The sequence below is a fragment of the Cynocephalus volans genome, chromosome 7 (genome assembly GCF_027409185.1).
Source record: "Cynocephalus volans isolate mCynVol1 chromosome 7, mCynVol1.pri, whole genome shotgun sequence".
NCBI classification, from domain to species: domain Eukaryota; kingdom Metazoa; phylum Chordata; class Mammalia; order Dermoptera; family Cynocephalidae; genus Cynocephalus; species Cynocephalus volans.
The window spans coordinates 14,948,965-15,021,053 of record NC_084466.1 but is presented as its reverse complement, the minus strand read 5'-3'; the positions used below and the strand labels follow the sequence as shown (position 1 = coordinate 15,021,053).

The window sequence follows — 72,089 nt, the reverse complement described above, 5'->3', positions numbered from 1 at the left end:
TTTATGTGTTCACACAGTCGTTAAATCTACATCCAATCATTGCAGTCACAAGAAAAACTCTCTGCATCCCTGGATGAGTTCCGAGGACTGAGATATCCTGTGGGCTGAGGGGAAAAAAAAAAATTAAACCAAATACAGGTTTAAGCTTTTAATCCATTGATTTCCTTCAGCTAGGAGGCCTCCATCGAAACCATTCTCAATTGTTGTGAAGACCGGGAATAAATAAACAAATTTAACGGCATTTTTATGGCAGAGTGATCATAAGGTGCCGTCTGGTGATGCTCGAGGGGAAGGGATGGGGTAGAGGGAGAGGGGGGCTGTTTCCATTTCTTCCCCCAGTGGATTTAAGTTTGCAAAACTTAGAATTCACTTACACAGCTTTAACTTGTATTGATGTTACAAATCTGGCTTCACATTCCTGTAGCTTATCTCAGCCACATTTCTATCAGATCCTAAATTTTTTTATGCTAAGATTTCAACCTCCCTCAACTGGCAAACTGACCTGCATCGTTCTCAGCCTTAAACCCTTTCCTCCAGTCTCAGCCAAAAAAAAAAAAAAAAGATTCCCTTCTCTCTTCAGATAAGACTTTCACTGCTCAGTACTCAAATATGAGAAACCTTCCATTTCTCCCTCTTGCCAAGTCAGGTAATAAACTTTGAGCCCTACCTCATCCATCCCCTCAATGCAGGAGAGGATCTCTTCCCACTTTTCACAGAATTATATAAAAATCCTGGTGCCAGAAAACCAGGACAGGGGCTGGTCCTCAGTCCAGAGCTTTTGCTTTATTGCTGAGGCTCACTCCAGGTTGCTGCCCAGGTCCTCTGGCCTTGGGTACATACTAGATGTCAGGCAGACACAGGAGTCTCTCAGCAGCCCACCCTGCAGAGCACAGACTCCCCCCCAAACCAGAACCCCATGCTGCTGCCAGCCTTGGCGACCCACAGGCTTTCTGCAACGATCCCCATTAAAAAATGTACTAGCAGATCCATTCCTCCAGGAAAGAATCCTGCAATGCCATCTGTCTTAGTCTGTTCAAGCTGCTATAACAAAATACCCTAGACTGGGTAATTTATAAACAGCAGAAATTTATTGCTCACAGTGCCAGAGGCTGTGGAGTCCCAGATCAACGTGCCAGCAGATTGGGGGTTTGGTGAGGGCTCGGTTCGCTTCATAGACGGTGCCTTCTACGTATCCTGACATGGTGAAAGGACCGAAGGGTTAATACCAGCTCCCCCAAGCCCTTTTGTAAAGTCATAATCCCATCCACAAGGGCAGAGCCCTCATGACCTAATCACCTCCCTAAAGCCCCACCACTTAGTACCATCATCTTGGGGGCCAAGTTCCATCATATGAATTTTGGGGGGACACCCATTCAGGCCACCACACCACCCAACCTGGACCTCCCCATCTTCCATCACTCCATCCCTTTTGCCGTGAGGGAGAGGGTTTTTGTTTCTCATTTCTTTTGAGACTAAAGAAAAATAAAATAAACATGGATTATCAAATCACACCCAAAGATTGTACTTTATTTTTCAAATCTCTTGAATCTTTTTTCCAGACTTCCACACCAAAAGTGATAATTTAGATATAAAATGTTGAAGTATATGCATAAATAAGCCTAATTTTTACATTAGATGATACGTATTTTGCAGAATTTCACGTTCCTCCGTCCTTGCCTCTTCCTTTGTATGACTGCTACTCCCAGCTATGCCTGTCATCAGCCCACATGATGGGTCTCTCCCACACACAAGGAAGTGCCCACAGTTAAAGGCTATCCTTGAATATGCTACATTGTATTCTTATTTAAGGAAATCATTCTCAAACAGCAGTGCTTTATTATAAACAGATAACTTGTGGCACACCTGACAGTTGAGAACTCAGTTCTGCATTTCTGCTTCTTCAATATGATTTCAACTTTTCCCCTGTCCTAAATCTAGCCACAAACCTATTTCTCCTTCTGTGCTCCCCAGTGCCCCTACCTGCCTCCATTTCTTTCTGGACTAGAGTCCCATCCTTTCTGTAGCTCCCTATAAAATGCTAATGTGACCAAGTCACTCTCTTCTGGCTGATTGCCTTTAGAGTCATGCAGCCCCATCCCAGGAGAGAGGCATTGGGTCCTACTCCCCACCCCATACACACACACTCCAGCCAGCCTGACCTACATAAAGACTCCCCTCAATGCTCTCTGCTGTCTAACAGCCCTAATCTTTCACATACTTTTGGTTCCACATGAGATACCACTTCCTCTACGCTGTCTGCCCTCTCCTTTCCCTAACCCCCATTATGTGCTAATACACATAACATTAATGAAGATGGGCTCTCAAGTCAAATTGTTTGGGTTTAATCCTGCCTATAAGACTGTGGGACCTTGAGCAAGACATTTAACCTCTCTATGTCTTAGCGTTCTTACCTCTAAAATAGAGATAATATATTAATGTAATGTTAATTCATAGTGATTAATTGATTAGAAATAAATTAATAATAATAGCACCTTTTCATAGGCTAGTGATAAGGATTAAATTAGTTAATGCTAGTAAGTGCTTGGAGCAATGGCTGGCACATGGGAAAACCATACTAGGCAAATACTGTTAGCATCACTAGTGTCTGGATGCTCAGCACAGGCTTATCTCCTCTGAGGAGTCTCCTCTCACTCCTCCAAACTGTCTCCAGCACCTCTGGGCATCCTCCTGGTCTCACTGTATTGTGGTGGTTTGCTCAGCATTAGACAGTGGGTTCCCTCAGATCAGTGACTTCTTGTCACTAGCCCGCTGCCTGTAGCAGCTCATATTACAGTAAATGCAACACAGATATTGGAGTTCAACCAAACCACGGTTTCTAACACCAGCTACACATTAAAATCATCTGGGGAGCTTTTAATATGCTACCTGGGCGCCAAGCCAGACCAATTACAGCAGGATCTCAGAGGATGGAGCTCAGACTTCAGTGGTATTTAACACCTTCCCTGGGTGATGCTAATGTTCAGCCAGGATTAAGAACCACTGACCTAAACCCAGTTTTAAATCTTAATACATGGACTTACTAGCTCTATGACCTGGGAAAAGTTATTAAAACTCTCTGAGTCTACTTCCACATCTGTAAAACGTGGATTAAAACATCTGATGGCAATAGTCACTTTCAGAGGGTGTCGCCATTGTCCCCACCCCCTTCACGATTACCCAGATAGGCATAGCTGCCATGTTTCTCTCCCCACCTCCCCGTCTCCCTCACAAATCAGGGAAAGACACAGAGAGGTCAGGGTATTTATTTCCCTGCCGTCTTCCCTGCTATTTAGTTATTATTCGTCACAAATGTCTTGAGTCCCTCCATCAAAGGGCACAACTCCTCTTGGGCAGTGCTCTCCCACAGAGAGAGCTATTTTCTCTATTCCGTTCCCCTTCAGGTGCAGGGGTGGTAATGGCAGCCCACTGTTTCCATCCCCACAGTCCTTCACGATGACTTGTTAGTTTGCCTTCAGTCTGTCCACACTTTTATAAATAATCTTTTTATTAACATCTACCATAAACTCATATGAGTATGTCATCTGTAATCCTGTATTGATTACAATAGTGGACCAATTGCATTAGAGAGAGAAGAAGAAAGAAGAGAGAAAAAATTGGAATTTATGGATAAATTTTTAGAAAAATAAAAACAATAACAAAAAAAACACAACACCTCCTCAATCCTATCTTTACTTGCAAAATAACCCCGTGGAAGCCAAGAAAGCTTGGAAAGACTTCTGGGTATCTATGGTTCAACATTTGAGAAAAAATGCAGCAAACCAAATTATAACCCAAGTTTTTCCGAGACTTTGTCTCATACTAATTTTTTCTAGTTGATAATTTTTTTTCCTTCAGAGGCTTCTTCTTTTCATATTGGCAGAAACTGTCCAACAGTATTGCTGTAAAGATTAAATGAGATATACCCTATCTCTTGAAAGTGATGCACTGGAACAGGCTCAGGTTTTGGTGCCAAAGTTGACCTAAATTTGAGTCTGTTGGGCTAGGGCTCACGGACCCTTCAAACCTGTTGTACAGACTGGGTCACAGACACCTCACATACAGACACCTCACATACAGCAAGCTAGGTAAATGGGAATGATCCCAGGAGCCGTTGACAGAGTTGACAGGTTCATTCCAATGCGAGCTCAGTCCCCAGCTTCCTCAGCAGCAGCAGGAGCAGCTTACAACAGCCTCCAGCAACAGTAGCGGCCTCCGTGTGCCCCCCCCCCAGGAGTGGAGGTGTCCCAGGGGCAGGGGGCACTGTGGATCAGAGCCATTCTTTATACACAAGTCCAATAACCCAGGACACCTGGGTGGAGTCAGACAACCTAGGAACACCTGGGTGCTCAGGGGCACCTACATCAGACAATAACCGAGGAACAACTGGGTGCACATGCACAGTTATATTTACATCAAATGCTCTGCAAGATTCCAAACCCCAACCCCCACCCCAGGGATCCTGAGCATTTATTTTCACTTTCCCTGCAGAGTCTCACTCCAAATTCTGTAACTAGAACAAATAGTTTATTACTTCTAAAAATGGGATACTAATTTTTATCTCATTGGGTTGTTGTAAAATTCTACACTATGGTAACTATAATAGTTAATATTTTTGAGCATTTTATGTATCAGACAATTTGAAAAGGACTTCATATGCATTATTTTATTTAATTTTCACAAAGCCCAATGAAGTAGTTGCTATTTTTAATCATTATTTTACATATGAGGAAAATAAGGATCTGGGAGGTTAAGTAATTTGCCCAAAGCCAAACATGCTATAAACAGCTACATAGGAGATAATGTATGATGTAATGTGCCTAGAGCACACATTAAGTACATATTAATGATATCCTCTGATATTTTGATAATGATTAGTTTTCCTCTTAAAGAGGTTAGTTTAGAATTCCATAATAATTCAGTGAAGTTTCTGAGCTAGGTAATTACACCACGTGTTTCTTACCCCAATTGATCAGAATTCAAGGTTTCTCTGTCAAGAACTTTAAAGTGGGTATAATGCCCAGTATTTCCATTACTAGGAATTTTCCCAAGAATATGTCCACAAAAAGACATATACAAGAATGTCCATAGTAGCCTTAGTCTGAATAATCAAAAAATGGAAATTACTCTAATGCCTATTAACAGAAAAATGGACAAGTAAACTGTATATCCATACAGTGGAACACTACTCGGCAATAAAAAGGAACAAACCACTGATACACACAACAGCACGCATGGATCTCAAAAACACCATCTTGAATGAAAGAAGCCAGACAGAAAAGAATTCCTACTGTATGATTTCACTTATGTGCAGTTCAGAAACAAGCCAAATTAAGTATAATTAATAGAAAGCAGAAAGTAGTTGCCTGGGATAGGGGTGAGGGGTTGCCTAGAGAGGATCATGAGGGAACTTTCTAGTGTGATAGAAATGTTCTACATTTTGTTTTTGGTTTGAGGATACAGTTACAATTATCAAAACACATCCAACTGAACATTCCTAACCTGTGCACTTTACTATGTGTAAATTATATTGCAGTAAAAAAATTTTAAACTTCCAAAATAAACAAAGACAGTGACTGTAATAGTTCTGCAGTTGCATTCTGGGCAAATCATATGCCTCAGTAGTTATATTTTTCAGATGCTTTGCCCTGTAAGTAATACAAATCCAATGGGAGGAAATGGTTGAGATAAGGAATTTTGTCAGTTCTTATAACTAGAGATTCCAGATCCACTTGTTGGTTCTGCTCCTGCTTTTTCCCCTTTTTGCTGATGCTGCTTTAAGCTGCCTTCTCATTTGGCCAAAACTGGCTGCCCACAGGAACTGGAGCAATGTACTTCCTTGCTCCCATCCAGCAAGAAACAGTAAGGGGCTACCCATTACTCTCTTAGGAACAGACAGGGAACTTTCCTAGAAGTCTCCAGCAACACCCTCTTTGCATCTCTTTGGCCAGAGTGGGGTCACTCACCTGTTCATGAACCAAATCACTGGTCAAGAGGATTCAATTATTCAATTAGCAATCATGCACATGCCTTGCACTAAGGATAATCTCCCTAATTGCACTGCTGATACTCAAAGGAATAGATTTTGGAGAAGCAACAATAATATCCACTAGGGTAGCTATATGCAGGGGATAAGACTGGAGAGTAAGACTAACCCAGATTATGGAGAACATTTAATAACAGATTTAGGAATAACAGACTGAGAAATCTGAGTTTAACATAATTAATAGGGAGCAAGAAACTAAACTAATGAAAATTATGGCCGTAGTATTGAGAGAAGGGCATGGATTTGAAGTCACAGGTTCTAGGCCTGGTTCTGTTGCTTACTAACTGTATGAGCTTTGACAGGTCTTGGGGCACCATTTTCTTATCAGTGAAATAAGAAAAATAATGAGCACTCTCATATTGTTACATTATGAAATTATAAAATAGCAATGATATTTATCATTCATTCCATTTGTATTTATCAAGTATTAAGTGCCTGCAATAAAATGTAATAATACAGTAATAAAAAAAATAAGTGATGCTGAGAACATGAGTTCATTCAATAAGCTGCTGTAAGCTCCTTACTGCCGACATTATTCTCTGAACATCATTTCTGGCTGTGCTCTAACCATATTTTGACTAAACTGAAAGCCAGCAATCCAAGTTTTCTGCATCCTTGAAGGGAGCATTTACTTACGTGTTCATGCATTCAGTAAACATATTATGGAGTACAAAAGGTTGTTCTGTCATTATTTAACCCTGCTTCTTGCTTTCATGGTGTGCCCGGATTTAGTTATCAAGACAATTTGACCCCCACACTCGTTGCAGAAACAGTACAAAAGACAGCAAGAGGAGAAAGATGCTGTGCAGACCAGCACTCTTCTTGAATCCCTCTCTTTTTCCTACGTGACTGAGAATTTCCCCATTAGGTCCATGGAAATCGAAGAGAATCACATCTGTTCTTTGCTATTTTTCAGAATCTCTTAAGGAAAGAAAATCTAAATGGCAAGCTTGAGCAGTTTTCTTTTAAGACAATATGCCCTTCCTAAATTGAGATTATAATTAAATATAATCTAGGTACTTCTGGATGCTTGAAAAGTTCATTGGAATTCAGTACTTACATATAGTTCTTTACAATATAAAGGACTGAAAAAAATAGCCAAAAAGAATAAATAGCAATTAACAAAGTAAGAGTTACAAATGATAATAAATGTACAAAAAACATTCTAGCTCTCTCCTAATTGTGGAGATCCAAGTTAAAACAATAATGAAGCAATGAGTGATAAGACTGAAGCAGTATTAAAAGTCTACTAACAAAGAAAACCCCAGGACAAGATAGCTTCACTGCCAAATTCTACCAAATATTTAAAGAAGAACTAATGCCAATTCTTCTCAAACTCTTTCAGAACATTGAAGGGGAAGGAATACTTCCAGACTCATTCTATGAGGCCAGCATTACTCTCATACCAAAATCACAAGAGGACACAACAAAAAAAAGAAAACTATTGACCAATATCCCTAATGAACATGATGCAAAAATCCTCAACAAAATACTAGAGAACTGAATCCAACAACACATTAAAAAAAGATCATTCATCATGACCAAGTGGGATTCATCCCAGGGATGAAATGATGGTTCAACATATGCAAATCAATAAAAGAAATACATCACATCAACAGAATGAAGGGAAAAAAACATATGATCATTTCAATAGATGCAGAAAAAGTGTTTGATAAAATCCAATACTTCTTCATGATAAAAACACTCTACAAATTAGGTGTAGAAGGAATGTACCTCAACACAATAAAGACCATATACTATAAACCCACAGCTAACATCATACTGAATGGATAAAAGTTCAACACTTTTCCTCTAAGATCTGGAACAAGACAAGGATGCCCACCTTCACCACTCTTATTCAACATGGTACTGTAAGTTCTAGCCAGAGCAATAAGGCAAGAGAAAGCAATAAATGGAATCCAGATTGGAAAGAAGGAAGTCAAACTATCCCTTTTTGCAGATGGCATGATCCTATACATAGAAAACCCTGAAGACTCCACAAAAAATTACTAGAACTAATAAATTAATTCAGTAAATTGGCCTAATACAAAATCAACACACAAAAATCAATAATGTTCCAATATGCTGCTAACAAAATATCTGAAGAAGAAATCAAGATAGCAATCCTATTTACCAGAGCTGCCAAAAAATGATATACCTGGGAGTAAATTTGACCAAGGAGGTGAAAGATCTCTACGACAAGAACTATAAAACACTGGTGAAAGAAATTGAAGAAGACACAAATAAATGCAGAGATATCCCGAGTTCCTGGGTTGGAAGAATTAATATCACCAGAATGTCCACATTACCCAAACTAGTCTACAAATTCAACCCAATCCCTATCAAAATACCAATAACACTCTTCATAGATACAAAAAAACAAATCTTAAAATTTGTACGGAACCACAAAAGATCCCATAAAGCCAAAGCAATCTTGAACAAAAAGAACAAAGTTGGAGGCATCGCACTACCTGACTTCAAAATATACTATAAACTACAGTTACCAAAACAGCATGGTAGTGGCACAAAAACAGACAAATTGACTAATGAAACAGAATAGAGAGCCCAGAAATAAATTCATGCATTCACAGCCAACTGATTTTCAACAAAGGTGCCAAGAAAATATGTTGGGGAAAGGACAGCCTCTTCAAATAAGTGGTGCTGGGAAAACTGGATATTTACATGCAGAAGACTGAAACTAGACCCCTATCTCCCACCATACACAAAAATCAACTTGAAATGGATCGAAGACCTAAATTTAAGACCTGAAACTATGGAACTACTAAAATAAAATACAGGAGAAACACTACATGAAATTGGACTGGGCAGAACTTTTTTGAACAAGACTGCAGAGGCATAGGCAACTAAAGCAAAGATACACAAATGGGACTACATCAAACTGAAAAGCTTCTATACAGCAAAGGACACAATCAACAAAGAGAAGAGACAACCTACAGAATGGGAGAAAGTATTTGCAAACTACACATCTGACAAGGGACTAATATCCAGAATATATAAGAAACTCACGAGCAAAAAAACAAATAACCCAATTAAAAATGGGCAAAGGACCTCAACAGACATTTCTCAGAAGAAGACATGTAATGGCCAACAGGCACATGAAAAAATACTCAGCATCACTACTCACCAGGGAAATGCAAATTAAAACCATAATGAGATATCATCTCTCCCCAGTTAGAATGGCTATTACTAAAAAGACAGAAAATAATAAATGCTGGCAAGGATGCAGAGAAAAGGGAACTTTTATATATTGTTTGTGGGAATGTAAATTAATACAGCCACAATAGAAAACATGGACTTTCCTCAAAAAACTAAAAGTAAAACTACTTTATGGCTCAGCAATCCAACTACTAAAGGAAATGAAATTAATATATTGAAGAGACACCTGAACTTCCATGTTCATTGCAGCAGTATTCACAATAGTCAAGAGATGGAATCAACCTAAATGCCCGTGAATGGATGAATGGATTTTTAAAACTGTGGTATATATACACAATGAAATACTATTCAGCTACTAAAAAAATAAAATCTTGCATTTGCAGCAACACGGATGGAACTGAAGACCATGATGTTAAGGGAAGTAAGCCAGGCACAGAAAGACAAATTCCACACATCTCACTAATATATGGAATCTAAAAAAAAAAAAAAAAAAAAAAAGTGGTCTTCATAGAAGTAGAGAGTAGAATAATGATTACTAGGTTTCCAGAGCTCGGGAAGGGAAGTGGGGCAGGTGGAACCAGAAGAGGTGGATTAACAGGTACAAACTTACAGGTAGACATGAAGAATAAGTTCTGGTGTTCTAGGCTGACTAGAGCTAATAATATTGTATCGCGTACTTCCAAAGAGCTATAAAAAAGGATCTTGACCGTATTCTCCACAAAGGAAAGATAAGTGATCGAGTAATAGATCTATCCTAACTGAATCATTGTACAATATACGCATTATTGAACAAACACACTGTACCCCACAAATATGTCCAGTTTAATTTTAAAGTAAAAAAAGAATGAATAGCAACTAACAAAGGAAGAGTTACAAATAACCAATAAATATACAAAAAAAATTTCGACTCTTTCATAATTGAGGAGATCCAAATTAAAACAATAATAAAGCATCTTCTTTCACCGAGCAAATTCACAAGATGAAAAAGGATAATAACACAATGTGGGGGAATTTTCAAAAACAGAAAGTAGTTCTTTGCATTTTTCTACTTTCATAACTACAGCTTTACTGCTAGAGCTATAACATTGGTACAAACTTTCTAGAGGGTAATTTGGCAGGAAGTACCAAATTCTTAAAAATATGCATACCCTTTTTCCCAGCAATTCCATTTCCAGAACTGTGTAATAAGGAAATAATCAGAGACTTTAGCATATTTGTATGTACAAATTAATGTACTGTAATATTATTTATAAGTGAAAAATTATAAATAATCAAAATGTCTAATAATAGAGATTCATAATAATATGCAGCCATTTTAAAATCATGTTGTAGAAGAATATTTTATAATAACATTGGAAAGCATATACAATATAACAAGGTTTTTAAAAGCTAACAATTATGTGTATAGTGTGGTCTTTCCAACATATATGCACGTGTGTGTGAGGGGGGAGCCCAATGGAAGGATCTACACAAAATGTTAACCCTGGCTACTGTCTTACAGTATTAGAATTAAATAAATTTTTAAATGTTTTTCATGTTTTCTGTTATGAACATGTATTACCTAACAATTAAAATGCAAAAAAAAAAAAAAATTGCTTTTAGAAGAAAAATCCTGTGATTCTGAAGACTTTTGTCAAACTCTCCTTTACCTTCATCCAAAAATACACATAAAGTTTAAAATAAGACAGCATATTATTGTTACATCTGACAGTTTCTTAGGGAAAAGTCCGTTCTTACTACTACATCCATTCTGTAGCTCAGATCTTTTCAAATTGCACCTCATCTAACTCCATGGTACACCTGGTCTTCCTGCCTCACCTACATTCTCAAACACAGAATGGTTCACTCTGCTACCAACATCTTCTTTTTAAAATAAATAATTTGCTTGTTCTTTGAAATAGGTAATATATGCACTTGGCACAAATTTCAAAATGTAAGCAGGTAGCTGAGAATATAAAGCATTTATGTTGATATTATTTTCTTACCTTTTTATACAAATGGTAGCACATGCTTTTTATTGCATGATATAACCTTCTACTGATTGATATTAGGTCAATGCCATTGCCCATCTCTGTATTCCCAACTCTTCTGCTTCACTTTTGTTTTAGGTACGTTCCTTGTATACAACAGATAGTTGGGTTTTTCATAGTAATTCAATCAGAATCCTTTTATTGTTATTAGGTGAGATTAATCCACCTACAGTTATTGACATGGGAGGTATGTTTGGTCTTGGTTCTGTCATTCTTTTTTGTTATATTATTAATATTTGCATTGCCTTACTTTCTATGGGCTGTGATTTCTTTTCAGTTTTGGTGTATGTGTTTTTTTAATAATAACTGGAAAATCTGGTGTTTTTGTTTTAACAGTCACATTCATAACTATAATTTTGCCTTTTATGTTACTTTGCATTTTTCTATTTTTTTATTAGCTAACACATTAATGTGGTACAAATTCAAAAGGTATAAAGAGTATACAGTGAAAAACAGGTCCCCTTCTCCTCTCTTCCTAGGCACCCAGTTCTCCTTCTTAGGGACAATTATTGCCACAAAGTTCTTTATAGCTATAATTCCATATAATTTACTCAATCATCACAGTGCCAATTACTCTTATTATGGTAAATGGAAGTAATTAATAAAATCCATACTATATCATATAAAATAATATAATAATACAAAAATAATACTAAACAATAAAATTAGTACAATTTTTTTCTTCCACATCCCCATCACCTGATTTCTTAATTATGTTTCTTAGTGTTTACCCTTATACTCTAAATATAATTTACATCTATTTATTTTTACATCACATTTCAATTATTTCTTGTACCTCATTCTTTAACTGTTGAAGAAATCACAGTACTTAGGTCACCTTGCAACCTCTCACTACCTCACCTTCCCAAATTTTAATAGATACATCTCATTCCTCAATCATAAAATGAGATCTGTTTCAGTCTTAATCCTACAAGTATGATTCATGTTCATATTATAATTTTTCCATTGAGCTTTTATTTGGCTGAAGTTTGCTCTATAGTAGTTTCTTTTAAAAGAGCTCATAGAAGCTATAGTCCCTGCATCCTTGATTATATAAAAATACTTGTATGTTGCCTATATAATTGAAAATTATAGCTAGGTAAAAAAATTCTTGAGTCTCACTCTCTTTCTCTAGGGCTTTTTGAACAAAGCTTTATTGTCTAACATGGGATAATCCACAGAAGAATCAGGCCACCCTTATCTTTCATAGGTGGCTCAAGTTTTTCCTGCCAAGCACTCTTGCTCCACCTTTGCACACCAGTAACTTTACCAGGATGTGTATTGTTGTTGATCAGTCTGTGTCAAGTTTTTCGTCAATAAAGTGGGTCCTTTCAAACTGCAGATTCAAGTCTTCTTCAACTTCTACTAAATAAATACGTGGAATGTTTTGTTTCTCCTTTTCTGGAACAACTACACATTTAAATCTTCTTTTACTTCTGAAAATGTTTCTTCAACATTTAAATATCTTTAAATATTTTTTCTGTTCCATTATTGCCTCTTTTTTATATATGCCACTTATGCATATGTACCCTTTGTCTTTCATAGATCTCAAGGTTTTTTAGCTCTAATCTTTTTGTGTGGCTGGCAGGTAAGGGGATCCAAATCCTTGACCTTGGTGTTACCCATTGAGCTAACCAGCCAGCTCCTCTCTGGTCCCTCTTAAATGTGGTCACTTATGTTACATTTTGTTTGCTTTTCTCAATATGCCATCCATATGCTCCTTTGAGCTACTTTTATAATGAGGCTTTTATTTCTACGATAGTGAATATTTATCTTTCTCCCTTTACTCTACTAGTTTATGTTTCATCTCCTTCTGTTGCCCTGCTATATTTTTCCTGAAATTGCTGTATTTCTCCTTCGAGCTCTTGTTTTATAAACGCAATCAAATCAAACCAAACATTAATTCTTTTTCTTTTTTAGTTTTTTATTGGTGCTGTTTGGCCACTATTTTCAATGGCTTCTAGGGTAACATTTTTTTGTCGGGTGTTTTTTGTTTTTTCTAATCTTCCATTTGTTCTCCTTTCCCCACTTTTTCTTACAGCATCTTTGGATGTCTATGATTACTATTTGTTACAATTCATTATAGGTTACAAGTTACAAATTACTAATTTTCATTTTAGTCATTGTTGAATGATTCTGTTCTTCTTATACCAAATAATTGCAGAAATATCATGGGAGAGGGGTCAGGGATGATTTCCAGAATAACAGGTTCACACTTAGGTTCCTTTGACACAGGGTTTTGTGTGAGTGAGATTTTGGGTTTTGGCAGGGGTGGGTTGGTGGAGTTTTAGTGTCTACTTTTCTTTCAGGCAATCCACCCTGATAACTTTGGTGCTGCATAAAATACAGAGTGTCTCTCCCCCACGCCTCTGCACTGGCAAACTCTTTCTAGCAAATATGGTGGGTCCGTGTGTTTCCCTTTGCTACGAAATAGGCATTGTTGGTCTCGCGTTGCTGACATTCTGAGAGATTTGCACTCCAGACACCTTCTATTGACATCCAAGCCCACCCTACCTCATATACGGGGTTCAGCATTACAGCTGTCTCCCAGTTTATTCAAATATGTGGTCTTCTAGTTTATTCAAATTTGGAGGTTTTTTCCTATTTATTTTTGTTTGGAGGCATTTTTAGAAAGGAGACTGGAGAAGAGTTTTTTTACTAAGCCATTTCTAACAAAGATATCTCATTATCTTTATAAAGCACAGATATGATTGTAGATTTTTTTATTATTGCATAAAAACATACCTTCAACATATTTCATAATCAGGCCCCAGCCTATTTCATCTTCACCTTCTGCTGCTTCCTCCCACAACTTTTGCTCAGGCCACAAGATGATTTTATACAAAATTACCTGTGGCAAATGTGTTTTATTTTCCTGAAATTCATGACCTATAAAAATTATTAAAGGATGCTAGTTATACTTGATAAATATTAGTGACATTAAAAGAGGATTCAGGTAGAAGAGAGGACAGAGTTTATTAAAAGGTGATCAGAGCTATCACAGAAAAAAATATTTGACAAAATAAAAGCAAATTCTCTCCTGAAGATACTGGGATGTATAAAATGGAATGTTCCAGATTTTGCACTAAAAAGCTAATTTCATCTTTTCTCAAATTCCTTTATTAATCTTGGGATCCTCTTTTTAAAAAAAGTAAGAAATGTTTTTATTGAAGTATATCACGCATACAGGTTCATAAATCATAAGTTAACAATTCAGTGAGTTATCAAAACCTGAGCACACATTTGTAATCCCCACCTATATAAAGAAATAGAACATTACCACCTCCCAGAAGCCCACATGGGTTACTTTCTGGTCATTACTCCTTCACTGCAAAGGTATCCACTATCCTAACTGGAAATCATACAATACGCTTTCTTTTGTGTATGGCTTTTTTTTTTTTTTTTAACTTAACATTGTGTTTTTGAGATTTATCCATGTAGTTGTTTATAGAAGTCGTTCTTTGTTAGGTTTTTAAAAAATTTTCTTTCTGCATAGCATTCTATCATGTAAACGCAAGTATATCACAATTTTGATTTATCCATTCCACCACTGATGGAAATTTGAGATGCTACCTGTTTGGGTTTATTACAAATATGCTGTTATATACATTATTTTGCAGTGTTTTGGTGAATACATGTACACATTTCTATTGTGTACACCTAGGAGGAGAGCTACTAAATAAGGTCTATATGGCCAGCCTTTATCAATTTTCCCAAAGTAGTTGGTAAGGATTTTTATGTCTATGGTGAATTTGCATCAAGAGCATAAGTATCAGGTACTTCCTGGGCCATAACAAACTATACCAAAACTTAGTGGATTAAACTATTTTTTGTTGTTCATGATTCTGTAGGTTAGCAATCTAGGTGGCTAAGCCAGCCAGCTTTTCTGCTGGGGTCACACACTTGGCTGTAGTTATCTGGCAGCTCAACTAGGGTTGGATGGGATAAAACAACCTCACATGCCTGATGGTTGGTTTGGGTTCTTGACTGAGCCACATGTCTCCAGCAGGCTAGCTTGCTGCAGCACTTCAAAAGGAAGAGAGCAGAAACAGCAATACCTCCTGAGGCCTAGTCCAGGAAGTCGCACAGCATCAGTGCTATGTCTGTAAGTCAATGGCCAGTCCACATGGTGGGGGAGAGGGGGCTCAGGGAATAAATTTCACTTCTTGATGGGAAAGTCAGAAAAATATTTTGGCTATTTTTTTTCAATCTTCCATCATCTTCCATCCAACCAGAATTTTTTTTTCCTCTCACTTGCAATTTATGCTCACCCCCACCCCAGGAACCTCAAACATCTCATTGGATTATGGCACCATGCTCAAAGCTAAAATCTCATCATCTGCATCAGGTGCAATGCGGCTCTTTAAGTACATATCCTCAGGTGCAGCTCCCCTCAATGTGGACACCTACATAACAAAAGGCACATTTTCACCCCACGCATACCCAAAATGTCATAGTAAGGCAGGATAACCACCATACATACTCCTATTTAAGAGCAGGGAATGGAAGGGAAACAGAAGTCACTTTTTCATGGCAATTCTGAAATACAGCTGGCCACATGATGTCAGACCCCTGAACTGAAAGCAGGGAAGGTTTTTTGATCAGGATCCACTGTCGCTCCCTGAATGTGGAACCTCCCAGCCCGTGTCTCTGGCTGGCTCTTGGCTCTAAATTCTGTGCTCTCAGGTCAGCTCTCTGAGACAATTTGTCTATAAGTGGCCATTTTGCAGCTGAGTAGATTTCTTGGGTGCCTGTTACCTATAAAGAGCTGGAAGCCCAGAAGTCATTTTTTTCATTTTGAACTGTCTCTGTTCCTTTATGTCCATGTTGGCAGTGCTTTTGCCAGCAAAACACTCTTAAAATTTTTGTGAATTTCCTGTGACTCTGCTACAGGTCTACTCAATGTGGCAAAAGTCACATCTATAATTCTTTTTAAGACAAGCCTCTTTCTACCTTTGGTTGTAAGTTAGGCAGAGTAGGACAATGCCCTTTTGTCTAAGGAGAGAATCTAGTAGGCACTGCCTTGAATCTTTCAGGGATCTTCAGTCTGACATTACCGCTATCTACTTAATTTGGGATTTGGCCCTAGGCCTCATCTCATTTTGAAAATCTTTTAGTGGCTGTGGAGACCAGGGATAATAAACAGTTTTATTTTCCAACTCAGCATATCTTGAATTCTTTATATTTTCTCTAAATTCTACTTGCAAATTAAACAGTTGCTTCTTGACTTCATCTCTCTCCTCCTATACCTTATCATATGCATTCAAAACCAACAAACTGACGCTTTCAACATTCTGCCTGGTGATTTCTTTTGCCAAATCCAAAAGTTTATTGGTAACATTTTGCTATCTTCCAAGTTATTATAGACAACAGTCTTGCAAATTGTTGTGCCACTATAGAACATTGATTGCCAGTTACCCAGATTGCTGTCGCAGTTTCTTCATTGCTTTTTCCACCTCCACTAACAATTGGTTTGCCATTTATCCAGACTTTACAAAAAATTATTTCATCACCGTCTGTTCTTTTTCACCCTGAGCCATTTCTCAGGATTGTTTATTCAGCTGGTAACCTTGAGAGGAGAGGTGGCGTCTCCCCTGGGACAAGGAGCAGGCCTGCTTACTGCTTGCTCTAAAAGTGGTGGAGTCCCAAAGCTCAGTGTTTCTCAGCTGCAACTCAGACCCACTCCATGGGTAGCATTGATCTGGGTCACATCACATCGTCCCCATATGACTCGGAGGCAAAACCAAAGCAAATGCCTGCTGCCTGCTCTACCATGAATAATAAAGTCCCCTATCTCTGACACAGGCATCTTTGTCTACTGCCAGCCTCCATGAAACAGGAACAAGCTCACTTAGCTTGAAAGCAGGGAAAAATCCAATCGCAGAACCAACAGTCTCCATCTCCAGAAGGTATTCTCAGTTTAATTTTCGATAAACCTGGAGACCAAAATCCGGACACGACCTGAAAAAATCTCACTTCCCTAAGATAAAACTGGTGGCAAATTATTTTTACAGCTTTTAAAAAAAAATTCCGAACTGTATCAGAATTCAGAAATTGAAGTAAATCCTATTAACATCTCTGTGCTCATGTCACTGTGTGTCTCCAGAGCTAGCCCAGCCTCATATTGAATGAAATACCATAGCATTATCAAAAATTCTGTCTTCTCTTCAAGAAAGTTTTATCTTTTGGGCCATTTATCAATTTAGCAAGAGAAAAATTCCAAGAACTGGCCAACTTTAATGCTTTAATTTCTGAACAACATAGTAATATTTAACTCTGATTCCCAAATAATGTCTATGTTAAAAATAACAAGTCAAAGGAAGAACAGGAATAAAAGTAGGGAAAAAAGATAAGTAATATGTATCACCTACCAAATGCCAAGGAACTGTAGAAAGTACTTTGCTGACATTTATGTGAAGCTTTATTGTAATTATTGTTGTTTTAATTTCACAAGGAATGGTACAGCCTAATGCCTGGGAACACAGACTCTGAAACCAGGGCACCTGGGTTTACAACTCAGCTTGCTGGTAATTAGCTCTGAAACATGGGACAAGTGACTCAGCTTCTCCACACCTTTGTTTCTCATCTGTAAAATGGGACTAATATTCATTCCTACTGCATAGGATTATTGTGTTATTTGAGGTAACAGCGTTAACACTGTAAAGTGCTCGTAACAATGCTGTTTAATTTCAACCAATAGTATCTAGGTCCAAAACAGCAAGTGAGAGGAATGAGAGAAAAAAATGTTATCATGTACAGGATCAAGAATGACTACTTGGAGTACACTCTCAATAATCCAAGAGACTGGAATAACGGAATAGAGTACTACAAATGCCTGGATTCTGGAAAACTGCAACTTGACTCCAGAAACATCTCATTGCATCAGCATCTTTCTCAAACATAGGAAAGGAATCTAACTTCCTTGGTCTCGGACTTCTAGCCTTGAAAACTGTGAAACGATACATTTCTGTTGTTTGAGCCATCCCAGTTGTGGTACTTTGTCATGGCAGCCATAAGAAACTGATATGACATACTACACTAAATGTCCTCTATGTTTTCTGACTTTTTCTTTTCTAATCAAACTAAGATATAGTACCAAAGTGCTTATACTGACAAGTAACAATTCCCTACCCTCTCTCAGTAACATCGTAAAGAGCCTTTTAAACGGGTCTTAAATTTCCACTTCTTCAAAGCCCTTCCCAACTATCTAGAAATAAAGTGTGGATTTCTCACTCCTAGTCAACTTACTCTAATACGAATGTTCCACTTTACAGTACATGAAGTGTCTGCTGTGCATATGGATAATACATTTTTTCCCCCAGTGTTTGAACTACTCCATGTCAGTCTGCTTTGGAAAGACGTTTGGTCTCTGGAAGTCTGTTATACACAGAGGTGCTGTGGTCAGGAGAAAATAGTACAGGCTTTACACTCAGACCTTCCAGACTGCCTGCCCTACCACTAGCCAGTTACTCCAGTGCCTTATACACAGTTGCCTTATTTTTTACAAATAGATGTAGAAAGATAATATCTCAAAATATCAGTGTCTGTGCTCTTTCTTTCTTTTTTTCTTAACAATTATATTATGAAATGCAGAACAACCACAGATCTATGTATAAACAATATAAGCATAGTTTCAAAACCAATCCTAAAGTAAGCACTACCTAAGTCAGAAGATAGAACATTGCTCCTCCTCCAGGGATGTTTAGCATTACTGGCCATTAAGAAAGAGCAAATTAAGACCATGATAATCTATCACTACACATGTATCAGAACAGCTAAAAAAAATTTTAACGTAGCAGCAATACCAAAGGCTGGCGAGGATGCAGAGAAACTGGATTTCTCACATACTGCTGGTGGAAATGTAAAATGGAACAGCCACTCTGAAAGATGGCTTGGCAGTTTCTTATAAAACTAAGCATATATTTACCATAAAACCCAGCAATTGCACTCCTGGGAATTATTTCAGAGAATTGAAAATGTATATCCACACAAAAACCTGTACATGAATGTTCATACTAGCTTTATTTGTAATAGCCAAAAATTGAGAACAAGCAAAATGTCCATCAGCAGGTAAATGGTTAAACCAACTGTGGTACATCCATACAGCAAAATGCAATAAAAAGGAACAAACCGTTGATACGCACACAATGTGGGTAGAGTTCAAGGGCATTCTGTTGATTGAACCAAGCCAATCTCTGAAGATCACATATTCTACAGTTCTATTTATATATCATTCTCAATAATGACAAAATTATAGAGAAAGAAAATAGACTAGTGGTTGCCAGGGGCTAGGGATAGTGGGAGGAGGCTGGGGGACTATAAAGGTGCAGCATGAGGAGATCTTTGTGCTGATGAACTAGTTTTGTCTTGTGCTAGAGGTGGTGGATACTTGAAACCACATATGTGATCAAGTGGCATAGAACTAGATCCACGCACTGGACCAATGTCAATTTGTGCCATAACTATGCATGATGTAACTATTAGGGGAAACTGGCTGAAGGGTATTCAGGACATTTATATATTACCCTTTGCATCTTCCTGTGAATCTATAATTATTCTGAAAACAATTTTTTTTTTAATTGTAAAGTAGCCACCACCTAAGTCAGGACACAGGACAGTACCCCCTGCCCTGCACACTCCTCCCGACTTATAACCCTCTCTCTCCACATTTACATTATGACAGTCAGTTCTTGCTTTCCGTTATGTATTTATGGCCTACACACGCTTTCCTAAAAGTGTAGTACTTTTTCCCTAATTTAAACTTTATACAAATGGAAGCAATTATATGAAATCTTTTGAATCTGCCTTTTTCACCAAATATCATGTTATGAGTTTCATCCACAGTGTATGCAGCTGTAATTCTGTTTTCCATCAAATGAATATACCACAACTTACTTGTCCATTTTCTTGCAGATGACTTTTTTGGTTGTTTCTAGTCTGGGGCCATTATAAGCAGTGCTGCTGTGACTATTACTATACCCTCGTACACTCATGCATGCATCTTTCTAGAGAAAATACCCAGAAAAGAAACTGCAGGGTCATGTGGTATGTTTATTTCAACTGTACAGGAAAACGGTAAATTATTTTCCAAAGTGTTGTTTCACTTTTCACTTCCATCAGGAGTGTGTAGGTAAGTTCTTGTTGCTCTTTTTTAGTATTGAAAGACTAGATTTTAGCCATTCTGGTGGGTGCTTAACAGTGTCTCATTGTGGTTATTTTGCATTTCCTTGATACTGTCCAGTTGAGCACTGTTTCACATATCCACCATTTGGATTTTCTCTATTATGAAATGTCTGTTCAAGCTTTTGCCTATTTTCTATTGGGTGGTGCATCTTTTCCTTAAAGATTTGTAGAAATTCTTGTATATTCTGGATACTAAACCTTGTCTGTGGCTGGCCTTTTCTCTCTTTCCCTGTTCTCCTTTCCCCACTTCTGCATGCATGACCCTTCACTTTTCCAGTCAAAAGTATCCATCACCTCAGGTAAAAAGAAAATCAGTAATAGGAATGTAAAGAAAAATAAAGTCAGTGTTTAGCTTTTGATCTCCTAAATAGTTCTTAAGAATTACATTTTAAAAGTAGATAATGAGAACAAAGTGAAATGGCTTAAAAAAAATAGGTAACAAATTTTCTAGGGCTTTAAAGGAAGAGCACATGAGAGGTTAGTCTTTCTCTGCTCCACCATTTCCTGCCATGTGAGAACTTAGGGTCACTACTGCCACCTCCAAGACCCTCACCAGATGTGTTCGTTGGACTTTGGACTTCCCAGCCTCCAAAACTATAAGCAATAAGTTTCATTTTCTTATAAATAACCAAGTTCCAGGTATTTTGTTACAAGAAACAGAAATGGACTAATACACTAATGTTAAGCATCTTTTCATGTGCTTATTGGCTGTTTGTATATATTATTTGGAAAAATGTCTATTCAGATCCTTTATTCATGAAATTAAGTGCAGATAAGATTCTTATTTGCTAGATTGCTTCAGATCTAGTCCTCTACTATATGAGTCCTAATTGCATGAATTAGAATGCCTCTAGTTCAATTCTACAGTTTAAAAGAATTTTCATATATGAAGTTTGATGTTTTTAATTTTTAATTTTTTAATTTTCTTTTTTGTTTTTTATCTCTTTCCTTTTTTTTTTAATTTTGAAGTTTGATTTTTATAGAATGGAAGCTGAAGACAAAATGCTTCAAAAGATCCCCACTTCTCATAGAGATGAACTTTTGAGTACAAGGTCTATAGATATGAATTTCACGAAGGTCCTTCATTTGAGAGGCAGGTCCTGCAGAACAGGCTCTCCATATTGTTGCAACAGCTGGCTCAGAAAGAAGCCAATGGGCAAATGTGCTTCATTCCCTGTGGCACTTAGAAATTACTGTCTAAAAAATAAACCCAGCTTTTATCTGAATTACAACATTATAAGAGAAATAGTGCATGTCCTCATTCAAAAGGGGGAGCTAAAACAAAACTTAAAAATAAATAAGAATGATACAACAATCACAATAATTCATTGAACTTTCAAAAGGAGAGAACAGAACTGAGGCCAACAGAGGTGGGAAGAGGGCAGGGATTAGCAAGAAATTGGTAAAGGCCACAAAAAATGATTACACTGTGCAATGTTGAATATACTAATTATCCTGACTTCAGCATCACATATTGCACACAGGTATGAATATTCAACACTGTACCCCACAGTTATGTACAATCAATTATGTTTCAATATAAAAGAAAATGAATTACAACATTATGGGGTGAGCTGAGTTGCTTCATCTTTGGTGAGCTGAGTTGCTTCACCAAACCTATGATGCGGCATGAAAATATTCATCCCAAGAAAAGCAATTCAGCAGGGTCTCCATATGAGCACACTGGCAGCAGGTGCAGCCTCGGGGGAGAAAGCCAGTACTTTGCTTCCAGGTCTTTCCCTTCCTCTCTATAATGAGTTGTTATGTTGCTTCATTTAAATGTGAACATTAAAAAACATTTATTTTAAAGTTATTTTTTTAAAGTCTGCAGGCAAAACCAAAAACAAACAAACAAAAAAATTGTTAAGGGCTGGCTGGTTAGCTCAATTGGTTAGAGCATGGTGCTGATAACACAAGGTCCAGGGTTCCACTCACATATAGGCCAGAAGCCAAACGAAACAAAACAAAGTCTGCAGGCTTCACATTCCCAAAACTGAGGCTAATGATGGTAGAATGGAAATAAGCATGTACCTGTCTGTAGGTGGGTGGATGTAGTGGTAAGGTCTGGGAGTCAGAGCAAGAAGTTATGACTACTTCTGCAGCAGCTGAAGGTAGGTAGCACAGTCAGTCACTTGAACACCATACTCATATGAGTTCACTGAATATTTTACAAATTAAAGACAGGCATCTTTCCCCTTCCCCTTCTCCTTCCCTCCTTTCTTCCTTTCTTCCTTTCTTTCTTAACAAAAGGCCACTTATATTATCCATCACTGACATGTACACCACCACCCTCATTCCCTTTAATAAGGGAATGTTGTGAAGACTATAGAAACAGCTGAAGGACCCAAACCTACAGTTAACTAAAGAAGACAACCTACCTAAATGACCATTAGAAGGTGGACAGGACTGGCCGGTTAGCTCATTCGGTTAGAGCACAACCTTATTACACCAATGTCACGGGTTCAGATCCCCCAATTGGCCAGCCACCAAAAAAAAAAAAAAAAAAAAAAAGGACATTTTAAAAGGGAGAAGAACAGACCATGGGGTTTTCTGATTATCCAAGATTCTTGCAGCTTATCTTGGCTAGATGAAGTGGGATGAATAAAAGGCAAACGGCCAAAACACAAACTACCTACCTTCGTTCTCTCTCTACCTGATTTTCTAGCCTTCCTTTATCCACCTGGATGCTTCCTATTCGGGATTCTCCCACTTCTGTGACTGCTGATAAGGAAATCGATATATGAGGGTACTTCAAAAAGTTCATGGAAAAATAGAATTAAAAGATGATGCGAATCTTTCCATGAACTTTTTGAAGTATGCTCGTATAGTCCCCTATAATCCAGCCTTTGGAGTAGGTTTGGAATGCCCAAGGGTCAGCCGAAACAACCAAGATCTGCCAGCACCTCCCAAAACACCAACCAATATCATACGGGCTGGAGGAACCTCTAGGATTCATTCTTTTAAAATGTTTTTCATACATTTCCCTGTCACCTTATAACCATTCAGTCATTCATTCTGAACCTTCATAAATTCTGGTTTGAGACGCTTGGTAGGATCCTTGAGCAAAATGCCATGAGGACACCTTCCCACGAGCCAAAATGTTAGGACAAGAGACAGAGGACTTTAGTGAGGACACAGAAGCAAGAAATGGTGCTAAAGAACTTTTAGGATCTGCAGGAGAGACCCTGCAAATGCTTAGACTTCAAATGTTACCAAGAAAAACTGTGACCCAGAGAGTCCGCCCATGTCTTATGAAACAATTTAAAAATTAAAAACATGGAGTTTGGTTTTAATTCATGCCCTGAATTAATAAACAGTATAATAAAATACTACATGCAGCAAAACTAGGGTATCAAAGACTAGAATAATATAGGCCAAAATTGATGTGAATGTAATAATTGAACTATAAGCCAAAATGCCATAAATGTATTTAATATGGCATTTCCTGTTGCTTCCATATAAATTTATCTTTGTCTACTGGAAAGATCAGTGTCTCCCTTCAGTATTGAGGGGTGAATCGAAATCCATAGATAAAGAACTACTTATACAGTGTCAAAGCTGAAGTTGATGACACATGTACACAATCTGAGTAGCCTTCCACAGCATGAGTTTTGAGTCCTCCAGAGCTGATAGCTCCCTTCCCCTTCAATAGCTTTGGGTACACTGGGGTTAGCCTTTCATATCTGAATGCCTGTCCAGTTTGGGCCTGTCAAACTGGTATGGTGGGTGAACTGAAATGGCCAACAGATGATGCTGCTGACCTGCAGCGGGTCATAATGGCAGTCACGTGTCTCCATGGCAACCTCTCTGAGCCATGAGATCAGAACTGTGGGATTAATGACATCCCACCACTGAAGCAACCATAGTGCTGGCAACAGCTTGGACTACTGTAAGTAATCCCCAAACCTCACATTTATGTAAAAAAATTTAAGAACTCAATCCATAATGAGGAACAAATTAGCTTGATATTGGAGTGAAAGTGTCTCTGTATGAGACCCAGGAGGTTGCTGTAGCTCTTTGGTCTCCCAAATTCACCGTAATAGTATCCATGAGGAAGGATAGGTCAGAGAAAGTGATTCTGAGAATCTACTACACAGAAACCAAGATGAGAGGATGAGAATTCTATGGCTGCTCATCGCTCCTTGACATTGTACTCTAAATTGGCTGGTAACTGCCTCCACGCCCTTACGACGGCATCCCTTGACTGGAGTAGCCCAGGAAGATTGTACATTATTGTCATAACGATCTGTGCAGCCATCCTGAAACAGTCATAAATGAGTTTTTATTTCATTTAGGTCGTTCCGGGGAGAAACCTTTCCAGGACCCATGTACGGGAATAGCTATTTTCCCTGATCAGGATCCTTGCAAGCACCCAAGTAAGTCTATAATTATCAGACAGATTTAGGTTTTATTCTGTCTCTGGCCACTGCTAATTGTGTTTTTTATTTCCTTTTTAACAAAAAGTTCCTTCTATTTTCTCCTACAATTATGATATTTGTTTCTCGATCATTTCACCTTCTATTCACCAGTTAATCAAAATTCAATCCACCAGCATTTTCTACCCTGCTTTCCTACAGAAAAAAAGTGCTTAAAAGCAGTCTGACTCTTAGTGGCTTTAAGTTCTCAAGTGTCTCAAGATGTTATATTTAAAATCTCTGGAGTCCATATTTTAGATTTCTACACACCATGGTTGTATCCTCTCAAGGGCTGAGTAATTTTATCTTAGTTTTCAAAGATCACTAGTCAAGTAAATGAGGGAAAACGCAATTCGTCTTCACTGTGGTCAATCACTAAATAGTCAAAAGACCACTTACTTAAGGAACCACCTCCTTAACTGCTTCTCCTACAACTTAATCTCCTAACTAGGGGTAAAAAAGTCAGAACGTTATCTTACAAAGAAAATTATTAGATACAGATGACTTGTCAAATTGCAATGCCTTTTTAAAATAAAATTTAAGTTAGACATTCCTAAACAGTTTTGTTTTACTGTTCTGTCACTTACAAGTCCATGTGTATACATGTTGGAACCTCAATGGCACTAGCATGAAAGACAGCTTTGAGGTGGAGCATTGTATTAGCTTTTTAGGAGAGATAAACCTCTGGAACACAGTTATAAACCTCCAAATGAAAAATACCTAAGTGGTCAAATTATTGTCATGAATCTCATGCATGGAAATACCCTTCACTCTCTATTCTATGCCTGGTTCATAAACTATCTAATGCACTTGGTCATCTCGTTTCCAAAGCACAGAGTAAACCAGAGGGTGAGAGTGGCTAACAAGTGGAGACATCTGTAATTTTACGTTCACAGCTACAATAAGTGACAGCTGATTGACATGGAAAATGGTAGTGCAGAGTGGGGGGGGGGGGCAAAACATCTAAAAAACATGTGGAGATGAAAGAGTTCAAATCCCAGAGATCCAGAGCAATTTAGTTTCAGAGCAAGCAACCCTGAGTTGCCTCTGTGGTCATCACTGCATTACAACACGGTGTGATAACTAATGATGATCCTCAGTGTTAGGGCTCTTGTTAGCAACATGTGTTTAAAATTGTTACATCTTCCTGATTGGCTGACCCCCTTTATCATAAAAATGTCATTTTGTCTCTAATAACTCTATTTGTCTTAAAATCTATTTTGTCTGGTATTAGGATAGCCATTTCAGCTCTCTTTTGGATACTGTTTGCATGGTGTGTCTTTTTCCATCTTTTTGCTTTCAACCTATTTGTGTTCTAAGGAAAAACATTTGATTTAAAAATGAAATCTTTCTGCTAAGTATGAGAGGGGTACATCAAAAAGTTCATGAAAAGATTTGTATTTTTATTTCTATTTTTCCACAAACTTTTTGAAGCACTCTCATCTTTTTATTTCAGGTTTTAAAATGCGACAAATTACGTTTTTTTTAAATCCATTTACCACATTAAATAAAAACAATCAACATCAAGAAAATAAAAGGTATTTTTCTCCCCCCAACTCTTAACCAGTCCTTGATTTAACTTATTAGGATTTATTCTACAACATCAAATCTAGAGTCTTAATTACCTTCTAAAAGATCATATTCTGTTTATGTCAAACCAGCAGGGGAAGGAAGTTCCTACGCAAGGAACACTGCTCAAAAAGTACTGTACCATGTCTCCAAATCCTTGAAAATCAAGTCAGAAAACTGCACACAATGGAAAACACTAGAAGGTAAGTGACTTCACTTAGTGAAAAGTCACTTCCTAAATCTAAATGTACAAAGCATGTAAGACACCTGTCTGTTGCTAGGTGGTAATTTTCTCTAGCAAAGCACTGTCCACTAGAAATATAATGGAATCCACAAATGCAGATCACATATGTCATTTTAAAGTTTCTAGTAGCCATATTTTAACAAGTAAAAAGAAACAGATGAAATTATTAATATATTTAATAATATAATTTATTAATAATGTAACTAATATACTTTATTTAACCTATGTTATCGTTTCTACAAGTAATCAATATAAAATTGTTAGTTATTTTTAATTACCTATTAAGTCTTCGAAATTTAGTGTGTATTTAAACTTAAAGCACATCTCAATTTGAACTAGGCACATTTGAAGTGATGAGTAGCTATAATGGCTAGTGGCTACCACATTGGACAGTACAACTGTAGCATTTAAAGGAGGAAATGGCCTATACATGCTGTCTGATGATCAAATCAAGCTTAAAATTTTTTTCTTAACAACTATTATGCATTCCTATAATATAACTGCTTATATAATGGGAGTATAAAATATAATAATCTGACAGGTGGGTATGCAATCAGAATTAAATTTTCAAATTGTAGAGGTTCCAATCTGCATTAGTAATGACAACTAACATTTATTAAGTATTTACTCTGTGCCAGGCACTATGCCAAGTACTATAATAAGTGAAGAAAAGTACTTCTATTATCTCCATTTCATACAAGAGGAAGGTGGGGCTGAGGAAAGTTAATTAACTTGTGGTTAAGATCACACAGCCTAAATAAGTTGTGAAGCCAACATTTAAACTCTCATACTGGCCAGCTCTGGAGCCTCTGCTCCTAGCTGCCAAACTCTACTGCCTCCCTAAAATGAATCCATCCACCTGCAGATGTTCAGTGAATTTCAAATATAAAACTGAGAGAAAGCAAAAGAAAGTAATTCTGTCAAAATTTCTTCTGTCTGTGTTCAATTCAGCAATTTACTGAAGGCCTACTGTGTGCAATGTCCTTCAGAAATGTTAGGGTTCTACTCGCCCGACTGGGGTGCTCTGACAATAAAAGACTGCTTCAGAGCAGGGATTTGGAAGTTTTGATAAAAAGCAGCTGGAAAAATGTGAATAGTTCAGCGTATTTATTCTCAGTAAACAACTTCTCAACAGTTGCCATCTTTTTTTGCTGGCTCTTATCTAGTCAACAGATAATATCAATATTAGAGTTAGACATCTTATTTATCAGCCAAGTGTCTATTGAATATTCATAATCCATTCCACATACTATTTTACTCTGCAAAATTGGAGACCAGTAGAAAATATACAAATATATTTTATACATACACAAATGTGATGCACTCAACTATGCATCACATGTAGCTTTAAGAGTAATTACTTTCAATGGTAGGCTGACTTGTAAAAAAATAAAATTAAAAAGATAAAATTTTTTAAAAAGAGTAATTACTTGTTTCAGATCTATCTCTTATTTAAGCCCAAAATCCATTTTACTAATAACAGCTGACAATTATTGAATAACTACTATGCAGACATCATATTATGTGAATTCACATATATTATCCTAACTTTTATAACACCACTATGAAGAACTATTTTTCCCATTTTACAGATGAGGAAACAAAGCCAATGTTCTTTTTCACCATACCATGTTAATTAACTAATAATACAAATACTTGTAAATGATATCATCACCTTACATTTGTGTACAGTTACAGATTATAATACTTTCATTAATACTATCTAAATTGACACTCATAATTTGTGATATCGAGAGCACAAGTGCTTGCAACTACCAGGACCAGTAGTTGTAGTTCTTTTGGAGTCCTGGGGCAACTAAAAAAAATTAAATTGTTCATTTGGGAGAATCTTATTTTATTTGCATTCAGCACCGTATAAACCAGAAAAGACAGACAAAACCAAATTCTACCCCAGTTGAGGGAAGCTGCACAGAGGTTCTATAAGCCTAACTTCTCCAGCCTCCTCCCATTTCCAGAACACTGCCATCAACATGGAAGCCCACAAAACCAACAGCAGCAGCAGGAGTGGATTCTGATGCTCTCTTGCTAAGGAATCTTGCCTCCTATAGTATTGCAAATAGGTCACACCTAGACTGTGCAGTACCTCCTGACAAACCTCCAAAATCCTAAATTACCTAGATTTCGTGTATCAGTTGAAAGAAACATCCAGTCTTCCTTTTCCCCAACCTCACCCTTTTTTTACAAGGGGTTGTAAATGCTCTAAGGAAATATGCCTCCAGCACTTAATGGACTAGTGTCAGGTCTAACAAAGAGAAAGGCATAGGGAGCTGCCATTCACAGTTAATCTACCCAAGGCAATGGTCCCTAATGGAGAGTGAGCAAGACTCAAAAGTCTTCTATCCTCCTATTCCATTTCCAATTATCATTTCATATTAGAACTTTTGTGATTAATAATATCATGCTTTTTATTATTCCCATTTTATACATGAGAAATTGAGGCCTAGTGACATCAAATACTGACTCAAGATCACGTAACTAGTAAGAAACTAAAGATTCAAATACACGAGACTCAAGTTCAAGGCTACCATTTGAGTTCCTTGTGAAATAAATAAATCTATATTCCTGTGAGCTGCCTTTATACAATATCTGAGCGATTTTCTTATAGGAAAACCATACTCATAAAACAAAAAAGACTCTCTCCACGGGAAATGTCTTTTAATGCAGTAAATCTCCCAAAAGGCTGCATTACAAACTCTCCAAAATGACAAGCCTGCTCCTGAAAATACAGCTCCCATCTAGTAGGTTTTCTTGACACCACAACTGGTCTCTATTGTCAGGATGTCTGCTACCCATCCCAACTTTACCAGAATTTCTCCCATTTGGGGATTGCTTTATTTGTTAACTTTAAAAATCTTTTCCTTTCTTTTGATTGGATATTTACAATGTTAAAATAAGGCTGGGCTGTGATCCCATGTTCTAGCAGTTGATATCATCACTTGATACAAAATTGTTTTGTTTCTACCCTGTAATAATCTTAAATTTATGCTTTGCTTCACCAAAAGAACAAGCTCCCAGGGCTGGCCAGTTGCTCATTTGGTTAGCCCAGTGCCCGTAACACCAAGGTACAGGGTTGGATCCCTGAACCAACCAGCTAAAAAAACCCAAACTTCCTATTTTGACAAATCTGCAAACTTATGTTGGAATTTCTATTATTCAATAAATATGAAGCAAATATATGTAATCTACAGACTCACTGCTAATAAAAAAAACAATACGTACCAGGTGTTAAACAGTAACTGGACATCAGGCCATAGCCTAAGCAAGCCTCTAGTTTATCTAGTTTATCTAATTTATCTTATTTCACTGTTAACCTGGTCATTAAAAATGGCTGCCTTAGGAGGCTGGTCAGTTAGCTCAGTTGGTTAGAGCATGGGACTGATGACATCAAGGTCCAGGAACAGACCCCTGTACTAGCATGCCATCAAAAAAAAAGTAGTTACCTTAGAATATAATTCCTAAAACCTTAATAACCTTGTGTGAAGAAGCACTCTCCTCAGAATCCAGATATGCCCTCTACCTAGAAATAAAAAATCTAAAAATAACTGACCCCAAATTAGTGTACACAATGGTTTGTTTTTGAAGACATAATGTGGCATATGAAAAATTGTCACATCTAATAAACATCAATTCTACAAAGATAGTTCTGCCCACCTCCTGAAGAAATCTATCACTGTCACAACATAAACATTCTGAGAGAATTTTCTCTAGGAACCAATCAGAATCCTTCCAGAAATCTTGGCTGGCCATCACAATTGCATGTGACCCCAGGGCCTCAGCTCAGATTCTGGATCGAGTGGCCCAGGTGCTTTCAATGCATGGCCAAGTTTTAAAATCATTCACCAAAAAACAAATGTTTTTAAAGACGACTTTCAAAGAGCAGAACTACAGCACAACAGCCAACAGGAAATTCAATGCCCTAAATTAAATGCCATGAGCTGCCAGAGGTGTGGAACTACTCTCTATCTCACCCGGTGTCGAACCTCTTTACTAGAAATGCAGTGTTCTTTTGAGGCAAAAATGAATTGTTTTCTTCCACCGTCACCCTTAGCCCAAGGCACTGGACACAGTAGGGTCTCAACAGAAGCGCCCTTTGATTTGAGCACTGCTCTCGGCCAGCCTTTGCACCCCAGCAAAGAAGGCAGATTGCGTGTATTGAAACCAGGTCTCCGGGCCCCTCGTACTAGTGAGAATCGATAAAACACTTATTAAGAGATCAGCCCTACAAACCAGAGCTGCTTTAGGGAGAGCGGGAAGTATCTCTCTGGACTTCCCCCAACCACAGGACCCCAAAACAGGGTATTCAAGGGAATAGTCACGGATCTTGGGGTCGGGACCTGTGTGCTACGTGGACATCCCAGGACAACCGCGGGCTGCGGAGGGGCGGCCTGGTGGGAGAGCCCTGGGCTGAGTAACCCCTCTTCCCGGCGAGCCCAGGGCGTGAGTCACTGGTGAGCACGGCGGGAGGAAGGGGCGGCCTCAGTCTTAGCCCCGAGAGGAGGCTGGAGGGTCTGACAGACTGAGGGGTCTGTGCAGGTTGGGGCTGGAATTTAAGTGGGAAGTGGGTCTTAAAGAGGCTTCCTTCCTGGGGGTGGGGCGCTGGGGTCCCAGGGGCCGAGGGACCGAGGGGGTGGGGCCCGCTCCTCGGGCCGCGGAGAGGGGCTCGGAGGCGGCCAGTCCGCTGCGCCGAAATCTCCCGCGCTCAGGAGCTGGCCCCTCCTCCCTAGCCGGCCTCTCGCCCGGGCCAGGCCAGGCAGCCGCTTCCTCCCTCTACCCCCTCGGCACAGCCACGGCTCACACCGAACCCGGCCTCAGCCCCGGCCCCAGCCGGAGTGCGAAGCCGCCTGCCGGCCCCACCCGCTCCCAGCCCGGCAGCCAGCCGCGCGGCCAGTGACGGCGCTGCAGATTGCGTGGCCAATCCGCGCGGCCCCCGAAGAGGCGGCCTCGGCCCCGCCTCTCGCACCCAGAGCCAATGAGGCGCCGGCACCGGCGGCCGCGGCGGGGTGAGAGGTCGCGAGTCCCCGCCCCGTCCTCCCCTTTCCCCTTTGCCCCGCCCTTCCCCGCCAGGCCCCCCCCCCCAACCCCGCGCCGCCGCTGGTGCCGGTTCCCGCGCTGGGCCCGCCCCCGCCCCTCCCGCCGGCCCGCCAGCGCGCCTCACGGCTCGTGTCTCCCCTCCCTCCTTCTCTCTCTCACGCCTAGCGCAATGGCGGTGGCCGCGGCGGAGCAGCAACAATTCTACCTGCTCCTGGGAAACCTGCTCAGCCCCGACAATGTGGTCCGGAAACAAGCAGAGGTAACCGAGCTCGCCGCCCCTGTCGCCGCGCCCCGGCCGGCGCGCCGACCCTGCCCCGACGCCGGTCCCGCCGGGCCTCGGCTCCTCCGCGGCGGCCGCGCAGGCCGGGCCCGGCGGGCGGCGGCTGCGCAGCCCACGTGTGAGGCGACTCCCGGTCGTGCCCCCGGGCCCTTCCGGCCCTCGGAGCCGCGGCGCCCGGCGCCAGTGACCTCCCCGCCGCCTCTCGCACACACGTGCGACCGCTTCTCACACGCTGCCCCCGTCCAGATGTGGAAGCCGGCGGCGGGGAGGGGTATGGGGTGCGGGCGGGCCCCGGGCCCCAACTTCACTGCCTTCCTTCTCCCCGTTGTTCCCCTGGGCCTCTCTCCCGCTTTCTTCCCTCGGGACCCACCACCCAGCCCAGTCCTCTTGGTGTCCCCAACCCTGGCTGCCACCTGACCGTCCCCCTCCCTGCTTCTCTCCCTTCCCCATCCCCGCATTCTGAAATGTGTCCTGCCTTGTCGCTGCTGCCTTTCCGCACATTTCCATTGAGTCCTCTTTCTCATTTCTAGTTCCTAACATCAGAAGCCGGATTTCCCTCCTCCCCCCACTTTTGTGAAGTTGCCTTTAGGGTTTCTTTCTAAGCAGCTTCTACCTTACTCAGCTCTTGCTTCAGGCAACTTTTCTTTGCTCTCTGGAGATTTGTGATCCCCTAACAAAAATGGGATTTACTGGGACGTCTGTTAAGTGAGCCAATACCATATGTTTAAGTCTTCAGTTTAATTAAATCTAACCTGAATCTCTCTCTCCTTTTTTTTTTTTAAACACCTCTGGCTCCTGGCCTTCAAAATATGGAGCCGTGGATATGGTTTCAAGAGACATTATTTCAAGTATATCTGTAAGCTCCTTTACCAAGTGACAGTAAGACATACCTGGTTCCATAGAAGACTGATGTTACTTACACTGTCAGTGTTGAGATCGCTATTTATGTGAAGTATTTCCAGGGAAGCGAGTAACTTCCCAGTTTCTTTTAAGTACCTTGTCTGGGCGGACCTTCAAACTCAATTACATACGGAGTTATTTGCAACCATGTGATTGAAAATTTTCTGAGGATTCAGTGAGATGTTCAGCTAGGTATTGTTACAAAGCAAAACTTTATTTTTACATATAGCTAATGAAATTGAGGGACAGGTCCTCTTCTGAACTCATGGCCCTGAAGAGTTTTATAGTTGTCTTTAAAACCACAGTGTTGTTAATACTTGCTTTGAATAGATCGAGGATATGCTAGTTACACTTAGTGGTTTTATAATAAATGAAATAAATACTCTGGAAATTCGGGTCTGTATGAAAAAGCACTTTTAACTATTAGCTTGATCGTAATACCTTTTCAATTGTTATACATGTAATACATGTTTAGGGTAAAAATTCAAACAGTACAGATAGTTTTTTATCCCATTCCCTGAAAATATATCTTTACAAGCATTCATTTTTACTTGAAAGGGCTTATAATACGTCGTTTTGCTACTTGGATTTTTCGATCAGTATATTTCAAATTTCCCCATAAGAGATTTCTTTTTTAAAGGAGTTATAGATCATATATTGTATAGGTAGATGTATTATTTATATAAGCAATCTCCATGACTGGATATTGAGGTTTCCTGCTCTATAAAGTAGTGCTGTACATAGGAGTACATGTATACCTGTCTTTGCATTCTGTGCCAGGTTTATCTGTAGAATACTTAAAAGTAGTATTTGTCCTTCGAAGTAATAATCATGAAAAGGGTACTTCAAAAAGTTTGTGGGAAAACAGAATTAAAAGATAATACAAATTTTTCCATGAACTTTTTTAAGTACTCTCCTTATTCCATAAGTTTGCACTTGGGATATGGTGATGCTTAAAAACATTTTAATGCTTTCTGCTAACTCTAAAGATAATTTTTCACCAAAATAAGTTCTTAATCCCAAACCATAATAGAAATTTCCATGTGTTAGAGAGCAGAACGGCATTGTAATTAGTAAGCTAGTTTAATTCTCCCTCTTCCCTCCAGTTGCTTAAGTCTCTATTGTCAAGCCTAGTGGGGAATCTCTTTTTTATTGAACTAAATACCAGTGTCTGGTTTAGCTTGAATTCCAGTTGATGCCTGTTGTAAATCTTTTATCACTTACATCACTTTGGGGATAGTTAGCAGCATTCAGCACATTTTCTCATGAAGAACAATTGGAAATAAGTACTGTTATTCTCTCAGTCTCTTTATTCCTAGTGAAAACATTTAGATGTCCTGAGAATATATTAATATATAAAGTAAGTATTGTGATACAGAACTTTCTTAATTTGACAAAAAAAAAAAGTTAAGGGGAGGCTCCCTGTTGCCATATTATATATCACTAAGTTGGTCTGTAAATAGAACTTTTAGGAAAGCAAAATATTTGAGAAAAGAAATGGCTGCATATACAGATAGCCTAATACACCCTTCTTTTTTACCTTATGAATAAACCTTTTATAAGTAATCAAAGTAAAACAGTACTCAGTGTGATATAGCAAATATAGAACTATGTTTTCTTTAAACTAAGGAATTGGCCAGGGCTCAGTAAATATCTTTGCAATTTACTCAGTCAAAATAAAAATACTTAGTTGACACATAGATACCAAACTGTTGACTTAAGGTGACTTGTTTTGTATTCAAATATGAAATCAAGTACAATAAAAGACTTTATTGTTGTATTTTGTTGAAATCATTGAAGGGCTTCAAAACTTTTAAAACTTTTTTCATTGTGTAAGCCATTTAATAGGCTTTATAATTTCTATTTTTAAAAACTAAAGATTTTTCTCTTTAACTTTACAAAAAATGTTTCTCACATTTGGAGAATTGATTTGAATGCCCCTAAATCTCAAAATACAATAACTAACATGAATAAAGAATGAGTGTCCATGATGTTCATGACTGGACATTTTTATATGTCAGCCTAAGTATTTTATTAATCATATGCATGGATTTTTATAATTTTTTTTAACATAACTACTTGGGAGAATTTTATATTATCAGTATTCTTCATACAGACTTTGTTCCAATTGATTCTGATATAGAACTTCTTTGTTGAGATTTGAATTATTTAGGATAGCATACTGAAAAATATACCTGATTGTTGAGGAACCAGGGTGGTTAATAGGTAAGAGTTGTATGTCCTCTCTTACATTTCCTCATACAGCATAGGCACACCATAAATATTTATGGAATGAGTGAGATGAGTACCTGTTAGCATTTCTTCTTTGTAGACAGAGAAGTGGGGAGGAGAAATCATTTTGTGATTGTATAACGTATAATCAAGTGAAATTGGAATTTTATTTGTCATAACACTGGTAACATTCACTGAACCTTACTGGACTAGTGCTAAGAATATTTTTAGTAATTTTCTTTATATTTGTTGTATTTTAATGTGGTAGGTACTCAGGATACAAAGATGAAGAGATACTCATTCCTGTCTTTGTCTATTTAGCCTAAGAAAAAGTTACACTTTTGATTTTAAGGCTGCGTTGTTTTTGTCAAACTATTATCCTTGACCACTGTTATGGTATGGATGTAATACGTTTTGGAGTACCACACCAGAGCATAGCAAATGGGGAGAACCCTCTCTCAGGAGTCAGATGTCACTTATACTAAACTCTCCCACCATTGATTTCTAATTCATTATGGAATAGAGTTTAATATTTGATGTGGTGTTTATAAGTCTTCTAGAATTAGCATAGTTGCACCAGTAACTACCTGGGCAAGGGTGGAGATCCTCAAAACTTTTAATGGGTTTTGGAGAGTGACAGCCTAGTAAAGAATATTTTTCAAAAACCTGATTTAGACCACTGGAAATTTGAAGGTTAAACTTATTCAGTGTATCAGAGGCAAGCTACGTGCAAGGAATTAAAAGATTTCTATTGGACTGTGAGAGACTTTTTAATGAAAACGTTATACTGGTTTTATAGTTGCTCTGGCAAAAATTAAGTGAAAAATCTTAAAGTACATATCCATTTTTGCATTCAGATTGTATCTTTGCATAAATTATCTCCTTTCTGGATAAATAAATTCAGACTGTTTTCTCATCTATGAATAGTTGTTGGCAGTTTTCAGCATTGTTATAATCCTGTTGTACTTTTTACTAGAGCAGAACTTGAGGTTATCAGAAGACCTTGCAATCTCCATTCCCCTCAGATTTGTTCTTCTCTAGACTGAGATTTGATTAAGGAATTTGAAAACTGTGTAGCCCTGCATAAATAGAACTGGTTGTTTATTGGGGTAAGCCCCTAGAGTGAAATCCAGAGCTTTTATATGCCTTTATTTCCCTCTCTGTCGATATCTCAGGAATGCTGTGGAGCACTTAATAAAAGGTATATGGTACAGGTAGGTAGCCTTGTTTTTACTTTCTTGTCACTTCTGTCCAAAGAAGCAAGGTAGATTGTAGAGTTGTGGTAGCAGTGAGAGAGCAGGCCAGCTCTTTGAACTTAAACTGCTAAGAAATTAATGTTGTCTACGTTAGACCCTTAAAGTGCGTAGGTGAGAGTGGATTATCATTTGTTTATTTATTAAAAGCCTTCTTCAAAAACAGTTCCAAGTGTACTTAAATTGATTTCCACAGTAAAAGATTGCCATCGTTAGTTTTTGCACATGAATCTATACTTTTGTTCAACTTACTTTTGTAGACAACCTACAGTTGGGCCTTGTCTTTTCATCCATTCTGACAGTCTTTCGGTTGGTGCCGACTTTTTGTTGTTAACCAATTTGTTGTGATTTTACATTATTAATGGAGAAGGAAAAGTGTCCTGAGTCACAAAACCTTTTGCTAATAGATCTGGAAATAATATTATAGTCTCCTGGCCAAATTTCTCCTGAACATGTTTATTTATGTATATAGTATGGTTTTAGTAGCATTCTTGCTTGAAAGAAAATGTAGCATAAAGAATTTGAATACTTTCTTTCCCTTTTTCTGACTTGCTTTATCTGAAGCATGTATTTGCTAGTTATAAGTAGTGGTAATTTGAACCACTTCTACATCATCTAGTCTAAAAAGTGTTGACATGTTGAGTGGTTTCCATTAATATAAGATGATGTTAAATGAGCATTTATTTTGCAGCATCGTAGCTCGAGTCACATTTGACACTTTTTTGGGTCTCTTAGGCCTTGAGTTTTGTTAACCAGGGAATATAAGTTAGGAAAACATGCACACACGTTAGAAACATCTGTTTGAGAGATACAAGTAGAAAGGAGCTTGGTAAGTAACCCCTTGGACATCTCTCTTTCCTAAACTGTCCAAAGTATATTTCATGTCACAGAGGAAATTGTTATCAACAGACCTAGATTAAATGACTTCTTGTTCATGGATCCTTCCCATTCTTCGTTTTATTTCTTTCACTGGCTATTCATGAAGGGGTTTTTTGTTTGTTTTGTTTTGGTGGGGGGGGGATGGCAGCTTTTCCATATGAGGATCTGAATCCTTGAGCTTGGTGTTACAACACCACACTCTAACCAACTGAGCTAACTGGACAGCCCTATTCATGAAGCTTTCTAAGACTGTATTCTAACCTTTAATTTTCTTTTTCATGTAGGAAACCTATGAGAATATCCCAGGCCAGACAAAGATCACATTCCTCTTGCAGGCCATCAGAAATACAACAGCTGCTGAGGAGGTATTACTTTAATATTTGAGAATATTACATTCTTAAAAAAACAAGTTGGAGTATTAGGTGATGGTCAGAGTGGTTCATGAGAATTGTTATTTACTGCACTGGTGTTACTAGAACTTTGAACTTATTGTTTGCTAAAAGCTACATAGCAGTTATAATGTAAATTTTTTGAAGTACTCTGCATTAAAAGTGAGAATTTCCTTTTTTCCATATAAGATGATGGGTCCAGGGTAGATAAAAGTTAATGATTTTATAATAGTCATATAAGAATTATTAAATTTAAGTGATTTCTGCCACTACAAAAATTTTCTTTTCTTGAAACCTTTCTAAAAGAAGAAATTATTTCAATGTTTTGTGTTACCAAATGTTTTGAAAACATTCTTTTTGTTTATCTTTAAAATTTTATTTTTATGTTACATTATGTAATGATAAATATAGTAATTAAAAGATTAAATTAAAATGTGTGCCTATAGTCATCTCTAGATGAAGCATATGTGCTAAAAATATGCTTAGGAACAGAGACACTTTCTAGAATCCTTTTAAAATCATGATTTTGAGCAAATCACCTAGTTACTGTACCAAATTCAAATTTGCTTGAATTTTAAGAATCCTTGTTCCCAATGGTAAAACAGGGCTATTTTCTAGGGTTTTATATTTTATTTCTGCTCTGTTATGGATATAGTAGCTAATTTTCTTTTTTCTTTTCATAATTTAATATCTTCATAAATATTGAATGTCATTGAATATCTGTTTACTTTGGAAAAGGTGTCAAAATATCCAAGTCTAGAAAACTTACTCCACCTATGAAATACTTGCATTTAGAGTTCATAGATTATGACTTCTTTGCTAACAGTCACACAATGTGTAAAATGCTTATACTAATACTTGATGGAAATGAATTCACACTAAACTTTTTGTCCCTAAAAACAGGCAGCTGTTTTAATTCTTGAAGATTAATGCAAGTTAGGTACTAAACAAATTTGAAAGCCAAGACTAACATGAAAATTGCTGAATTTTGTTTTTTAAAACCTGTATTAAATCCTATTTAAATCTTAATTTGGTTTAGGAGTTAGATGATGGTTGTGAATTAGCCTCAGCATCTTGATTGTGACTTTATGGTTTTCGGTTTATGTGTAGAAGAATTGCACATGATTTTTAACCATTTTTATATTTGAAGAATTTTAACCACTTTGAATTCTTTCTAGAGCATATGTTAAGTTTTTTTTTTAAAGTTTGCTACCTATTGTGAATTATTCAATAAAAAGATATCTCAGCGAAAAGTAAAGGAAAAAAAAATAGCAAAATTTATTTGTATAGTTTAACTTTCTTTATTGGTCAAAGTAATTATAGTAATAATGAGTCGCAGCAGCCCGGAAAAAATGAGAGCAGGGAAGATTGTGTTCAATATCCTTAATGGCTTATTGGTTTGATATGATAAAATTTTAGAATATCATTTGTATCAGCTTTTCTTTAGATAATCTCAAGGGATGTAACACTGAAAATGCCAAATTTAAAATTTTAGTACTAGACTAGTACTTGACTAGTAGTCAGGTAAGAATGCCAAATTTGTTTTACATACTCAGAAATGATATTGGGACTTGTAATGTTTGCATGAAAGAAGTGTAAAGATAAATGGATTTTATAACATTTTATCTAAGAGGCTAATGAAAGGGTGGTTAAATAACAAGATATAGGCATGGTGGGAGCCTAAGGTTAGGTAGGAAAGGCATGTCATATCTAGAATGAGAACCAGATGGAAGGTAGGAAAAGAACATTGTGGGATTTGCAGTTTATTTTAAGATTTGTTTTTCTCCCAAAGAATGTATTAAAAACAGGAATTAAAGGGCCAGCCCCGTGGCTCACTCAGGAGAGTGTGGCGCTGGTAGCGCCGTGGCCGCGGGTTCGGATCCTATATAGGGATGGCCGGTGTGCTTGCTGGCTGAACGTGGTGCTGACAACACCAAGCTACGGGTTGCGATCCCCTTACCTGTCAAAAAAAAAAGAAGCAGGAATTAAAGACAGATTTATCATTGCTAAATTCTTATGTGTTTAGGAGTTTCCTCCACTATAAATAAAAATGGCTTACTGTGTGGCACTTTCTGTACAGTAGACTAAATGTGATTAGAGAGTTTTATATATTTTACATTTTAAAAAAACTTTTTGAAATGAATAGAACAGTGAGATACATCAATGGCAGAGTAAGTCTAGTTTGTTGGTAATGTTTTCTCTAGTAAGAAAGCAGTTATTAACAATGTTTTCTATTTATAGGCTAGACAAATGGCTGCTGTTCTCTTAAGACGTCTTTTGTCCTCTGCATTTGATGAAGTCTATCCAACTCTTCCTTCTGATGTTCAGACCGCCATCAAGAGTGAACTACTACTGATTATTCAGATGGAAACACAATCTAGCATGAGGAAAAAAATTTGTGATATTGCTGCAGAACTGGCCAGGAATTTAATAGGTGTGTATACAACTGTACTTATTATTATGTTACTGGAAAAAATGGATGTGTATCCTTTCTCTTTTTTTAATGGAATCTTTTAAAGGAAGATTCATGAGTACCTGAGTACCTTTTATTCTGTTCAAAATGAATGTGATTATGGATTCTGCATTTAGAACCAAAAATTACTGATGTTTGTAAAATCCACTCATAATATTTACCTATTCGTATTGAAAACATCTGTGTGAAAAAATTTTGTGATTTGCTTGAAAATTGTCAGTTATATTTCCTCCTTAATCTGTAAGGTTTTAGAACACCTACTTTGTAGATTAAACTTGCTAATTAAAATAGAAATCAGTGGCCACACACGTTTGCTATTATATATGTATGTTGATAAATTATGTACATATGCTATTATACTGTTATACTGTTTACATTGTAAAATTCCCAAAAATATTTTTAAAGAATGAAATAAAAGGAAAACACTTTGAAAAATGCATTTTACTAACAGTAAAAATTCTTTTTGGCAAACTAAAAATATTAATAATGTAATTAAATATGCTTCATTATTTTTTGATGGGGATTCATAAGTGTGGTTGTAAGTGCAGTTCATTTAGATGGCATAGTTGAAAAGGATACCTAATGAAGATAAGGGCTAAACGAGAGAATATTATTGGTCTTAGTACATTATGACACTGGTTAATAAATCTCATCAACCAGTAATATAGCAGTTCTTGTTCATTTCAGCTAACAGACTGTCATCCTTTCTGATACCAGCCAATTCTTAGAAACTAATAGGGAATGTGTCAAACTTTTTCGCTTTTTTTTTTTTTTTTTTAAGATGACCAGTAAGGAGATCATAACCCTTGGCTTGGTGTTGTCAGCACCACGCTCAGCCAGTGAGCTAACCGGCCATCCTTATTAGGATCTGAACCCTTGGCCTTGGTGTTATCAGCACCACATTCTCCCGAGTGAGCCATGGGCCGGCCCTAAACTTTTTTATTTTAAATAAGTGGATTCAAAATCCACAGAAACTCTTAGTTTTGAACATATAGATAGAGTTTAGAAAACTTTTTCAAGTTTTAAGTGTGTAGATAGGCATTTTATAGGTGACATCATTTCTCATTCAAAATCACTTAATAATGGAAACATTTCCAGAATAATTCAAAGAGCTACCTTGCAGATATTTTTTTAAGCAGCTATTTTATTCCCCCTCAAAGCATCATTTTTATGTTGAGGGTACAGTTTCGGATATTTTGTTTTTTTGAGATCAGCTAAGTGGCACACATCATTAACTCTTAAGATCTTTGTGACAATATAGCCAGTAGTTTCATAAGCATCACAATAGGTTTTTGTGGCTACTTGTTTTTATTACAGAGTATCATTGAAAATCTGTATTTTTAAATCTTTTTAAAAAGTAAACACATTGATAACATTCTGTACCATTTAAAACTGCAAAGTATGAATACGCTTTTGGGTTCTGGGATTCTCACTCTGGTATCTTCTCTCCAGTTCAAAAGTAATAATTATTTTGGTTTCAAGATTTGCTACCATGACAAGTAGTATATATAAAACCTTCAACCAATTAAATATTTGTATAATTAAAAGTACTGCCTTCTCTCCAGATTCTACTTCTTAGAAATAACCACTGCTAATACCTGTACTCGTGTCCCAAATACTCAGTTGCTCTTTATAAGACTATGGGGCTATTTGTCTGGTTAAAAGACTTAATTTTGGGGGGAATTTTTTTAAATGTTCAAGCGACATTTTCCAGTACTACATATTTTGGGTGAGGCTTATGAAGTTTGACTAACACACTTTATGTGTGGATTTCTTTACTTTTAGATGAGGATGGCAACAACCAGTGGCCTGAAGGTTTGAAGTTCCTTTTTGATTCAGTCAGCTCACAAAATATGGGACTGCGGGAAGCTGCCCTTCACATTTTCTGGTATATACGCTGATAAAATTTTTTAGAAAAATTTGTGTAATGAATACCCAAAACACATTTTCATTATTTTAGCCTAATTTAATTTTTAGACCTAAAATAAAAATAATGATTTTAGATAAGCTTTGTATATGTGTTGAAGGCAAAATTTTTTTTAAAAAATATCCTTTTATTTCACATTACAATCCTTTTTTATGTACGGTAGTTCTCTGCAGTTTTCTTTCTTTCTTTTTGTCCTTTATGATTCTGAAAATTTTCTTGAACAATTTTTTGCCCCAAATATTGAGATTCACACAGCATCAAATACAAATACAGCTTTTAGAAAACCACTTCAGTAACGGAGTCTTAAAGAAGATAAGAATGCTGGTGAATTCCCATTGTTTTCTGGTTCTTCTTTGACCAAGCTTTATAATATTTTAACAAACTTCTATATATTTACAATTAAATAGTCTGTTTAGAATTAAGGAATTATTTCTGCCCTACTATATTATAGTTTTTTACTGCATTTAAAATATGATTAATATATCAGATTTATAACTTCTCAGCATCATACACATTTTAAACATTACATCATTTTCTACTTTTGTTGTCAAATGTATCTTGTTTATCTCAGTAATCCAGATTAGAGAATTAAGTAAGGCATTCAGTTTAATTGTTCACCAAGTTTAAAGTAGAGCAGAACTTGTATTACCTGGGTCAGCAGGGCTGCAAATAGATGGTCAGAAAGCATGGTTACTACAGTTAACATCTGAAACCCTGTGGTTGCTCTTGTCCCATCCTGCACTCCAGGTCAGCTTCCAGCTGAGACAGAGTGATAAGAATAAAGCATGGGGCTGGGCCTGGACTGCTGAGTAGCTTCTACTCCCAGTCTATACTTCTCCAGTATGTTTCTTTCCATTCACCCAACCCAAAAAGAGGATTGCTTAGAGGATTGGTAGAGATGATGTTCAGCCTAAGGATCAATGCATACTTTTGAGTCAGGTAAACGGTTCATTAGATTCTAGCTCACACTTTACTGGAGTTATAACATAGCTTTTAAAAAGTGCTTTGGATCATTTTTTAGGAACTTTCCTGGAATTTTTGGGAACCAACAGCAGCATTATTTAGACGTCATCAAACGGATGTTAGTTCAGTGTATGCAAGATCAGGAACATCCATCGGTAAATAATTTCAATTCCATTAATATGAACAACTAATGTAATTTGTGAAAGAAATTAATATAATAGTAAATTGTCTTTAATACTTTAAAATATAAATACTAGTTTATCAATAAGGAAAAATTTCATTTTGTGTAAGAAAACTTGAACTTGCATCCATCAGAAATTTTTTATGTTTGACATTTTTTACTCTCAATTTTTAGATCAGGACGTTATCTGCTAGAGCTACAGCTGCATTTATACTTGCAAATGAGCATAATGTTGCTCTGTTCAAACATTTTGCAGACTTGTTACCTGGATTCTTACAGGTAAGAAAATAGTATAGAATAAATCATAATTATATCTTACGCTGGCTTTCATTAAATTTTTGTCAGAGTTCTATAGTGCATTCATTCATTCATTAAGTTAATATTGACTATTATGTGCTGGCACTGGGGATATAGCAGTTAACAAAACATGCAAATCTCTGTCCCCATTGAGTTCATATTTATTGCCTTTGAAAGACTTTTTCTAGTCTCTTAATATTTAGAGTTATAAAGTTTTTTTTATAATGCAGATGGTATAAACAATGATATGCTTATTATTGAATATACAGTCACATAGGTTATTTCTGTTAAATCAACCAAATAACCTATGAATTTAATTCTCATTTTACTTAAGGAGAAATTTAGGAGGAAAGGATAAAAAACTTGCCGAAGATCACAATCTTGGTACATGGTAGAATCACAGTTCAAATTCAAATCAGGCTGCAGTCTTTACTCTTAACCATAGGGTTTGTAACAATTTGTGTTATAAAGTAAGTAGTTTATGGTTAATTCACATTATTAGTTCCCAAGGGTAAGTTAATGTTTTAAGGATACTTTCTGCCTTCATCAGAAAGCAAAATAAAATTGGACAAGTTAGAGTAGTGATTTTCAACCTTGTCAGGCTTCATACCCCTTTCTTAGGACAAATATTTTGTAACTTCACATATACTATCCTGAAATGAAATGCATGGGTACTATAACTCATGTACATGTATGGTTTTAAGAAATGCAAATATATGGCCCTATCTAAATACAAAGAAGAGATAAAAACAGTAATATATAGTAAAATGTTATGCTTTTTCATATATAAATGCTCACACTAAAAAGACAGTGGACTAGATGGTCTCTGAGTGATCTGTACAACTGCAGTAGTTAAAACTAGACTGATACTGAGGTACTGGCAAGTCAAACACCACAATTGCTGTTACTATTGGTGATAAGATTTCCTGAAATAGTAAAGTTCTGGACAAAACAAAGTATGTATCCATTCTTGATTTATACAGTAGTTAATTATTTTAAGGGGGAAGTCATGGTACATTAAAACCAGGCAAAAAATTTGTGAGTTAAGTTCTTGGTTCAGATCATTATAAAAAGGTTTTTCATTTTCATAAATGTCTGGCATTTGTGATCATGTGAGTCACTTGTAAGTGTTCATGTCACGATGCAGGACATCTGGTATCTCTGGCCTTTGCCCATCCTCAGTCATGTGACAACCAAGAAATAGCTCCTAGGAGAAGTAACATTCCTGTTGAGAACCACTGAGTTAGAGAGGATTTAGAGGAGCTAAAATGGAAGGTTTCTACAAGATAAGTTATTAATAGAATTAAGTTAAAACTTTTCTCCCCATGCTGTCACACTGAAAAGATAGTTTAGGTCAGTGACACCGCATTAACTGTAACGTGCGATTGTTTTAGGAATTTATTATCTAAAATCTTAAGTTACTCACTGTTTATAAATCTAATCCCAGAGATTTTTCTTCATGTGGATTTAGAGTAAGTTAAAATTTTGCCGGAACTTGTGGCAGTTGTTACTCTGAAATAGACAATGGTTAATACAAAATGCACACTTAAATACCATAGCGACCAAACTTAACATCAAAGAGAAATAACATGGGTAATATTGGACATTTCTAAGTGTATCGTAGAATCTAGTATTTACTGTGCCTATGGCAGGTACTAGGACGTGGATATAGAAAGGATAGAGGAAAGGGATTCCTTCTGGTGCCATTAAGTTTTGTTGTGGTTATTGTAGTTTAACTGGTTTTAATTTTGACTGAGATTTAAATTGATTTTGTATGTTTCTAGTTAGCCTTCCTCAAAAGGAACTTTTACATGTGGCTCTAAGTAGAATATTAGCATAATGTGGATTGCTAAATTATTTTGTGAAAAATAGTTCAGTAATATTTATTGTCTCCCTCTTAGGAATGCTTTGGCTAGTGAAGCATTATAAAGTGAGTCTTGAACACAGGCATTTTTTTCTGTTTCATCTTTTCTAGGCTGTAAATGACTCATGCTACCAGAATGATGATTCGGTCCTAAAATCCCTTGTTGAGATTGCAGATACTGTTCCAAAGTATTTGCGTCCTCACTTGGAAGCAACTCTACAGCTAAGTCTGAAGGTAAATTAAATACTTTAGTAAATGTTCTGTTTATTATTGTATATTTATATGTTATATTTATATTTACATTCTTCTAGACTATAGCTAAGTCTAAAGGTAAATTAAGTACTTCAGTAAATGTCTGTTTATTATTTTCAGGAAATAATCTAAATTATTAAGTGTATACAAATGTGTCTTCTTTGTAGTTGTGTGGAGACACTAGCCTCAATAATATGCAACGCCAACTTGCCCTTGAAGTGATTGTGACCCTCTCTGAGACTGCAGCTGCTATGTTAAGGAAACACACCAATATTGTTGCACAGACTAGTAAGTAAAAGGTCTTCAAATAGTTTATGTGTAATGTGGCAAATTGTTAGATAAATTTGTTGAGGATTGTGTAATTTTTCAGATTTGTTGAGAATATAATGAATGTCCTTTCAGAATCAGATGAATGTGGGGAAATGCATCTCCATACATGGACCCAACATGGTGGTTCTGGTTTTAGGACTTTGTAGATACCCTGAAATTTGGTGTTATTAGTGAAAATTTTACAGTGGACTGTGGCAGACTTTGTTATATTATTTATATGTTAAATATTGAGCAAAGTTAATAGTCAAAAGTAATTCAGAGGGGATTTATAGACATCTAGTAGCAAACTGAACCTAGATATAATGGCAGTACTTACCAATGAAGGTAAGATTAGAACATAGATCTAACATTCTGGTCAGGGCTCTGTTCACTATATTATGTTGCTTTGTTTTATACACCGTATTTGCAGGAGAAACTTAAGTGACTATTGTGCTGTGGAAATACTACTTTTAAAGTTTCATTGTGTTTGAATAAGGGTGTGGGAACTAACTTGATCATTTTCTCACCTAGCCATTTCTTCATGTGCTAATGGGTATTTAAACACTTGATTTAGAATGTGAATACATCACCAGATTTATTTTGTAGTGCCACCTACCTATTTATCTTACACTGAGGTAGTAGTGGTTGTAATTTTTAGAAATTTTCCCATTAAAGTCAAGAACAAAAAAGTATTCCCACTGTCACTGTTTCTGTTGTACTGACAATCACAGACAATGCATTAAGAGAGAAAAATAAGTATAAAAATCAGATACAAAAATATTGCTAGGTGATTACAAAAAATGTTTAAGAACAGATAAACTGTTGGAGTTGTTTGAGGGGTTTAGCAAGGTTGTTAGATATGAGAACATAAAAAATAATAGTGTTTCTATATACTAGTAATAATTACTTAGAAAATTTACTGAGAAAGAAAAAAAATCTTGTATTAACAGGCCTGACTTGGAATACCTGGGAGTAAATCAAAAGATGTATAAAACCTCTATAGAGAAAATTGAATTACATATTGAAAGACTAATAGAAGTAAACATCAGTTCTCCTCAAATCAATCTGTAAATTCAGTATCTTCAGTCATAATCCTAATAGAGTTGGTCATGAGAGAATTGATTCTGAGGTTCTTGTGGAAGACATAGCCAAGATGATTTTGGCTGTGAGAATTTTAGAATTCGTTGACAGTGCAGGTATAAACAATGGATCAGACAAATGGAACAAAAGGGAGAATATAGGATCAGACCCACTCGCATGAAAACAAAACTGACTTAAGATAATTCATCAAAGGTTGTGGGGACAACTGGTTATTTCTTTGGAAAAAAATATATTCCAACCTCAGATATCTTTTTTTAAAACAATTTGGGGTTGATTAAAGACCAAAATATTATGGATACATTTTACAAGCAAAGCTTGATAGTAAAGGAGATTTTTTTAAAGACTCTGAATCACATCATAGGTGCAAATATAGCTAAATTTGCAAATAGTAAAACAAAATTTTTTGACCAACCAAATAAGTAAGTGAAATTGAAAGATCAGCCACAAACTGAGAGAAAATAATTGCAGTGCACACAATCAGGAGAGTTTTGGTATTTAGAAAATAGACAAAGGTTCTAAGAACATGAAATTCACAAAAGAAGAATCTGAAATAGCTAATGGACATGGCTGAGTTACAATAAAAACAATTATAATTGTGGAATACAAGTTATCAGAAAGTTTGACAATATCAAGTGTTAGTGAAAGATGTGGAGCTAAGAGGACATTTATCCTAGCTCCAGGGCACTTCACACATTGTTGAGAAATAAGACAGGCCTCCTCCTCCTAAACTTCCCATAGGAATGTAAGTTTATGTAACAGCCAGGAGAGCAGTTTAATTCTTAGTAATATTGAAGACACTTGTAACAATTGTATGCCCTGACTCACATTTGTTGAGGAGATGTGTAATAATCTTATCAGAGCAAATTTTATAAGAGGAAAAAAATTGGAAACAACCAAAATATTCATTAACAGGACAGTAGGTTGTATTTATATAATGGAATGCTATGAAGTAATTAAAATGAAATCCATGTGTGTTGAGAAAAAAAGCAAATTGCCAAAGGTACATACATTATGATACCATTTATTATATAAAAAATAGAATTTTGAAATAGTACTATAATTTTGTATATAGATGTAGAAATCTAGTTTTAAGTGTAAAAACAGTTTGGGAATGATAAAATTGATTTTGTGGTGGTGCTTACTTTAGGTAAGGCAGAGAATGCAGTAGGATTTGAGAAGTTCATGAGATTGATTGTTACCCTTACATTACTTTTTTTTAAACAAGATCTAAGCAAATATGGCACAAGGTTAAAATTTAACAAAACACATTTTGGGGGCACAGACAAATAATTGTTTTGCCTCACTCTGTGAGAGGCCAAGTAAATCTTACCTAAAATTTTTGTTTGTAAATGGTGATATTGACAAAATTATAAAGCCACAGTCTTCAGATATTAAATAATGATTTACTTTAGTTCCTCAGATGTTAGCAATGATGGTTGATCTGGAGGAAGATGAGGACTGGGCAAATGCTGATGAACTAGAAGATGATGATTTTGACAGGTAATCTCACACCAAATACTGTGGGGAGGTTACTGACATAATAGAGAGTTCCCAGTGCAGCAGCGAGAGCTTTGGAGCTACAAGGCCCATCTCTTCACCGCTGTATTCTGTCACCCAAAGTAAAACTTTTCAGCATGGAATATGGGACTTTTGCCTTTCTATTGCATGCATTTCTGTATCACATTTTTTAAGTAGTTTATTTTTCATGTAAAATTTGTTTTAATAAAATTTATTTATGTTTAATGAAAGCTCATAAAACTTACGTTATTTTAATTGATAATAAATCTATTTTGTAATCAGGAAAGGAAAGATACAACAATAAACAAGTTGTTTATCTTTTTAAAAATAACTTGTGACATGGAATACAGTGGGAAAGTAGCTATTATTTTTACTCATTTTATAAATGTTCTTCAAGACTTTTTTAGTTTGAGTGTCTTTTAAAGTATGTGTAAAGAAACTTCATTGTGATAAATGCTTTTATATGCATAGACTTCACCATGAATAGTTGTTTCAGCAAAATTCCCTGAGAAACACCAGTTTCCCAATAGAATGCAATTTAACTTTAGAATAGAGATTATACAGAGGTGATAAAATTTGTACACTGAGTGACAGTAACACTGGAATTACTACTGTACTTAATTTTTTTGGCTTCGGAGGCCCCGTGAGTACAGATTCCTATGGAAAAGTCAACTAAAATCTACTATATTCACTGTGCAGTAGTGATGGTGGCCCCTTACATGTATATGAAACATAGCACTTAAGAACTCTTATTTTAATTGACTTTTTTAGTACTCCCAAAGGCATATTTAGGTGCAGAAATGGAAAGTTAAGATTGAGCGATTTGTCTGAGGTTATTACATAGCCAGTTAGTGGACTAGAGTTTGAAACGTTCCTCATTCTTCCCAGTGCATCATACTACCACCCTTACTTAAGAACTGAAATTATTCCCCTGAGAAACTGGCAGTCAGTATAAGCTACTAGGTTAACAAAGATAAAAATTAAAGATATTTGACTTATAGAATCTATAGATTTGTACCATATGCATTTTTAAAACTTAATCTCATTATTAAAAAATGTCTGGTTCTGGCTTCAATACTGTTTTGAAGTGTATGAAAGTAATCTTTCACTGGAAAACACCTTAATAAGGCTGAAGAGAAAATTGGGGTTAGATCATATTTCCTTTCTCTGGCTCAATTACTGTAACCTGTACTTTAGTTTGCCCTGAACACAACACTTAATTTATACAATTTAAGAAACTTTTTCTGGATTAGATGAGTAAGATTTTCTTATCTGTGAGTAAACAGGGCATAAGTACATTTTCAAGATCAGATTTCTAAGTCTAAAAACCTGTTCTAAAGATTTATAGCCTCATCTTTATAGTATTGTCCTCACAGAGCAGCTAAAGATTATGCACTTGACAAACTCACTACTAATCTGCAGTTCCAAGCCAGAATAATAAGTGTGCAAATGCTTTTATGCCTATATTCCTTCAGTTTTCAGTGAAAACACTAGAATTGAATTTCACCTATGTATAGGTTTTGGTAATTCATTGTGCACCACTTTAAAGGTGAATGCACTCACAGTGAGAGGGGCAAATCACACATTTTCAACTCCATAGCAGGTTTTATTCTTGTTTATTCTTGTGCAGTCTCTTCTTGTTTTGTTTTGTTTTATATGGTTTCCTTTAAATGAGTATTTTCATATGAAATAGTTCTTTTTAATATTTTTTTAAATTTTATTTTTCTCATTGTATGTCTGTAGAGTACAGTTCATTGTTTCAATACATGCCTATATTGTATACTGATCTAATCAGAATAGTTAGCATATCTATCACCTAAACATTTATCATTTCTTTGTGGTATCCTTTTTTCTAGCTATCTTGAAACGTACAGTACAATATTATTAGCTATTGTCACCCTAGGGCACCAGAACTTTTTTCTTCCTCTCAGCTGTAACTTTGTAACTTTCTATCCATCTACCAATCTTTCCCTGGCCATCCCCCCCTCCTTCCTTTCCCTGCCGCTGGTAACCACTATTCTGCTATTTCTCTCTTTTTAATTTAGTCTTCTTAATTGACCCATGATAAAGGTATGTATTTATGGAATACAGTTTGATACTTGGATACATTCATACTGTGTGCAGTGATCATATTAGGGTGCTTAGTATATCCATCACCTCAAACGTTTATCACTTTGTGTTATGAACATTTAATATCATCTTGACTAGCTATTCAAAGATACAGAGTACTCAGTCCTAGTTTTATGGAAATATGTCTGTTCAGTATACTATTTCTCACATATTTTGAATATATTGAGTACGTCATTTTGTTTGTGTATTTAGCAATGCAGTTGCTGGTGAGAGTGCTTTAGACCGAATGGCTTGTGGACTTGGTGGAAAGCTCGTTCTACCGATGATCAAGGAACACATTATGCAAATGCTTCAAAATCGTAAGCTATATATCCTTCAAATGCTAGAATAGTGGACTAACAGATGCTTCGAATATGTTTAAAAGTTGATCTTTGCCTTTTTATAATCTATGTTTAACATAATTCTTATATTCTACTGATAAAATTCTACTTAATCCTCTTTGGAACCATTCATTCTTACACTAAAGAACGTTTTTCCTCACTAGTGAGAATATTTTTCAATTCTCCCTTCACAGAATTGGCTTCAGTGTATAGGAAAATTTATAAATTCTAAAGAAAATTTACAGATTTGCATCCTAGTCAGAAATAATTTAGATTTGAATTTGAATGAGACATCATTATTTGAATGTTTATGAAATATTAGCAGGCTCAATTCATATAATTGTCCATCTAATTACACTAGATAGAAGAACTTCTATGTAGTATAATTAGAAGAGAAACCATTTCTGTTTTTCTGCTAATATTTCTCTAACAAATATTTGGTCAGTTGTAAGCATTTTAACCTGTAGTTTATAGTATATCCAAAGTTGATTATTACATATATTTTAATTTGCTTTTTCTAATTACAAAGTTAATGTGCATGATATTTTTTAAAAATTAAAATACAGAAGTATATAAATTACAAGTTCCTTAATTCATATTCAGAGGTGACCACTGTTAACAGTTCTGAGACTTTTGTCTGACCTTATTTATACATATATACAGGTGGTTTTTTTTTAAATATAAATATACCATACAGACACATCATACTTATTAATTTTTTGCTCAACAGTTTATCATATCACTACATAACAGCCTACCTTATTTTTAAAATAGCCACTTAGCATTCCATAATTCCCATTCATAATAAAATGCAGTAACACAATACCAAATTCAAGTGAAGGTGAATTGTCAAGAACTCTGACCATTATCCTGTTCACTTGGTTCTTTCTTATTTTTTAAGATTCTTATTTATCCTGAAATGGCATGGTCAAAAACCATTGATGTGATTTTATATCTGGGTCTTGTATACTATTTTTCTTTCCTCCTGCCCCCCAACCCGCCCACCCCCACCCCCCGCCAAACTTTTCGAGGTTCTTTTTCCAAAGGGATAGAGGTAGCATCACAGATTACTTGACCTACAAGAGCTGCTAGAAGGAATAAATTGAGCTTTTCCATTTTTAAGATGAAGAAAGTGAAGCCCGTATACATTTTAAAAATGCACAAGGCTATCAGTATTTCTCCATTTATTATTCACACTGCTCTTCAGATAGTTTTGTGAATGTGGTTGTGATTTGTAGTTAAAGAATTTGACTGCTACAAGTCACTAGCTGGGTGTAGAAGACTTTTCATATATGGCAATGAACTCTTAATAATGATGTTTGTTGCTTGATGTATGACTTTCAATTCAGAAAGTCTTCTGTGTCTTGGTTTCCTGGTCTATAAAATAGGAAAATAATGCTTGCCCTACAACCAGATTGGGGGTTAGGTTCCAAAGATGTATTTATATATGTGAAAAATGCTTTAACAATGGTAAATGATACATATTTCCTACTGTGAAAATATATAGTAATTAATGCCATTTGGGGAATCATTTGAATCATAGCTTTTTGCTTAAAACACTCTCTAGTTTTTGCCCCACTGAATATATTCTGTAATTTAAGACTTTTTCTACAATTTAGTTTGTCCCTTGTACCAGCAGTTCTCAAACTTTCTGGTCTTAGGACCCCTTTAGACTTGTGAAAATTACTGAGTATCCCAGGGTGCTTTTATTTATGTGGAATATATCAATGTTTACTGCATTAGAAATTAAAACAAATATTTAAAATATTCATTTAAAAATAACAATGGTAAGCTCATTACACATATGTTTTTATGGAGAATGACATTTTGCATTTTTGCAAATATATTTAAATACTTAGCTCATTTCTTATATCTGCTTCTGAATTCAGTCTCCTGGGATTTTACACATGTTGTAATTTCTGGAATACTCCATTATACCCAAGGTTTTCAGGTCCCACTTTGAGAACCATTTATGTACACAGACCCTAGTCTTACATACTATTGTATGTCTTGCTTTGTTTCACAAAGAATTGGAAGCAGCCTAACCTATATTACTATAATAGTGTAAATGGACATATTTAGAATAAGGTTCATCCATATTCATTTACCATATTACTAAATAAAAGTTCTTTAAAAACAGCATCTTTTCTTTTTGGCTTTTTTTCTCTTTAAAGAAATGTGACCATTGAAATCAGTAAATCTGTATTCAATAAACAGCAGTGTGTGACAGTGAAAATCTGGGTATTTGTTGCTTATGTAAATCTTACGGTGAAAGTCTGTTATTTTAAATACTGTTAAGCTCTTTGCTTCCATATTGTCATTTAACCTTTGGAATCAATATGCCTGTGTGACATAACCACTCTTAACAATGAAATAGTACAGTCAGGCACTTACTCTATTCTAATTAATAAAGTATAGAAATCATGTTATTCTTTTCCAAATAAGGAGAACTTCTTTATACGTCTAACTACCAGAATATCGTACTTGTAATTTCTAATCGCTATTCCTTCGTGTGTAATTCTTCTTTGTAGCTGACTGGAAGTACCGGCATGCAGGATTGATGGCCTTATCTGCCATTGGGGAAGGGTGCCACCAGCAAATGGAAGGAATTCTAAATGAGATAGTAAATTTTGTTTTGCTGTTCCTTCAGGATCCTGTAAGTACCAGTAAATATTTCAGTTATAATTATTACAGTAATTTCACGTGCGAACCTATTGCCTTTACTAATACAAGGGAACATATTCCAGCATCCAAGAGTAAGATATGCAGCCTGTAATGCTGTGGGACAGATGGCTACAGATTTTGCGCCTGGTTTCGAAAAAAAATTTCATGAGAAGGTAAGTAGTAAGTCCTCAAACACTCAAAACATACTCTAGGAAGAAAGGTGATTATTTCAAAATGCATGCTTCTTTGGTTTTATTTCACAGGTGATTGCAGCTCTGCTGCAGACCATGGAAGACCAACGCAATCAGCGGGTGCAGGCCCATGCAGCTGCTGCTCTCATTAACTTTACTGAAGACTGTCCCAAGTCACTACTTATCCCATATTTAGATAATTTGGTGGAACATCTGCATTCCATTATGGTACTTAAACTTCAAGAGGTAAGTTTTAAGACCTTTAAGTCCCCTGTTACAGATTAATTTGGATTGATTTCATTGGTGAGACCTGGAGAAGGAGGGACTTTCAGAATGGCCATACGAATAGAAAGTTATAGACAGGGAGTACATTCCAGGCTGTTCTGAGTGGAGTAATTCAGGCTTGACCAGAGCATGGACAAATATTGGAACTGGGAAAGATATGGCCTAATGGTTAGGGAAAATCTTTGTTTGGATTGCCTTGGAAACAAGGCAGAGGAGTTTTTGAACTCTCATTTGTGTAAATTTGGAAGAACCATTCTATGTTACGTGCTGCAGGAAATTATGATATAATTATAGGAAATTAGCATGGTAGCATTGTATAGCATAAATAAAAAAAGATTTAAAGCAAGACTATTATACAATTGTCCAGGGAGTTTGGATGGTAATAGTGGAAATTAGAGGGAAGAGGTGACTGAAAGACATTTCACAGGAAGCATTAACAGTTTGTTTCTGCCAGTTTGAATTTAAAAAGGTAAAAGAGAAGCAAATAGAAAATGTTCATTCTTCTAAGCAGGGTGACAGAAAGAGAAGATATAGAAAACAATATCCTTTCTGCTTTAAATGTGTTGAGTTTTTAAAATAAGGGCTGGCTATCAATGTAGATGATTTATAGCTTAAGTAAGGGATGCAGTCTGAAAATACTTAAGTGATTTTAGTACAGCACTGTGTGACAGGGAGGATGTGGACGAAAAGCAGCCCAGTTATCAAATACAGTGAAAATTTATTATAGCTATACAATGAAATGAATACTAAGGATACACAAAATAAAAGACTTTTTTAACTATTGGATTCAGCAGACATAAATTTACTGTCAAATTGCTATAGAAGTTTCTAACACTCTCAGTTTCTGTACTTAACTCATTATGAACCAGTAACAAACAGTTACAAACTACAGTTTGCATAGCACTGCTGATAGGGCAGAGAACAAGGAGGAAAACTAGAAATGCAGTGTCTCAGAAGCCAAAGAGGAGTTTGAAACAAAGGCCTGAGTGCTTGGTGTCAGATGACAGCCAACTAAGAACATGATAAAGGAAACAGTGTATCTGTAGATAGACAGAGGTGGACCCTAGTTGAAGGTGGATAGGTTGATTGGTTAAATCAGGAATAGGTGGATCCAACGTGACTTTACAGATAGGCTTAGGAGAGCTGCAGTGTAAAGAGAGTCTCTATGTCCGCCTGCCCTTCCCCCAGAGGGGCAATGTGGGTTCTTTAAAGATTGAGGGAAGGGATTGCTGAGATGTGAGGGTTGGAGGACAGTGTTTGTGAGCGAGACTACAAAAAGGGTAAACTTAAATATCTAGAAGGGGAGGAAAGACATTCCTCTGAGATCAGTGTCAAGGTCAAGACGTTAAACATGGAGCTGGAGCAGATGTTGAGATGCAGAGGAAGGGAATAAGATAACTTTTTCAAGATATGGTAGAGTTTGTAATACAAGGTAAAGAGCTCTGCTGAGAGTGTGATTGTAGTTGATGAGGGGAATGAAGAAAATCTGGAGTAACTACTGGGTCAAGTATTCATATGAATCAACAAGGAACTGTTCAGAAGTATTGAAGGCATGGCCCAGCTGCAGATACACCGCACACATTTGTTACTAGCCAGGTCAGAGAACACTGTAGATCTTTAGTGCAGAGAAAAGGGTCATGTCATCTGTTTCACCAAGATGGAAAACGAGGTGCAGGAAAGGGCAGCACAGTTCCTTGGTGGGTGGGATCTTCTGGGGAGTCGGGTTAAAAGATAAAGGAATGGGCTGAAAAGGGAACTTTCTCCACGACGTGGTAGGACAGCACAAAATATAATAATAAGTAGTGGAAATTAATGAGGAAAAAAATGAGTAGGAACGGTATGCATTAAGCTTGATGGACACAAAATTTTAAAAGGGGTCAAGATTTGTACCCAAGAACTAGCTGTGCTTTGAGATAAAGCAAAAATAAGTAGCAGAAGAGAGAGAAAATCCAACGTAAGTAGTTCAACATGGGTTTTTTTTTATAATAGACATTTCATCCAAAACCTAAAGTATCTGCTGCTTGCTTCTGGAGAGGTGGTCTCAGCTTGCTGTTTCAGAGAAGCATTCAAGAACTTGAAGACAGTACTAAATTTAAATATTCTTTCTGTTTTTCATTTAAGTAATTTATTTTGTATGTCTTCCTTCCAGTTGATTCAGAAAGGCACCAAGTTAGTTTTGGAGCAAGTTGTGACATCCATTGCATCAGTTGCGGATACTGCAGAAGAAAAATTTGTCCCCTACTATGATTTATTTATGCCATCACTGAAGCATATTGTTGAGAATGCAGTCCAAAAGGAACTCAGACTTCTGAGAGGAAAAACTATTGAATGCATTAGCCTCATTGGTCTGGCTGTTGGGAAGGAAAAGGTAAGTGATTTGTATTATGTTAATTTTATTGTATGTAATTTGGCTATGGACTAAGGGTACCAGAGGGGTTTTTTTTCCTTCTGATAAATGGTTTTCTGTACTTGTTTTTTATCTTCATCTTATTCTCCTTTTACATAATTCCTATTTTATATAAATAAATTGTTGCCTTCATTCTTTTTTTATTGTTAATGTTAAGCTTTCTTCTTAACTCAGGTGTGCTCTTGATACCTTCCCCTTTCCCTATCACACATACAGTCTATCTCATGTGAGGCATGTGGAGTTCACTATCCACATGTTTAGTTCCATTTAAACATGTGGTTGGAAACATGCCAGTTGCTGTCCTGTCAATCCAAAAAGCACCAATGCCATTAAGAGGGAAATCTATGCATGTTGGTCTTCAGAAAATAATTAGCAAGGACCATTGACCAGTGTGTTTCTTCTCAGCCAACATCTGAGTTGTCCAAACTAATCCAAAAGAAGTTGCTCTGCCAACTACTCACCTGTTGCCCCCTCCACAACCAGCATCAGTATTATCTTTTAAACTGTTCTCTGTGGGACACTGAGAACCTAACCAGTGAAATATTTGTATGTCCCATATCCTATATCTGGCTTTCAAACTTTCTGTTGGAGCACCACCTGATTATACAGTGGAGATTGCCAGACTGCACAGAGAGTTGAATGAAAATCATATACAAAATAAAATCTTATGAATTCTATGGAGCAATCCAAAATTCTTTCTGGATTTGAACTAAATTTTACTGCTTGAAAAATGTAAGCTGTAGACCCAAACCAAATGCCATCAGAAATTCTTTATATTGCAATTCACTTTGACCTTCAGTGGAAAATATATTTCTCTAGAAAGAGCACTAAGTCTGTTGTGATTTACGTGGGAATTTTTCAATATGATAGTTTTATCTATGGGGTTAAGACCCATGTGGAAAATATAGTAGTTTTTTTTTTTAAGTTTTGTTACAGGAGGAAAAAACTTAGCGACAAGTGCCTCTCTGATCTGATAAACACTAGTAATATTGATGTTGCTCTTCCCACATATTCTTCCCCTAGTTCATGCAGGATGCATCAGATGTGATGCAGCTGTTGCTGAAAACCCAGACAGACTTCAGTGACATGGAAGATGATGATCCGCAGGTAAGCAGTCTTCACACAGTCTTGATCTATTTATGGGTAGTGGATAGCACTTTATCCACTAAGTAAATGTACTTTTTAAAAAAGGTTAAATGTACTTTTTTTAAAAGATTAGTGATAGGTTTCTTGAGATACTATTGACCCCTGGTTTCAGAGACATTCTTCACTATATTTCTTTCTACTTCTTGAGCCATTTTTTCTTAGTCAGCAGTAGGGTACTCCTACTTTCTCTGATTCTCAAGTTCTTATGCTCTTGAGGGCTCTGTCTTAGGCTGTCTTCTCTCTCTCACTTCCCTGGAGCAGTGTCATGCACAGTCGTGGCTTCAGGTTTCCTTTGTATGCTTGTGCCTTGGAGATCTTTCCCCAGAATTTTTTTTTTTTTTTTTTTTTTTTTTTAATACTTTATTCCCCATTCTTTCTATTTATTTATTTATTTATTTTGTCTTTTTGTGACCGGCCGCACCACGCTCAGCCAGCGAGCGAACTGGCCATCCCTATATAGGATCCGAACCCGCGGCGGGAGCACTGCCGCGCTCCCAGCGCCGCACTCTCCCGAGTGCGCCACAGGGTCGGCCCTTTCCCCAGAATTTAAGATTCCTTTATCCAACCATTTACTAAACATCTCCATTTGAGTATATCCTGGCCCTTTGAATGCTGCATGGCTTCCCTTCCATGTCAAAAGAGAGAAATACAGAAACCCAGCAGTCTCAAAATATGCTACGCTCTCCTCTCTGCCTTACAAACATTCCATTAGCTTAGAAAGAACACCACCACCAGCCCCCAAACGCACGCATGCACGTGCGCGCGCGCGCGCACACACACACACACACACACACACACACACACACACACACACACACACACACAGCTAACTCTTCATAGTTCTCATCCTTTGCAAGACTTCCTAATTTGTTCAGAGTCTCTGATATAGTAACATTGTAAATATCATAATCTGAATGGTATTCACAATGCCTAACATATATAAGGCGTTCAGTAAATAATTGTTGAATTAAATTTTAACTTTACACAGCTACCCTCTAATTGTTTCCAATAGATTAAATAGGAAAACATACCATTTTCCAAAAACTCTTTTTTTTTTTTTTTTGCTTTCTTTGCAAAACGGTATCTAGATATACATGTATCTTTGTATGTGCAGAGATAAAAAGGCAGGGATACTTAGGAAACTACTAACAGTGAGGAAGACTGAGGGAAATTATAAGGAGGGTGGTAAGGACCATGCTTGTTGTCCACCATTCTATCAACATATAGTAGCCTGCCTGCATGTGGAAAATACCCCATACGTATTTGTGGAAGGAATGCACTTTAGTTTTACAGTTAAAATTATTTTTTAATAAGAGATGGGGCATGTATCTCTGCATGCACGATGGATAAATGGATAGGCAGAGCAATAGATAGATATTGGGGGTAAAAATCACTTTCAGAGTTAACAGCTGAGAGAAAGGGATGTTTTGTTTCTTAGGTTTTAATAAGTGTTTAATGAGTAGAGCAACAGGTAGTAGGGATACAAAGTCACATAAAATACGTTTTTGCCTTTCATAAATTAGTGTCTAGGAGTTGACATGTTTGGTTTCATTTAGGTGATTCAGATGCTAAAGAGAGAAAAACACTATATGATTGCTTCTTCAAAGTAGGATAAAATAGATAAAGGTTCTGGTCTTTCTCTTTTGCCTCGCCTAATGTTCGTATCCCAGTGTAGAAAGTTAACAAGGATTTCATTATGGATTCTGAGCATTTTAAGTATGTGCATACTTCAAAAATACATGGAAAGTTGGAATTAAAATACAATACAAATCTTCCCATGAACAGTTTGAAGACCCCTCATATATGACTTTAGAAAGTGCATGCATTGCTTAAAGTGCTATGAATATATCAACAAAGCATTGTTTCTATGAAATACGGAGATGGCTATTAATTATGTCTTACCCATTGTTTAAAATCTATTTTAACTTAAAATTTTTTCCCAGATCTCTTATATGATCTCGGCATGGGCCAGAATGTGCAAAATCCTTGGAAAAGAATTTCAGCAATACCTTCCAGTGGTTATGGGGCCTTTAATGAAGACAGCTTCAATAAAGCCTGAAGTAGCCCTCTTAGATAGTAAGTGTCTTCACAAGGACATATCAGTTGTAATATTTCTGTCTTTGTTATTATATTTTGTATGCATTTGTTTTCTTCTCCATTAACAGCCCAAGACATGGAGAGTATGAGTGATGATGATGGTTGGGAATTTGTGAACCTTGGAGATCAGCAGAGTTTTGGTATTAAAACTGCAGGACTGGAAGAAAAATCAACTGCTTGTCAGATGTTGGTAAGTGATCATTTTTACTAAACTTTATATTCTCTGATAATACATTTATATATATTGTATAGGAGTGCATTTAACAGCTGCTGAAGAGCCAGGAATAATATTCCTTAAAAAATAAAATGTAGGAACCATTTGACCCAACATTTCCACTTCTGGATATCCATCCAAAAGAAATCATATGAATTAAAACCTTTTATTACCAGTACTGGGGGTTTTTTGGTTTTTGTTTGTTGATTTGGGCAGCTTGCCAGTACAGGGATCAAATCCTGGACCTTGGTGTTATCAGCACCATGCTCTAACCAACTGAGCTAACCCGCCGGCCTTCAGTGCTGTTTTTAACAACAACAACAACAAAAAAAACCTGAATGCCCATTAGGAAGATAATAAATTACTTTGCCTTAATACACCTGTTACAAAGGGAAGAATGAGGGAAGGATTTTTGTCTGCCTGTGCTTACTGTATAGTAGGTGGCCAAGGAATAATTTTTGAGTGATTGAACAGGAATGTGCACATGGTATTAAAAGTGAAACAAAACTGGTCTGATTTCAGTTGTTAAAAAAGTAAACATGGTAGGAAAATCAAAATGTTAAGTGATTATTCCTGAAGTATTATTGGGTGTGGGAGTATGTGTGTGTTTTAATTTCCCTTTAAGTTTTTGTTTGTTTTCTTTATGAGCATGAGTTAGAGACAAAGAATGATGATACGTTTTTTTAAAGTTAGAATTAAGGAATTATGGTCTATTAGAAATTTAGCGGTTAAGTAAACCTAAGTTTTATTTTGTATTAATAATGTTTCTGTGTTCTCCTTCGTTCATTTAGAAATATATTTCTTGAACATATTCTTATCTTCAGTACTTAATGCCTATAATTTATAAACATTTTGGATTTTTGTGGTGTCTTTTTTTTCTCAGCTAGAGAGCAAATATAAATGTAATATCTTTAAACAAAATTATCCAACCTTTTGATGTAGGGGAGGAGAATGAAGAAATAATTGTTTAAAAGCACTTTTTTTACATTCACTGTTGAAATGATTTTTTTAAAAATACACAATAACATAAGCCTGTTTGCTGTAGTTTTATAATAGGATATGGCTACGATTAACAGAAGTTTTTAGGTTTTTGTATCTTTTAAAATTTTTTATCTCAATTAGGTGATATATATTTTTTTTTTTTTTTTTTTTTTTTTGAAGTATCTTCAGATAGTGACACTTTTGCTAAAATTCTTTCACACAAAGAAAATTTTTTTTTTTTTGACCGGTAAGGGGATCGCAACCCTCAGCACGGTGTGGTCTGCACCACGCTCAGCCAGTGAGCACACCTGCCATCCCTATATAGGATCTGAACCCACGGCCTTGGCGCTACCAGCACCTCACTCTCCCGAATGAGCCACGGGGCCAGCCCACAAAAGAAATTTAAAAAAAAAAAAAAACCGATATGGACTATTCCAGCCTTTGAATGACAGTATATACTACAATCATTTCTTGGCTCCTTCTCATTTTAAAATTATTTTTAGTTAGAAAACTTAATTTGACAGTCCTGAATGCAATTTTAAATGTGGTCCTAATCAAGATACAACATTCTGTGGTCTTTATAATTTTGCTTTTTTTTAATAAATATTAGTACCTAAAAATGAACATTGATCTTCATTTCTTAATACTTTGGTTTCAGGTTTGCTATGCTAAAGAGTTAAAGGAAGGCTTTGTGGAATACACTGAACAGGTTGTCAAACTGATGGTCCCTTTACTGAAATTTTATTTTCACGATGATATCCTACAACTTTTGAATATAAAACATGTCTAGATTTGGTAAGACTATCTTCTTCAATTATGAGACATTGTGTTCACTGAAGTGTACATCATCATTATTGTTTGTGTTTGAACTAACTATAGTTTTAAATTATAAACTTAGTTTTCTGCATATGCTTTTGTTCCATCTTGTACCAAAAACATGAAAAAGGAAATGTTACCTATCCTGTAGTTACCTATCCTCTAATAATAGACATTATTAGCAAATGTTTATAATGTATATAGTTGTAACTTTTCGCAAATATCTTTTGGCAATGTTCAGAAAATAAAATCTTAATAGTTAACTTTCTATAACACAGAGAATCCTACATTTCAAATATGGATAGCACCTTTGGGGAGAAGCATCTCTTGGTAAATATGCATGTTAATGTTTTCCTACTCAAAATAATGACAGTCATAATTAGTACGTATAGGTACATTTTTATGTCTTTACACACACACACACACAATTTCACAGATGGGCAAAATGAGGACAGCTCAGGGAGTGGTAGAGCCCAGACCCAAACACAGATGTGTCTGACTCTTGTTTCAGTTCCTCGTGCAGTATCCTGGAGTGGTTTCCCTTACGGAAGATGGCTTTTGCCCAGCAAAGACTTTCCATGATGCCAGAGTACAAAGCAGAATTGAGGAAGTTATCAAGACCTTATTTTATAAATGGTATTAGATAGAGACAACTTAATCTGTATTAAAAACTGAATAGATTAAGATAATTAAATCAATTAATAAAGACAATCTCTCTGCCACTGTACTCATTCTGGCTCTGTTATAGGTGACAGAAGAGATAGGAGGTGTGTCTTGTGGACGGGGGACTTTTCTGTTTTTATATGCACTTTATATTTAACACAAACTCTTGGATAGCTGTCTTAGATAAACAGAAGTTGCCTAGCACGCCTGTTAATGCAATGAACAGTTTAACATTTAAGTAAGCAAAATGCTAGTAAAATCTTTTGAGGTTCCTTAGTGATTACATTTCCTTAACAATAAAACGTGTTCGAGTGGCAGCAGCAGAATCCATGCCTCTTCTCCTGGAGTGTGCAAGAGTCCGTGGTCCTGAATATCTCACACAGATGTGGCATTTTATGTGTGATGCTCTAATCAAGGCCATTGGCACAGAACCAGATTCAGATGTCCTCTCAGAAATAATGCATTCTTTTGCAAAGGTGAGTATTATTTTCTTAAAGAATATGTGTAAGGTTATGTGTTCATTTATTAGTCTTGGGAAATAAGGGGGGAAGTTTTATTTATATGCTATAGCATAAATTTTTTACTGAAAATGTTCAAATTTTTTTTTTAATATTTTGGGGTTGACATTTTTGCTTAAGAGTAGGCATTGAAGAAAGGGTGAATTTGCTGTGGAAGGGCATGGTTGGTGGAGGGAATGATACAAGCAAAGGCATGGAAGCATGCATTCTTTGGAAAAATAGAAGAAATTCTGAATACTCTTATATTCCAGTCTTGATTTGTTTCTACCATCGTGTACATAATAATCCACTTGCAGAAACATGAGTACCATACCAGTTCATGTCTAGTTTCTGTCCTATTCACTCTCCAGAGTTCTTTGTTTTTCCCCATTGCCCCATCTCTTATTTGTGCTGTTGAAATAACCTCATTCAGTCTACTCCAGAAGTCGTCCTTCTCCTTTGTTTTCCTCCCAGTTCGCTCTTTATTGAGTCACTTCCCTTCACATGCTCACAGTGTCACCCCCATTGTGCATAACTCCATAGCTTCCTCCAAGTTTGATTTAGAGGTTCTTCAGCATCATTACTTGTCCTTATTTACATTCCTGCAATTCAGAATTTCTTCTGTTTTTCCAAAGAATCTGTGCTTCCATGACTTTGCCCATATCATTTCCTCCATCTGTAATGCCCTTCCAGGGTAAATTTACCCTTTTTTCAATTTTTTCTTTGTACATTGTATGTAGAGAGTATGTAAGTAGTAATTGTGCTTCTTAGGAGCTGGTTTACGTCTGTTCCAGTCTTTAAATCCTCAGTACCTATCATAATGCCCGCATGTAAGGTATGCTCAGTAAATGCTTAAAATAAAAATATTTTTTCTAACTCCTCTCTTTAAAATGCTGTCATTCTAACAAACACAACAAATCAAGTATATCTATTCATTTAATCATTAATTTTCCAGGATATTGAATTGTGTTCATTTTTCTCGGGCTTCCATGTGATTCCTAGTGAAGTTTAACTTTTGACCGTAAACACCCTTAAATCTTATGGGTTGCTTTCTTTCCTCATCCTCCTTAGTGCATTGAAGTAATGGGAGATGGATGCCTTAATAATGAACACTTTGAAGAACTGGGAGGTATATTGAAAGCAAAACTAGAAGAACATTTTAAAAATCAAGAATTGCGGCAGGGTAAGTTTTCCATGCTTTTATTTCTGAATGTAATCCTTGACCATTTGGCAGTCATTTAAAAGCATTTATTTGGGTGTGTTTTAGTTAAAAGACAAGATGAAGACTATGATGAACAGGTGGAAGAGTCACTACAAGATGAGGTAAATTATTCCCTTTGGAACTTAATTTACATGACCATATTCATCTGACTTTCTGATGTAATTATCTATTAATCTTTAACAGAAGACTCTGATGTATTTCATTTATTAGTTTACAGAATAAGTAATTTGAAATTAACTGATTTGTCTTTTGGGTGCTGTTTGCGCATTTCATTGAAGTACCTCACGCACCAAAACACTTTGGAGTTTACCTAGTATTTTCTTGTATATATTGCTCACAACAACCATTTGTATTTGGTGGTGCTTTCATCATTTTAGGGATGAATGACCTCAAACTCCAGTGTTAAATGATTGCCCAGAGTCACACTGACGGCCTGGGTCCTTTTTCATCATGTTGCTCAGTTCTCTCAGACCACGTGGCACCATCATATTTTGACTGTGTGCTGAACATTGTGGTATGTGGCCACCCAGTGGGCCAGTACTAACATGTGCAGGTCATTCCAGTTCCCTGCAGGTTGCTCGCATGCTGGTAGCCCAAGATGCTGCCAGTGATGAGACCACAAACTCCCCACCTTGCTACTCCAAAATGAGGAACATTCTGCCAAAAACAAAATATAATAATAGTAAAATAAAAATGCTTCTGTTTCAGAGTGTAGAAACTGGGGACAATTTTAAGTATGTTCCAAGGAAAATCTTTGCAGTAAGTGCAGTACTTGACATACACCTTTCTCTTTCCATAAGCAGGTAGGAGAGAAGACATGACCCCCCTGGTGTTTAGGTTGCTTCAGTCTCTAGACTCTTGATGTGCCCTTAAGACAAGGATGAGAAATTTGATTTTCTGTATTTCTTAGATTTTTATAAATGTTACTGTCAATAATCAGATACTTTTTAATCCATATGTATATGTGTGTGTGTGTTTTTTTTTTTTTTTTTAGGATGATAGTGATGTTTATATTCTGACCAAAGTGTCAGATATTTTACACGCAATATTTAGTAGCTACAAGGAAAAGGTGTTACCGTGGTTTGAACAGCTGCTTCCATTGATTGTCAACCTAATTGTAAGTGTTACTTCTCTAAAAGTTGTTTAGGATAGTTGACCTGGAATTCTTTTGTCACAACATATAAAATCTTATGCTTCAGTTAAAATGGGTCTCATTAATTATGGTTTCCACTGCATATCTTTAATTTTATCACGTTAACAATGGTTCTGGATATTTCCTCAACATATGCTAGAAGATTGCTAGTTAGTTTTTCATAGGCCAATTTAGTTATAACATAATCAAGGACATACAAGTGACTTTTCATTATTTCAGATTATCTGTACTCTGCTAAATTAACAAATGGAAACAGAATGACTACATTTTTTTCAGTGGACCATAGACAAGTCAGTTATGATCCTTGTTATGCTGTTACAACCAGCAATCATGGATTATGGATAATGGGCTTATACAAGGGTATACCAAAAGTTCATGAAAAAATAGAATTAAAACGTGGTATGAATCTTAATGTTTTATAGACTATATTTTAGAGCAGTTTTAGGTTCACAACTAAATTTAAGCACACAGGATTAGCCTGTTGAATCAGTGCTATAAAGTTAAGATCCTAATGTCTTTTATCATTGTATTTTTAAAATATAGCATTATCATTGTCTTTTTATAAAGTAAATCTAAATTACTGCTGTTGTCAGTTCTCGGTAGATGGTAGTGTCAGATTGTGGAGTTCTGTAACAAATCACACAAGCCTTTTAAACCTGTTTCATTAAATCTGTATATTAAATTGAATGTTGTTAGTCACAAGAAGTGGTTGTTACTGTGTTTTCTTTTCTTCATTGTTCATATCAAGAATATCAATGTAAGCAGATAGTCTAATGTAAATATTCATTCCTTTACATTTCTTATGTACACCAATATTTAAAGCTTAAAAGACAATCTTTTTTGTAGTGTCCTCATAGACCATGGCCAGACAGACAATGGGGATTGTGCATCTTTGATGATGTCATAGAACATTGTAGTCCAGCCTCATTTAAATATGGAGAATATTTCTTAAGGCCAATGCTCCAATATGTATGTGACAACAGCCCAGAAGTCCGGCAAGCAGCTGCATATGGTCTGGGAGTTATGGCACAGTATGGTGGAGATAACTATCGCCGTTTTTGTACAGGTACTTTTGTTTATTCTGTTACATGCATTTCATTCCAGACATCCATCCCTTTTATCTCTACCTCATTCTCTTTACACAACCACGAACATTATATGCCTATTCCTGCTTTATTCTTGTCCCCCTTTTCAAACACCTCGTCTGTAGCACTTAGGAATTTATCAGCTTTATTCTCATGGAAGTGGAAATGAAATCTGAGTGGAATCAAAGTCCTCTCCTCCTTCCCAGCTGTCCAGGGTACATTTTGTTTGGGGGATATAACACAGCCTTAGCATAGGACTTTTAAAACTTACTGGGGAATACACCTAAGCAGCTTTTAAAGCTTAATTACCCTCGGATGATTAGCACTGTAAATCTGGAAGCCACTAATCTCTTGGAGTCTCCGAGTTAGTAATGTACTAGTGCTTCTGTCCATGCTGGGGCAGTCCTTCTTCCCTTTGTCACCATTCTGTGATGATGTAGCAGAGAGATAAAACTTTCCTTACACTGTAACATGTCTTCACCATAATCGATACTTGGACCAAAGATAAAAACAGTTATATTCACTTGCATGAAACTGTGAGGTTTTAACTGACTTTTTTTCAAATGCTTATTATAGAAGCACTTCCACTGCTAGTAAGAGTAATTCAGTCTGCAGATTCTAAGACCAAAGAAAATGTCAATGCCACAGAGAACTGCATCTCAGCAGTAGGGAAAATTATGAAGTTCAAGCCTGACTGTGTAAATGTTGAAGAAGTCCTACCACACTGGTTGTCTTGGCTGCCACTACATGAAGATAAAGAAGAAGCTGTTCAGACTTTCAATTATCTGTGTGACCTGATTGAAAGGTAAGAAAGCAGACTGACCTTATTTCCTTCCCCTTCACAAAAGAACATGCTCCCTTGCATTTTCCCCCAATGTCAGTCTTTTAAGGTTTAACCCCACAGTCTCTGCACAGCCCTCAACTGTATAGATTTCTAATAATGCTGTCTTTATAAATTATTCTAAGAAACCTTATCACAGTTAAGATTGCCTTTAATAAGATCTAACTTTGTTATTCATATGAAATTAAATTCAACAGGTGAGGCACTTTACAAAATGTTTTAAGGTTATCATCTAGTGTTCTGTTGCCCACCAGTTTAATTATAGAATGAGATTGAAATACATTGTTAGTAACATTTGACCCTCTAGAATTCTGGTGTTTTTCTTTGAATTCAAGAATCAGTGATATAATGGAAGTATACCAGACAGGCCATAAGACCTGGCTCTCAGCTCTTGCATTATTGATGCTATTTTATGTCCAAGAGTATATCTGAGAGTTGCAACACCATGGAGGCTATCGAAACTATCAAATCAAAGGCATGTTCTTTGATGTCTGGTTTTCTAAGTCCAGGTTCCCCTAAGTACTAGTCAGATCTGGACTCTGTCAGTATTAATTACTGTTTTTTAGTTCATGAATAAATCCAAAGGCTACAACCACTGGAGTTTGTAGCAGTAAGCCAGCAGGCATATTCCATTCATGCCTGTTTAAGCTCAGGTTCACTAAATATTGTGTTTGAACCTTCCCACTGAGAACATCATTAAGGAATATAACTGACATCCTGTTGGCTACACGCTCATTATCTGCTTTAGCACCTGAAATGACCAGACCTCAGTCATGCTATTTGATCATCTCCCTTGGAAATGACTGCTCTGAAATTCTCTTAATGACAAAGACTAAAATTCTACTGTTATGTTCCTTTGCATTAAACTTACCTAGAGTTTATTTCCCAGCTTACTCTTGAAATGCCCATATAATTTTTTTGAAACTTCAGGTTTGTTTTAGAAACCATTTTACAGTAGCAAAATAAAATTCATGTTAAGCAACTATTATTAGTAGTAATATCTCGTTTTTTAAAAAATATGTCACAGATTATCTATAAAGTTCTTAGAGCAATCTGTTGTTTGGCTCTTAAACAGTCTTGAGAGATGAGCCTAGTATTTTTTCTATTGTACATGGGAAGAAACTGGAAAACTAACATGTAAAATTAGCTGGTTTTCTTCCTACTTAATTTGAAAGCAGCTGATTTTAGTGAACGCATAATCATTTTATAAAGACCTTAGAATGGAATTTTGTGGTGGGAGAAGGGTGTAGTAGAGTGTGAGAGCCTGAATGATTCCTCCTTGTAAACTTACTTATAAAGCTTTTCTTCTCTTTCGTCAGTAATCACCCAATTGTTCTTGGTCCAAACAATACCAATCTGCCCAAAATATTCAGTATAATTGCAGAAGGAGAAATGCATGAGGCAATTAAACATGAAGATCCTTGTGCCAAACGCCTGGCCAATGTAGTTCGCCAAGTACAGGTAAGCTGATTTGGTTGAATTGGGGAAAGGGAAATAAAACCTTTTTTTTTTTAAATATCCTATATTAGAAGAAACTAAAAAATCTAATGAGCTAAGGAAATTTTCTTTTTATGTTTCCTCGTCTCCAATCCTCAAATGGATTATATTTAATATAATCTATCCATATATTCTCATTATTTATTAGAACTAGAACCTTTATCTTAAATTTGAGACTTTTTGAGCTTTCCAGTTGGTGCTTAGCACATGTTCATTTATATAGTAGTTTTTCTGCGTATCTGAAGAAAAAAGATGAGATTTAGTAATAAGGTGTCAATTACCAAAAAGTTGTAAATGATTTTTACTTCCTAAATTCATATGGTATATAGGTTACTTTAAGGTTTCATCTTCATAGTGTGGCTCTTTCAATGTAAAAATGAAGAAAACTTACTGTAAATGAAATGAACTTTAAAGAAATGAACAGATTTCTTGCTTTTACAATGATATTCATCAAACTAAGCTACATAGAGAGAAGGTATTTTGGCGTGTTACAATCTACCTATGATGATTATTAAAATCCTTCCAAATGATCATTTTACCATATCTAAATCCATGAAAATGTCTTTTTCCGTAGACTTCTGGAGGACTGTGGACTGAATGCATATCACAGCTCAGTCCTGAGCAGCAGGCAGCCATACAGGAGCTCCTGAACTCTGCTTGAAGGGCCTTAATATCACCCACCAGAAAACTAACTCCAAATAAACGTTTACCCTTTTGTTTAGGTTTCTTTGTTTTGTTTTTGAGCAAAAGAGAACGGTAGTGTCTTGTGTAGGCCATTCTTCTGGAGATCCACAGGCAGGAAGAGCAGCACTGTGTTGCGGAATGGAGTTCAGTGGATTTCCAGCAGACCACTGAAGGAGTTCCCTGTAAGCCCTACGGTAGCACTGAAGAGTATTTTTCTATTGGGATAACCCACCCGTGTGAAGGGGAAAGGGAAATAAAATAAATTTTTCTCATTACACATAAGGAAGTTTAAGGAAAGACAGCTTTAAGATCAATTACTCATCGTAGATGCGTGTTAAAACAAATTGTATTTAACACCTAGTATTCATTCTGTTAATTGGAGTGTGAGTCTTTTTGTAGGGTAGAAAGAAATCTTCTACTCAGCAAACCATAGATCCAAAAGTTGAAAAAAACTGATGACAAACAAGCATGAAGATGTCATATTTGATGTCACTTTCAGTTCTTTTTCCCCAAAAGGCTTATGCAGTGACTCAGTTTGGAAGCTTTCCAGCTTCCAGCCCTTGAATGTGAAGTGTCATTGGCATGTCTGGCAGTAGTCTCTCATTCACTCCTCAATAAACAACATTGAAATACAAAAGAAGCTTGTGTAAAATTTAAGTACTTTCTGGCTTTGATTCATTTAATGTTTTTAATATAAGAATGACCTAATATTTTTTTAAAGTAATAATTATGGCTCTGAATGTTTTTTCCTCTGATATTTTCCTTGTGCAATTCAAACTTAAAAGCATCTAGATTTTACCATCTTCCACTTTAAGCTAAGTTATGATGCATCTACTTCATTCACAATTGGTGTCCTTTTTAAGGTTTGCAAATTTTAACCAGTGGTTTCTTAAAACTAAGATTGTTCTGATTAGATGAAAAAGATTTGGCTAAGTATTTTTATTGCAAATTGTAATCACTACAAAGCCACACACAACTTTTGAACTTTTAATTTTACAACAAGTATTATGGCTAAAATTATTTACTGAAAATTTCAGTAAAATGTGTGAATGTTTTTTTCTTTATGTGTTAACCTCATAGCAGTAAATGACTTGCTGTTATTTCTTTAAATAATTTTCCTAAGAGATCTTAGTAGATTTCTGTTGAAAATTCAGTGTTAACATTTTTATAGTTTGTAATAAATTTAACCATGATATAAAAACGAATTTTATGCATAGATCAGAATTTAAAATTAAAGGTTTTTTCTTTAAATGATTTGCATTACTTTATTAAAACTAAATCTGAAATGGAATCAAAAATAGAATGGACTGTATATAGATGATTCACTTGCTAGCAAATACCCTTCAAATATATTTCCAGTTTACAGTCCAACACCGTTGGCCTGGAGGCTTCAGTATCTGACAGAACACATTGAATGACTTCAGCAGCACGGTCATATTCAGTGGGTAACTATGGGACTCTTGTAATGTGCGTGTTATTATTTGGAGCTGCTTTATATCCTGTATTCCTATGAGAGAAAAAAATGGGAATTGGAGTGAAAATGTGTAAAGAGAACCCCTTTCTACTTTCTTATAGAATAGAATCTGAAAAGTCAATTCATGTACTGATACCAATCAACTGGAGCAATGCAGATTTTGTTTCTCATTTAAATTATCACTGCACTTGGAGAAGAGGAACATGTTAAAAACATGGCACACCTGCCTAAGGCCAGATGGTAGTGTGGCCAGAAGATGCTAGGATTTTTGGAGAACCTAGCATTTACATGGCACTATGTGCTGAACACTTTAGCAAGAACCTCCTACCTTCTAGTTTAAACACTAATGGGACGGTTGGAAGATGTCCCGGTAGCAAAGGTCTAAGATCCCTGAAAAAAGTACTCGAGTGGATGCACGTCAGTCAAGCGCAAACACTACATTCTTCTTGACCCAAGTAGAAGAGCAAATCCTGAAATCCAGGGCTCAGAACTAACTATAAGATGATGTTTTATGAACTAACAGTTCTTTGAAATTAGCTGGAGAAACATTTTCAGTACCTCATTCTGTTTATGCAAGATGAAAATTCATGTTTTTTTCCCTTGACTTTTGTATCAAATTTAGTGACCTTGCATGTCATAATTAATGGTACATTTATGAATCCAAGCTATTTCTGGAGGGGAAAAAATTGTGTGGCTCTTACATTTTCTGGGACTTTTGTAAGTTACATTCACAAGTGTTAGGAACTTTGAGTATAACTCAGTTTGGAGTATTTTTTTAATGCTGTAAGTTTAAAGAAAAGTAAAATTGTTTTAAAGCCAATTTGACACCTCTAATGAGAGATAACTTTATCATAATTCTGGAGTTGTAACTTGACTAATAGAATCATCAGTAAATACAGAAGCAAATAAAAACATTCTTGAGGCACCTGGTCTCATAATAATGAGGATGCACATTACTGTCTTTTAATATAAGCATTATATACAAATATACGTGTTATATTTTTATGATCTACTGCCTATTTGGAGTTATGAATAGGTCATTCGAAAGGCTAAGGAGCTAGCTAAATGTTTAACTTAATTAGTATTGTTACATTCTGCCTAGGAGTATTGTTCCATCAAACAATTTTCCGTTTCATCTTGTCTCATAGAAATTACTTTGCTTCTCTTCTTTGCCACAAAGGTATAATAGCC

General features: G+C 36.4%; 1 protein-coding gene across 1 annotated transcript; it reads left to right on the top strand.

Moving 5' to 3' along the window:
• The first annotated feature begins 31,794 nt into the window (after positions 1 to 31,794).
• Positions 31,795 to 69,461, top strand: IPO5 (importin 5). Its single transcript, XM_063101877.1, has 26 exons — positions 31,795 to 31,972; positions 37,542 to 37,622; positions 39,888 to 40,080; positions 41,905 to 42,007; positions 43,068 to 43,164; positions 43,365 to 43,469; positions 45,463 to 45,585; positions 45,771 to 45,891; positions 48,426 to 48,513; positions 50,854 to 50,960; positions 53,513 to 53,637; positions 53,729 to 53,818; positions 53,909 to 54,082; positions 56,271 to 56,489; positions 57,552 to 57,635; positions 59,618 to 59,750; positions 59,840 to 59,961; positions 61,625 to 61,721; positions 62,749 to 62,921; positions 64,014 to 64,125; positions 64,210 to 64,265; positions 65,159 to 65,281; positions 66,164 to 66,383; positions 66,979 to 67,207; positions 68,563 to 68,704; positions 69,315 to 69,461. Exons 1-26 carry the CDS (start codon positions 31,883 to 31,885, stop codon positions 69,399 to 69,401), a joined length of 3,294 nt encoding a protein of 1,097 aa, XP_062957947.1. The 5' UTR covers positions 31,795 to 31,882; the 3' UTR covers positions 69,402 to 69,461.
• The last annotated feature ends 2,628 nt before the right edge of the window (positions 69,462 to 72,089 follow it).

What these genes read in the sequence shown, in the direction of transcription:
- IPO5 (XM_063101877.1), top strand. Translation starts at nt 31,883, where the DNA reads ATGGCGGTGGCCGCGGCGGAGCAGCAACAATTCTACCTGCTCCTGGGA. An exon ending in AAGATCAGGAACATCCATCG is followed by an intron (nt 43,165 to 43,364) that starts GTAAATAATTTC and finishes CTCAATTTTTAG; the next exon opens with ATCAGGACGTTATCTGCTAG. An exon ending in CAATATTGTTGCACAGACTA is followed by an intron (nt 45,892 to 48,425) that starts GTAAGTAAAAGG and finishes GATTTACTTTAG; the next exon opens with TTCCTCAGATGTTAGCAATG.